Raw genomic sequence first — 70449 nt, forward strand, 5'->3', positions numbered from 1 at the left:
ATGCCCCCTTTCCAACTTCTGACTCGATCAAGTAGGGGCCTTCCCACTTGGGTGCTAGTTTCCCATCCGCCGGATTGGTTGTGTTTTGGAAGGCTTTCCTCAAAACTAGATCTCCTTCTTGAAATCTTCTGAGCCTTATATTTTTGTTGTATGCCCCGGCTACCTTTTGTTGATATGCTACCATTCTGATCTTAGCTAGGTCTTTGATCTCATCAACAGTATCTAGATCTTGGAGAAGGATTTCATTGTTGGCTTGAGGATCACGGATGCTTGTTCTGGCAGTGGGAACCACCATCTCTGTAGGAATTACAGCTTCTGATCCAAACACCAATGAGAAGGGTGTTTAACCTGTTGCATTCTTGGGTGTTGTCATGTCAGCCCGAAGACTTTTTCGACTGGCGCCTTTGGTAACTTGCCCACAATATCCATTCCCCATTTCATGAAAGGCCATGATGAGGATATAGGATACATAGGTTCTGCTGGTTGATGTAAAATGTTCCCATGCCTTTGGCAAGCATCACACTTCTTTGAGTATTCCATGGCGTCTCTCTTCATAGTTGGCCAGAAGTATCTTGTTCTTAGAATCCTAGAAAACAGAGCTCTTCCTCCAGTGTGATTACCACAATCACCTTCGTGAAAATTTTTAAGCACCTTTTGGATTTCAGGATCTTCGATGCATCTCAAGTATGGACCTGCAAGAGATTTTCTGTATAGCATATCATTTAATAAAATATATTGTGATACCTTGAGTTTGAAAGATCTGGGATTCTCCGTGGCTGGAATCTCTCCAGTTTGAATGTACTTCTTGATTGGGAGGATCCAGGATCCTTGGCTAGCTGAGGATGATGGATCCCAAAGTATAATCTTTTTGTCATTTTTATCTCCCCAACTTCTTGTTCTCCTATTGCTAGCGAGAGTATATGGATGATTGGGATCTTCGTATCTTCTGGAATTTTCAAGGATGAGGCTAAATTTTCTAAAGAATCTGCCCCAGCGTTTTCTTCTCTTGGTACCTGAATGATACTAAAAAACTCGAAGGATTTTGCTAACTCCTTCACAACTTCTAAATATTTGATCATTTTTTCACCTTTCACGGTATAAGAACCGTTAAAGTGGTTAGTTACAAGTAAAGAATCCATATAAACTGGAAGATACCTGATCCTCGTCTATTTAGCTAAAAGTAAACCTGCATTAAGTGCTTCGTATTCTGCCTCGTTGTTGGTGGCTTGGAATGCACATGCAATGGACTGGGATATTATGTCCCCCTGTAGCGATTTCAGTAGTATGCCCAATCCCGTTCCTCTTACGTTGGATGCTCCATCTGTGAAGAGGATCCAAGTATCCTTGGTTTCTTCTAGTTGCTGGACCTCTAGATCAGCTTCCTTTTGCATATCACTGCTGAAATCAGCCACAAATTTTGCGAGTGCTTGTGACTTGATGGTTGTTCTGGGCTCATATTGAATATCATATGCACTCAATTTCATAGCCTACTTGGCCATTCTTTCTGACAATTCTGGCTTTCTAAGGACATTCTTAACAGGATAGTTAATATAATAGTATGGGTTTCGAAGTAATGTCTCAATTTAGTAGAGGCCATAATAAGTGCAAGAATTATTTTTTCAAGGTGAGAATACCTGACCTCTGCGTCTAAGAGGCTATTACTTTCATAATATACTGGGTGATGTTCACCTTCATGATCCTTAACGAGGACGGCACTTACTGCATTACCTGAAACTGCTAGGTATATATATAAGGATTCTCCATACACATGCTTCATCAAAGCTGGTACTGATGATAAGTAATCCTTTAAGGCTTTTAGGGCGACTTCATGCTTCTCTGTCCATTCAAACTTCTTGTTTTTCCTAAGGATGTCATAGAAGTCTTTGCATTTCGCCGAGGATCTGGAAATTAATCTGTTGACGGCAGCTATTCTCCCCGTTAATCATTGGACATCCTTAGCGTTCACAGGAGACTTCAAGTTGATGATTGATTCGATTTTCTCGGGGCTTGCCTCTATTCCTCTTTTAGTCACCATATATCCTAGAAAATTTCCAGCCTTAACACCAAAATAGCATTTTGACGGATAAAGTTTCATGTTATTCTGGTCGAGGATATTAAATGCTTCTTTAAGATCTCTGAGATGATCCTCAGCCCTCTTTGACTTTACCACCATGTCGTTTATGTAGACCTCCATAGTCTTGCCTAACTGATCCTTGAACATCATGTTGACTAATCTTTGATATGTTGCCCCTGCATTTCTTAGTCCGAATGGCATAGCAATATAACAATATATGACGGTGGGATTCATGAATGTTGTATCCTCTTGATCAGATGGTTCCATCTAAATTTATTGAAATCCGGAGGAAGCATCCATAAAGATGAGCATCTCATGTCCTGCCGTTGCATCCACCATGGAATCTATATATGGTAATGGGAAAGAACTTTGGGGCATGCCTTGTTTAAATCAGTAAAATCGACACACACCCTCCATTTTCCATTCTGTCATGTCTGAATGTTTGAAGGCAAACGTGGACTTTCTTCGCTTTAGGAAGGATATTATATCCTCGATCTCACTGGGGATATTGGATCCTAGGAAAATTTTCACGTCTGGATCCTCGGGATCCAAGGATACTTCTTTTAGGTCCAGCTTTCGAGCTTCCAGTACATTCCTAGGATTTTGCTGTAATTGTTATGCTATCGTCTGTTTAGCTGTCGGCTTCTTGGATGAAGAATACTAGTTCTTGGCTTCGACTTGGTCACCATCTATCCTTACTACTCCCCAAGGAGTTGGTAGTTTGATGCATTGATGGTAAGTAGAGGCCACCGCCTTCATTCCATGTAGCCAAGGCCTGCCTTAAATAACATTGCAACAAGAAAGGTTATCTATAACACAAAATTTTTGATATGAATTTAACCCTTCAATGTATATTGAGAGTTTGATGTCCCCCAATGTTTTCTTGGTTTCGCCACTGAAACCGACTAGCACCGATGTCCTTGGGATGATCTCCGAGTTTGGTATATTCATCTTCTGAAACACATCGTGTTGGATGATATTGACCGAGCTTCCACCATCGACTAGGATCCCGCGTACATAATGGTTAACAATAAATAAAGTAAAAATCAAATCGTCATGATGGGGATCCTGGATGCTTGATTTATCTTCTTCATCAAAGAAGATCCTTTTGTTTGTAGTCAAGGTGGTGGAGATAACCGGTCGTTCCCCGTTATCCAACTTGGTCTCCTTAGCCAGCCTTTTAGCTGCGGAGAAGGACGTTCCACATATGTTTGAGCCTCCAGAAATGAAGTTAATCACTTGAGCATCTGGTGGGGGCGGGGTTGCTTTTTGAGGAACCTCTTCAGGATCCTGGATCCTGGATTTCTTTCTTCTCAAGAGCTCCTTGAAATGTCCTTTGCTTAGGAGGTATCCAATTTCCCTCCTTAAACCAATACAATCATCAGTATGATGGCTGAAATCCTAATGGAATGCACACCATTTGGACTTGTCTTTGAAGGATGTCGTTTTCTCATTTCTCCGAGGCCATCTTGCTTGCTCTCCAAGATCCTTCATGGCACAAATTAAACCATGAGTATCCACAGAGAAGCAATATTCGGAAATGCTTGGGTAATCTTCATCGTCATCATATCCTTCTTTGACTGCACAGACATTTTGATTGTTGAATTTGGAGCAAGGCTTTGAGTTGTTGTTCCTGAATAAGGATCCTTGTTTCTTGTTAGGAGATTCTTGCTTCGTTTGGGCCCCTAACTGTTCTTGAATCCTCTTGTCATCCTCCAGCCGTATGAATCTTAGTGCCTTGTTCCTTACTTCACTAAAGTCCTTCAAGGAGTCATCACAAGATCGTCATAAAAAGGGGAGCCCCTATTTAGTCCCAACTTGAAAGCTTCAACAGCCGTAGCCTTATCAAGATTAGGTATTTCTAGGGCCTCCCTGCCAAACCTCGTAACAAAATCCCTAAGGGATTCATCATATGGTTGGAAAACTCTATATAAGTCACTAGTTAACTTTTCAAATTTCCTACTACAAGAAAATTGGTTGTTGAACAAGTTAACTAAATGTGAAAAATAAGTAACTGAAAAGGGATGAAGACTTAGCATCCATTATAATGTAGATCCTGTTAGTGTGGATCCGAAACCCTTGCATAGACAAGCTTCCTTGAGTCTCTCAGGAATAGGATTGATTTCCATCCTTTCTCTGTACTAAGCTACATGTTCCTCAGGATCAGTGGTTCCATCATAAGTCTTCATGTTGGGGAGTCTGGAATCGCTTCGGGATTTCAGCATCAAAGATAGGTGGAGCAAATCTGGATAACTTGTGGCTCCCTTCTGGTATCTCGGGAATTGGATGGATCACCCCGGGTACGCTGGATATCATATCCTTAAGCTTTTGTAGTTCCTTAGCCATAGCTTGGTTGATACCTGCATCCTGCATGGAACCACGGTTAGCATCTAAGGATATGAGATCATATAAGTTACCTTTTTGCTGGGTGAAAGTTTGCATCCCGGATGAGTGGTTGAGGTAAGAAGCGTCTTCTACAGGAGTTGGTCCTCCAGAGGCTATGGTCTGCATGGGGATTATATCTCCTTCATGGACTTCGGAGGATCGTTGTTGTTGAACTCCTAAGGATTCTTGATTCTGAAAGAAGGATCCTTGAGGCTGGGAATTATAGGATCCTTGGTGATATATCCCAGAGGATCCTGGTTGAAATATGGATGATCCCTGTTGGAATATGGATGATCCCTGTTGGAAGTATGAGGATCCTTGAGTTTGCTGACCCATGAACCCTTGCTGAAGGATAGATGATCCTGGCTGAAACAATGAGGATCCTTGAGTCTGTTGACCCATGGACCACTTTGACCACGTGCTCCATCAGGCAGGCGGCGAAAAGGGGGTAGACCAGGTCTCTTATATTGAATATAAACGTAACAACCACTTTGACCACGTGCTCCATCAGGCAGGCTGCGAAAAAGGGGGTAGACCAGGTCTCTTAGCCGTTATCTGTCAAATATAATGTTATACACAGGAAACAATCGTTAGTAAATAAGAAGTACTGAGGATCATTGATCCTAATGGGATCTGACTAAGGCTAACTGATCCGGAACAAATGCCAGGATAACATATCCATAGTGTCAAATTTTCATGCACTAACACTTATATATGTGGTTAGATGGTGGGCACACTGCGCCACACCTGGTTAAGCCTTCGCATAATGGGCCAGACCTAAGTTATGTCCGAGAGAGGATAATCATGTGTATACTGATGGTAGCTAAGTAATCTCGAACGCTGTGGTGTTTGCTGAGCGGTTTCAAGTTGAGCTTAAGTTTGTAATTGTGTTTTAAGTTTTTAACTTATTATTCCTAAGCCACGATGGGCCGTGACCCAAGTTATGTCTCGAGGGGTAATTAAGTAAAAAAAATACTTTTGTGTCAGCTTATTCACCAGCATGTGTTGCTGGTGAATATATAATCTCGTGTTTTGAATATATAAATATTAATATTTTATTCACGCTAAATTTCCGCATTTAACCCGTAACTTTGATTTATTTACAAAAATGGTACCAACTATGGGTCACACGCTTAAGCCTAAGATGTGGGTGTGACATATGAAAACTTAGTAAAGTTGAACGATCAAAAATATTCTCAAGACAAGTAATGGGAAAATTTGGATAAGGAAATAAAAATAAAATAAGGAAATAAAAAAATATTTTATAAAAAAGTTCATCCCATATTAAGGAAATAGGAAAAGAGAGTCCATCCCACATGGAAGGTTGGAAAAAATTGAAAGCATTCCACTTGAGTATAAAAAGAAAATGGAATTTGTTAGGTCACGGGTAATCTGTACTGAGGATATGTTATCCATCTTAAGAAGTACTTTGTCTAGCAAGGATCACGGATCCTTAAAGAATTATGGATCCTCAAGTTGGTAAAATTTTATTATATCATTTATTTATTTCAGATTTACATTACTAATTAAAGGATAACATATTCTTAACATTTATCTTTTTCAAGCTTTAAGTAACAATGCAGATTACAATAAGAGGTTCAATGACTAAGAGGTTGGCCACCTCTCCCTCATGCTCAAGGTATATTGCTATTTCCTTGGCCTAGCCCACAATTAAGGTGTGACCCCCGATGGTCATATCTTCCCAGGTTTAAAGGTTTTCACCTCTCTCACGAATTAGAGTTTCTACACTCTCGCCTATAGCACACGTTATCGAAAGTCTAGTTCGGGGCAGTGGGACCAGTACATGCTTAGTGGCTGACAATTTCATTGCTTTCGGCTATATGGAGGATCCTACGATTTATGTTAGACGTACCATACCTAAGGTTTTGGCGTTTTCACGTCACTCATGTTTAGGCTAAATCCCGGTTCGGGCGAGTCCCCAGTTAACTCCCGTATCTTTGGGCCAGTCCCCGGTTTGGGCTTGTCCTCAGTTTTTGGGCTTGTCCCCAGTACATGGGCTTGTCCCCAGATACACGGGCTTGTACCCAAATACACAGACTTGTCCCCAATTGCACGGGCTTGTCCCCAGTTGCACGGCCTTGTCCCAAGTTTATTTTTGGGTTTGTCCCCAGTCTGTTGGGTTTAATCGATCCCAGTTAATATGATAAGTAATATGCATCAGGTATCATAAGTCAAACTACAAGGATCATAAAAATATTAACACTTGTGGTAATTTAGGTCTAATCATACCTTATGGTATGATCTCTACTTATCAATTATATTTATTCGGTTTTAATCTTTATAATTTTATAGATGTAAGGATCCAGGATTCTTAATCTGTTTTTACAAGGATAATTTACCCTTGAAACTTTTCCCAAAACTTTTAATAAAACTAAAACTATAAAAGATATGTTTACAGAATAATAAACAACATGCAAGTAGTCAAAAGTTTTAATAAGTCACCTGGACTTACCAAAATCCTTAACCCGGATTTCACCATACGAAAGATGAACCATCCACCCGGGTTAAGCAAGTGTTACTAATTGTTCATAAAGTGCAGGGAAAATAAAGATAGAGGCATCAAAGGCTTCATCCCCACGAAAGGATGATCCATCCACCTTTGTCACCCCTTAATATCGTCCTAGGATCAAGGATCCTATATCCTACTTAGCTATTGTTTATTACAGACCAGAATCAAATATCCAAAAAACACCAACAAAACAAAGAAAATGAGCTCAGGCCTTTTCTTTGTATCCTTTATCGCCCATAACAGCACCTTCTTCTTTTTCTACCACCTCCGCTCCTTCCTTGCGTGTTCCGGCTCCGCTACCTTCAGCCACCTCAGCTTCTTCCTCATCATCTCCACCACCAAGCGCAACCAGAGTCTGCTTCCACTTCTCTACATCCCATTCTAACCTGTCAAAGGCAGGGGATCACCAGCTTCCATAGCCATCTTGATCCTTGCCTGCAACATTGACTTGGCCGCCCACATCATGGCCTCTTCAGTAGCCTGCTTCACTTCTTCTTGATGTTGGGATTCCGTTATAGATAGCAGATCCTCCAGATGTTTTTTCTCCTTAGCAAGCTTGGTTTGAACTTTTTCCTTTGCAGAAGCCATGGTCTGCATCCTAGTAAGGTTCTCTTCTAATTCACTCACGACCTTCTCGAGATAACTTTTGGAAGAATTCACGACCTGTACAAGAAAATTGGACAAAGTCAGATGGATACGTGATTCATAAATGAAGACTATCAGGGTCAAGGATCCTTACTGCAGTAAGCATGTCAAGGAGTTGTTTCTCAACATCAAAAGACTCTCTGGTTCTGAAGGTTTCTTCCTTTTGGATGCTCCTGACTTGGCCCAAGTAGTAGCGGTTCGTGGCTTGGAGATGACAGTAGCCTTTAGAGCTTCCATCTTAATAACCTGAGGAGTAATGAGGCTGTCGATGTCTTCCAATGAGAATTTTCTAACTGACTTTCTGGATTTTTGAGCACCTACAGAACATAAGAAATAGATAAGTTTCATATTTATTCACTTTATTATATAATTTTAAATCTTACTTGACATATTGCTAGTAGATTCTGAATAATCTTCACAAAAAGCTTCTAAAGATTTGGCTTGGAAGGTACGAACTTCAGGATCCAGGGCAGGAAATTTCTTTGCTCTTTCTTTTGTTCCAGGTAGGTCAGCTAGTGAAGAGAAGTTATCCACTGAAAGAAGAAAAAACAGAGAAAAATGATTAAAATAAAGATCAATTATCCTAAACAATTTTTCGAAGGATCCAGGATCCTACCCATTTTAACCCATTTCAACGGTAAATCAACCCCACCAAGAATGGAGCTTCGATTAACAAAAAAGAATTGATTCTTCCAAAAGGAACCATTTTGAGTAACTTTGGAAATCGGAGTTGGTTGTCGAGGTTTGGATTTTAGTACAAATTGATTAGACCAATGAGTGGTTAAGATGTAAAGGGATGATAGTTCCGACACACTGAACTCTATGTTCTCTTCCTCTATTATCCTCTCGTTGGTGCGCAAGACTCTCCAGACCATTGGTATGGCCTGAATAGAGCACGTTCCGGTCGCGTCGAAGAAGCTTTGGGTGAAGGATGGAAAAGAATATGAATAGCCAATAAGGAAGGGACATGCTGGAAAACAAACCCAAGTCTGTGAATAGGCGTCGCATTGGACCGAGGTGTCGAATGGTCGAAAAATAGTCTCCTATGGAAATAGTGGGGTTAGACCATCGATTTCAGGATTTGTGAATTTACAGATCTCGGAATAGGGGTTTGAAAGAAGATTTTGGGACTGCATATCTATTAGTTTCGGTTGATCGAAGGAAGAAGCCGAAGCGATAGACATATTTTGAAAGGAAATATTATTGATGAAAGATAAAGGATTAAATAAGTATACCTGATTGTCGGCGATATATGGATATAAAGGGTTAAGATATCACATATATAGGCGGAGTAGCGGTTCCCTATGTGTATTATAACCGCGTAATCATAACTCCTAACCTGTCTATTCATGCTTAATTATTTTTGTAGGAGATTTGAAATTTAAAATGTCAGTTGTCATCCACTTTCACCCGCCTTTCTTAGGGCAATTGTTAGGTCACGGATAATCTGTACTGAGGATATGTTATCCTTGAGGCGAGTCTGGATCAGTTATCCTTGATAAGAGTTCCAGAATTAAGTCAGGATCAAGGATCCTCAGTATTTGCTATTACTAACGATTGTTTTTTATGTGTAGGTTTAAATTTGATAGGTATAACGGCTAGAAGACTTAGTATATCTATTATTTCGCTATGAGACTCATTTAGCACGTGGTTAAAAGACTTGGACAGAGCTAGTGGGAGAGTGGCGCAAAGATAGGACTTCTAGTTATCATTTATTTTTGTATTTAATCTAGCTTATGATCAGTTAGGTTACACACATCACGTTCATTAGAAAAATTCAGAGATCAATATAGCAGTTAACACACACTTAGATTCTTTGTATTCACTGATCATAATCTCCAACCATGTAACACCATTTTTTGATTAATAAAGAGGTGACAGACGATTTGTCATCACCCGGGGTTTTTGTGCCGGCAATCCGACCAAGATCCAGGGTTTTTCCTCACAACAAATATATGTGTTATCGTTTACATCCGTTCCATAATCGTTATTCTCATACGAGCACCATTCCTCACCTTACAAATTTGGTTACGTTATCCTTAATCGATTTTTGACCAAAACAGAATTTCCTCCCACGTGAAAAGTAAGAAAAATTTAAAAGCTATTTATAATTAGATGAGCTTCCATAGTAATATTCTTTTAAGCCTAGCATGCATCCAGTGGTCCTAGCTGAGGGTGCGAAACACCCAACATGCATGGGCACGGGCTTGGGCGAAGGGCACAGGCTCGGGCGATGGGCGCAATGTGGCGCTTTGATAGCGCACTTTGCACTTCTCACGCCGCTTGAGAGCTGCCTTGGTATTTTTGGAAAATGAAAGTAAGACCAAGATATGACAAGTCACCAAAAGGAAAGGGGCTAAAAGTGAAAAATCTAAAAGTTTATTCCTTCGCGCTACGCGAAGGAAAACACATGTGGTGCTTCGCGCTATGCGAAGAAGCCCTACTGCCTGGACAACACGTGTTGTGACACGTGTCAACACATGGCATTTTGTCAGACCAACGTGGCAGTCCCAGCTGTAACTCATCAATTTGAGTCGGTGCGAATGGTTTCTTCTCGCTATGCAAAGGAACAGAAAAAGGGCTACAAATTAGGAGGGCCACGGGACATTCCATTTCACACTGAAACTCTCCCTCTCACACATATAACTTCGTTTTGTTTTGCCGGTCCTCGTAGTACATGCCAAGCCTCGAAGTTCTATCAATATAAGCTCTCGTACGCGACATATGAGTAGAAATGCTGCTCGAACAAGCTTAGGCATATACAATATGTATACCCGTTTAAGGTATGGGTTCTGCCTAAGTTATTATTATATCATTATATTACATGGATTAGACCTAGTCGGGGGTATATCCAAGACCTTGATCAAATTAAAAGGTAATAGTTAAAATGATATTTCTTTATGATTAAGAAATACAAAATAATATATACAAAGGTTATAACTAAAATATTGTTTCTTCATGATTAAGAAACATAAGCTTTTACATACAAAGGGTATAGTTAAAATAGTGTTTCTTCATAAATAAAAAACATTAGAATTTGTAACCAAAGGTTATAGACCAATGACATTTATTCTTGAAGAAGAAACCTATTATAGATGTTTCTTCATGAAGAAGAAACTCAGAACATGATTGGCAAATAAAGAGAAAGACTTCATATCTAAATATTTTAAACAAATGATTAATAAAGGTTTAAAGCTATCAAAACAGACTAAAGGTTTGTAGACGGATCTAGAGACGATCCGTATATTTATATAAACCTATTTTATTATAGGTTAATCATCAATCATTTACAAGGCTTTCAAACGAGATCACCACATCATTCATAACAGACAATCACAGATGAATACGTTAAATCTTTAACAATCAGTCATTAAGATAAACAGGTTGTTTATCTTAAAAAGTCAGTCAAATGTTTATTAGAGATTACGTGATCTCTAACATACAAAGATTTAAGGGATTACATGATCCCTAATTTACAAGATATAAAATAAAAGCAAGTCAGACCAGGTACACATGTGTCTAGATCCAAACATAATTTGTCTAGTCTATCAATAGAGGCTACGTGGCCGCAGAATAGAAACCATAATAAAGTTCTCCAATGGGCATCAGTTCCCGGAGAACCGTAATTGCGTATGTATGGCAAGTGGTACAAATTGTATAAATAAGAGACGTTTATGCTAAGATTGTTCAAGAAAACTATCTTGTTAGTCAAAGATTTATAAATGCTTTTAGAGTCAACTATTCACCAGCACATCGATGACTTATTTTTTCCCCACATTTCAAGGAAGCATATTAGCACATGCAGCAAGGAATTAGAGCCATTAATGGAGTTAGACGCTCGCAAGGTAGAGATGGCTCAAATGTTTATTATTAAAACATTGTAAACAAGATTTCAACATGATTTATAAAACCAAACAAGGTTTATAAATTAAACACTCGAGTATTTACTATCCGAGAAGCTTTCTAAATAAATTAATATTTTATTATAAATAAAGACTTTCGCTAAATAACCCGCAACTCTGATATATTTACAAAACAGATATCAACTGTTGGTCACACACCTAGGCCCTTAGTTTGGGGTGTGACATATAAATACACACCCACATTTTTATGTGTAATTTTAAGTTGTATACACACATAAACATATTTTGGCCATAAAGTGGCTGGAATCTCGCTGAAAACGTTGGTTTTTGCTGGAATCTCGCCAGGTTTTCGTTGGAATCTTCCCGAAAACCGTGATTTTGGTCGGGATCTTGCCGAAAACCGCTTTTGTTGATCAGAATCTTATCGAAACCGCCAATTATGGCCAGATTTAACCGTTGACCGATTAATAAGCCGGCTCTCCCAAACTTAATCAGTGAAGTGGGGACTAGCGATTAATTGGGGATTAATCGGTGCCTAGTTAGGATTTTGCAACACTGGTAATAGGTGATTTCATTCCATTGATGAACCAAACACATTTTTTTGTCATTCTCTCATAATGGTCCATTATATTATGTCTCTCATTCCAACATACCAAACACTACTTTTGTGTTATTCATCCTAAGCTTCTAACCATTCCATCTTAGAGTTTAACTTAACCCTTTTATTGATAGTTAATTAACTGAAGAAACACGGATCTGATCCCCTTACGAATCCTGGATCCAATGAATCCATATGGATGGGTCAAATACAACTAACCAATGATATGAGCACAATCTCTTGAAGTCTAGTAACAGAAACCTGCAAAACAAGCATCGTGAGCTCATTACGGGAAGGACAATAGGGGGTCTTCCCGTAACCACCCTCCGGCGTGAAAATAAGTACAGTACCGATAGAGAGAAAGTACTTAAGTATTTAGAGTAGATCATGGAGAGTGAATGTGTTACCTCATGAAGATGGTGAAGTATTTATAGCCGAAGAGTGTGGGAATATTATTGGCCGAGCTGTCCCTTTCTAGAATATGCCCTTGTAAACGTTTGGACATGTGACCTCTTTTAATAGGTTGGGATATGTGGCCCATGTGCATGGTTGTAAAAACCTGGACACGTGTCTGCATGTGATAGGACGAGATAAACCTGGCCATGTGCTCGGTTATAACAACTTGGTCAGCTGTCCTTCTTCTATTGGTTGAAAGGTCATGTATTCACCAAGAAAGGATCTTGGTAAATCTTCTAGAAGGGAATTGGTTTAATACAGCTATCCTATGACGTTGCCTTCTGGCCATCCTTGCGGGTGTAAACAGTGCCTTGCGGATGACTTCTGAGGGCGTCTAGATCCTCCAGCACATAGCTCCTGGGAAGTAATGTTATTCTTCTGTTGTCTTGGATTATGCGGGTGGTTTATATGTCCAGCAGGTAGCATCTGAGAGGATCCCCTCTGACCCGTGGTTGGTACTTAAGGGTATTTGGGTCTTTATGGTACTCTACCTCTATAAGTCCCCCCCAGTCCATTGTTTCTTCCGTGTGAAGCTTTTATGCGGGTGAAATTTTGGACTTAAGACATTGTTTTGGGGAGTTTCAAGATTGTTTGTTGTGGTAGAGATATTTTTTGTTGGTGTGGATAACGACGAAAAAGTACAAAGGGACATTCTGCCGGCTGTCGTACAGTTGACGTGACGTCTATGCCGGCTATCACTGTACCTAACTATTCACTTTTTCACTTTTTCGTTTTTCCCGCGTGACGTGGCGTTGTTCCATTGGACCAACTATTTCTCTTTCCATTGTTCGTATCCCATCGTATTTATTGCGATGAGTATAAATAGTGACAGTTATCTTTCTTTTGAATCTTTATTGCCTTTGATTTCTCATTTCTTCTTCGTTTTTTCTCTCGAACCCTAGATTAAACCTTTGATTCTGCTCAAAATTGCTCATTGTTTTCCTTTCGTCACCAAACCGATGGCTGGTGATAAGAGATTGTCATCATCACCCGATATTGACACTGTGGAGATTAGTTGGGAAAGATCTGAGTATGAAAAGTTAATTCATACTTATGGGATTCCGTCAAAGTGGAGTCCGGAGTTGTCTGATGCAGGATGTGTTGCTAGTAGGCCTCTTACCGGAAAGATGGCAGTCTATACCTAATTCTCTTCTCATGGGAATCTTTGGTTTCCAATAACCAAGTTTCTCATGAACATACTTAGCGCTTACGGAATTCATCTTTCCCAAGTGCACCCGTTCGGACTCATGTGGATTCGTCATTTCGAATTTGTATGCAGGACGAACGGGATGGTTCCTCGTATTGACCGGTTTTCGGTCTTTTACAGGGTAATCAATCGTGGCGGGTGGTTCAATTGCGCCCCGATTCCCAAGAGGACCATTGGGGCTGAACCGCCTCGCAGTGCTCACTAGTGGAGGAACAAATTCTTTTGGATTTCTGAGGAGGTTGTTACCAATAGGATGGTTCGTCATCCGTCCAACGAGAAGATGCCGGATGTTGTTACAGCATCACATGAGAACCATGAATGGTTCTGTGTGTTAACGGTGCGCCGACGCCTATGTGTGTCATCCCGGAGGAAGCGCTGGTGTGGGCGGGTATGAGCCGTTTATGGCCATATCCGGATTTATAACCTTTTTTCATGAATGTGGACGAAAGTAAGTCTCGTATCCTTTTATGACTTTCGACGGTTCCTACTTTGTGATATTTTTGTTTAATCTTTATTTTATGTATTTTAGGTGAAGGATCCATGTTGAATGTCCTTAAAGACGATATGGGTTGTCCGCATAAGTGTATTAAGGACGCAAAAGTCTTACCTATATTGGACAGGACCAGAGACCGCTTCCTTTTTCCAACCAAGGTGTAAGCCGAACCTATAGTCTCGAAAGCTATCTTTCATATAGGTGCATACATTTGTAACCCTTGTCCTTTAGATGTCATTACCTCCGATGGAGTGATTGTACTCTTGTCTTCGAGCAATGAGTCATCACTCCAGAAGGAATATGATTCTGACGCAGCTTCTGAGATTTCATCTCTCACGCATGTATTGGCAGAGTTGGAGGGAAAAAGGAAACATTAGTTCTCCAAAGCAAGTGATGTGGGTACGGGCCACGCGGATGCTGAGGGAGAACCAGCAAAAAAGAAGCATCGGGCACATCGCCCGAAAAGACAGAAGATCAGTCTTGCCGATTGTATTAGAGGGATGTCTAGTAAGACTTCATGAGAACTTTGTCTTTTCTTTATGCTTTTAGATGTACTTAAATGTTATTCTGTTATTTACAGAGCCGACTGGGGCTACATGTGAGGGTGTATCATCGGAGAAACCACCATCTCCACCTCCAGAGACGAAGAAACAATCATCTCCACCGCCTGAAATGGAGAAGCCACCGTCTCCACCACCGAAAACTGAGGAAACCCGCTTCCTTCACCAGAAGCAGAGAACACATAATCTCCTTCACCAACAACTGTTGTATCTGGTGATGCTTTTGGGTCTAGGAGGCAGGAACCAGTTCCGGAAACCGAGGGACCAGTGGCACATGATGCGCCTCATCAGTCGTCACCTCTCCCTCCTTCATCTCATTTTTCCTTCACTTCCCTGGTACGCCCCCAATCATCAAGTTTCGATTACTATGGGGTACCCAATCCAGGGGAGGATGATCACTTGTATATTCCTCACTGGACTATCGCAAAAGGATCCCGTTTCACAGATTCGGACACTTGTGCTACATTTGTTAGCCAATGTGTTCCTCCTACAGAACGAGCCTTTTAGCGTGGCCGATCCCGCCATGATCTTCACATGGATTTTTCTTCTGCCCTGGACAACACCGTGGCTAGTGGGCAAGAAACTCTGTGGGAATGGCGGTCGATGGGGGAGAGATGGGGCGATATGTCTCGTGCTGTGGAAAAGGCTAAAAAGGAGGCTGACGAGCAACGTCTGAAGGCTAACACTGCCCGGTGGAAGCTGACAGATGCTGACATTTCTCTTCGAGCCGAGAAGGATAAGCACGCGGCTGCAGCTCGCCAATGGGAAGAGGCTTATAGGAGACAGAACACTGTTCTTCAAGCTGCTCGGGCGAGGCCCAGTGTAAGAAAGAGGACTTGGCTAAGGCATTTGAGGCAAACACTGCATTGGAAGCCCAAGTGACCCGCCAAGGTGCCATTATTCAGGGTCATGGGGCTGAATCCAAACTACAGAAGGAGCAAGCGGATCTCATGGAGAAGAGGGCTACTGATATGCAAGCCGCATATGACTCCCTTTTGCAAGCGTGTGATGACGCGGAAGCCCGTGCAGCCAAGTGCTTGGAAGACAATCAGAAAATGACTGACGGGTTCCGCGAGCTTCAGGGGAGGACAGAGTGGACTGAAAAGGAACGACGTTGGCTCTTAGAGAAAGGCCTAGCCCGGTTCCCTTTTTTCCTTATTATTTTTCTTAATTTTGATCATGCCATCAATGTTTATGAGTATCTTTTTCTCGATAGGTCATCAAACATATAAAAGAAGGACCCGAGCTAACAGATAGCCTTGCATTCCTGCTTACCGCTTCTTCTCAATCTGGCCGCCTGATGGGTTTTAATGAAGGATTGGCATATGCATAGGCTGGTTGTTCTGTTGAAGAACATCCGTTGCATGGGCTTGACGTGCTCAGGAGTATGAAATGCCTTTAAATGAGTATGACAATCTATCATTCCCTCTGCAAGACATACTTCTTGAATTCGCGGCAGCGGGTAACGGCGTGCATCGTCTAAGGGAGTATCTGGAGGAAGATTCTGAAGACACTCCGTCTACGCCTCCTTCTTCATCAAAGCTTGACTCACCATAGGCCACCGATCCGGAAAACATATCCGCCCAAGATCCATAGGATAGCTAATAACTTGTAATTTTATTTCATCTTTTGTAACCATCTTTTAGTATGAATAAAAGAAGTCATTCGTCGTTTTGTGAATCTTGTATTATGTTATACTTGGGATATTTTCCTTTTTAGAAATTTGAATTTTGCAAGTGGACATGGGGGAATGACGTGTAAAAAAAGAACTGACGGAGGACAATTGATAAGACATGTATGCCGTCTCTCTACAGTCCTTTTTTGCTTTATATCTTTCCCGCTTGATGTGTCACCCTCTGATTGGACCACACTTTCTCTTCACTGGCGGCCTATCTATCGCATTAATTGTGATATGTATAAATAGGACGTTCCCAACTCCTTTACATCCTTATCGTTACACAATTTCTCTCTTTCTCTCTCTGATTACTCTTTCGAATCTCGAGATCTAAGTTTTGCCAACGATTCGCTAGTATTCGGTTCTTCTCATTACCTATTCAGATAATGGCTGGAGAAAAAAGGAGCACCTATTCTGTTGACAACATTGTTATCAGTTGGAAGGAGAGAGACTTTAAAGATATTGTCAACGTTTTTGGCTTAGTACCAGAATGGGAACTGGAGTATCCTGCCGTCGGTTCAACTGCGAATAATCCTCCAGCCAAGAAAATGGTCGTATACGCGGAGGACTTCACCACTGGGAATCATAGATTCCCAATGACAAAGTTTGTTGGGGCAGTCTTAAAGGCATTCGGAATTCATTTATCACAAGTCCATCCATTTGGACTTATGAGGATTCGACATTTCGAATTCGGTTGCCAGGCCCACAAGGTGGAGCCTTCAGTTAGTAGATTTGTTGTTTTTTACAAGATGACCAGTCGCGATGATTGGTATAGCTGAGCTACCATCGGAAAAAGGAGTCATTGGCACCGAATGGTACCGAATTTTACATGAGTGGCGGCCTAAATTCTTCTGGATCTGGGAGGATGTCGTCCCTTTCCAGATGACCTAGCACAAATCTGAGGATAGCATGTCGGAGGTCCGTGCTACCACTCAAGTGAACCTTCCATGTTTTAAGGCACTGACTCAAAATCCTACTCCCATGCACGCTATATATGAGGGAACTTTGGAGTGCGCCCATATGAGTCGCTTGTGGCCCTTTCCTGACTTGGAGCCATTTTATGAAAATTCTGATAAAAGTAAGTTAGCTCATATTTTTTGCAGATTTGTTTAGGTATTAATTGTTTCTTTGTGCAGGTGAAGGGTCAATCCTGAGCAAGCTGCTGGATCATGTGGGAGGACTTATGGTGTCGCCCCATAGATCCCAAAGATTTGCCCTTCCTTGATCGCACCTGCAACAAATTTCTGTTCTCTACCGCCTTATGCCCGGAACCCGTGGTATCCGAGGCAATGTTCGCGAAAGGTGAGGAGATGCTTACCAAAGGTGAGGGAGTTTTAAAACCCCGTCCTCTTACTGCACTCACTCATAGCGGGGTGATAGTACTTCTTTCTTCTAGCGAGGAGTCATTACCCCATGAAGAAAAGTTATCTGTTGATACTGCTGACGCCGAGAGCATCATGCGTGCGATTGCAGGTCTAACCCACAAGCGGAAGCAGAACCCATCTACTAGAAAAAATGTGGATACGGGAAAAAACATTGCTGAGGCTGCTACTGATGAAGATGATGATCAGGATATGGACGTGGATGCCTCTAAACCAGCTGGAAAGGGCAAATCAAAATTGTCCATACCTGCTGTTCCCAAAAAATATAAGAGGGTTAAATTGGGGGACCGCATCCATCATCTTGCATCAACCCTTGTTATACCAGGTAATGTTCTTAATATTTTCACACTTTAATTACTTTACTTAGTGATATGCTCGTTTTTTAGGCGTTGAGGTTTTTTCTAGGTTCTTCAGAGGGAAATGTCCAGGACCCATCTGGTCACGAAGAGACGACGCCGCTTACTTCCCCCATCAAAAATTGTTAAGGACCCCATTACCATAGAGGATACTCCTCCTGGTAAGGGTATCCATGATGATGCTTCTGAAGAGCCTCTCGTCTCTTCGCCTCCTGATTCCCCTCCTTGGACGGCGGATCAAGAGGGACCTAGTGCTGTTGCCATCGGTCCTCAAGCTTCTTCATCCCATCATCAATAGAATCCCTTGGTACACCGCCTGCATTGGTCATTTCGTCAGGATTCCACGTTTGCAGATACAGATGTATGCCATGAGTATCAACAACAAGGGCTTCCTCCTGTATAGAGGGAGCGTCAACGCGGGCGTCCTCGTTTTGAGTTAGCGAACTCCTACTCTTATACTCTAGCTAGCGCCGTCTCTACCAGTCAGGAAATATATCGAGACTGGCTAGCTATGAATGATTCATGGGAGGATTTGGAAGTTGAAGTTGCGAAAGCGAGGAAAGAGGCGGAAGAAGCCAAGAAAGAGGTTGAGAGTCATCTCCTAGCTACTAACACCGCTGAACGGCAATTGTCATATGCCAATAAGGAGTTGGAGGCAGAGAGAGCTCGCCGATCCATTGCTGAGGAGACCAAAACTGTCCTCCAGAAACAAGTGGATGAGCGCAGCACTGTTATTTCTTCCTACTTGAAATAGAAACTTTGAAGGTCGAAGCATCTGCTAAGGATGAACGCCTTACCAATCTTGCCGCTAATAATAGGTAGAAAGCCTTGGAATGTGCTAGCACAAAATGGATCTTGTCCGAGCCAAGGCGGACAAAAGATGGTTGATGGCGGAAGGAATTCCCCAGGTCAATTCTTTTTCCTTAGTTCCTCTTTTGATGAATTCTATCTTTACTATTTGTCTTACATTTCCTTTATTTCAAGTTGTCGAGCACATTCATGAAGGTGCTGAACTTGGGAATTGTCTCGCAGCCTTGCTTGTAGCATTATCACAAGCTAGCCGCCAAGCAGGGTTTCACGATGGCGTGAAGTTCGCCGAGGAGAAACAGCCACTTGAAGAATTCGACCTTCATGGCCAAAATACTGCCAAGATATACTCTGAAAAGACAGAAGCTTTCGACAATCTTAAATTTCAGATTGAAGAAACTGTGTCGGAGCTTGCTGATCAAGATGATGGAGTTGATCTTTTGAAGGCATACTATACCTCTGATCGTAAAGAAAATGAAGAAGACCAAGAAGATGAAGATGCGGATGGGGATGATGAAGATCCGACGTTGTAATTAATATATTTTTGTAATCCGCATGTATTCATCTTTCTTGTAATCGTCATAAAACTTTGTAATCCCTTTTGACTATATATAGGAAGTTATTCATTCTTCACACTTTGTTTGTTGTATAATATAAGTGTTGGACTTGTAGGATCTTTTTAATTGTCAATAAAAGATTACGCGAATTTATGTTAAGGACCCGCGGATCCTTCCTGCTCGTGAAACAGGAAACAGTTGTTGCCAAAGACTTGTAGATGACGCCAAATAAAGTTTTTTAATAAGAAAGGCACGCAGGCCAGTATATTACAAACTGTGACATTATATGTCTTTTCTACTAATCTATTAGGGCACGCAGGCCAAATAAAAAGTAACTAATAACATACTTAACCTAAATGTAATACTTTTTCAGTTGTGCAACATTGCATGTTCTAGGAACTTCAGTCCCATCTAGCTTTTCCCACTTATATGCGCCTTTAGATAATACTTCTTTTACTTTGTAAGGGCATTCCCAAGTTGGGGCCAACTTGCCTGGAGGATCTTGACCAGACGCTTCGTTGTTGCGGAAGACAAAGTCTCCCGCATCAAAAGGGCATTTCTGGACCCGCTAGTTATAGTACTTTTGTAATTGACGTTTATAGTTATGTTCTCATATCAATGCTAACTCTCTCCTTTCTTCAAGGATGTCGAGATTCATCCGCAACTCTTTCTCATTGTCGTTGTTTAATAACGTTCGTGCGGATGGGATCTCGATTTCAGCTGGAATCATGGATTCGGTGCCATAGGTCAGGTTGAATGGTGTTTCAGAATTTCCTGATTTCTTCTGGGTGTGGAATGCCCAAAGTACGTGGGGAAACTCGCCTACCCAGCCTGTTCTTTTAACTCCTAATTGTACCGTCCTTAATGGACCTATTCGCTCTTTCGACTTGGCCATTGGCCTGCGGGTGGGCTACAGAAGTAAACACTTGTTTGACTTGCAATTCTTTCAGCCATGCTTGTAACCCGTTGTCTGCGAATTGAGTTCCATTATCGCTAACTAATTCTTGTGGGAGGCCGAAATGACAGATAATGAATTCCCACAAGAATTTCTTGACACTCGATGCAGTGATGGAAGCAGCCGGCTTGGCCTCTACCCATTGGTAAATAATCGATCGCCACAATCAAGTATTTGATGCGTCCCAGGGCTTCTGGGAAAGTACCCATGATATCAATCGCCCACTTTTGGAACGGCCAAGCAGATGTTACTGGTACAAGCTCGTTTTTTGGTCTCAAAGTATTGGGGGCATGACGCTGGCATGAATCACACTTTCTAATTTTGTGCACCGCGTCCATGTGTATTTCCGGCCAATAATACCCTGTGTTCATCAATTTGGCCACAACCATCCTTGGTTCCACATGAAGACCACAAATCCCTTCATGAACCTCTCATATTAGAAAATTCGCAACCTCGGCATCCACACATCTCAGGAGTGGGCCGAGGAAGGATCCTCGATATAAAATACCATCCTGTACTTGATAGTTCAAGGCTTTGTGTCTAATCTTTTGAGCCAAAGCTTTCTCTTCCGGGAGAACTCTTGATGTCAGTAAGCCATGATTGGCGTCATCCAGTATTCAACGCCATTTTGTATTACTAACACTTGATTTTGCGGAACAGATGGTCGATCAAGGACTTCTACAAGAATGTCTTTAGCGAAGTGTTCAAAATTCGTTGAAGCCAACTTGCTAAGAGCATCTGCCGACTTGTTTCGCTTCGTTTGATGTAAATGTCTTTGCACGATAAAAATGGAAGGATCAAATCCTTTGCTTGTTCTAAATATGAATCCATTACGTCATTTTTTGCTTCGTAGGTTTCATTGATCTGTCCCGCAATCAACATAGACTCCACCCGCGCTTCTAGGTGTTATACCCCAAGCTTTTTAGTTATCCTTAAGCCCGCCAAGAAGGCCTCATATTCTGCCTCGTTGTTAGTACTTTTAAAGTCCAACTTGATGGCATATGTAAATTCATGGCCCACAAGATTAACTAGCCTAAGGCCTGCGCCTGATCCCTCGCTGCTTAAAGCCCCATCCGTGAACAATAACCAAATTTGGCCTTGTTCGGGAGGTACTAGAGTTTGCTGTTCAACTAGACATTCTTCTTCTTTGTGCTGCGGGACTTCTGTGACAAAGTTCGCCAACACTTGACCTTTTATCGCGGGTCTGGGTTTATATTCAATTGCATGTTCACCCAGTTCAATAGCCCACTTTTCTAAACGCCCAGACAAGTCTGGCTTACATAGTACATTTTTCAATTTGTACCATGTTAACACATTGATGGTATGGCCTTGGAAATATTTACGAGACGCCTGGCATCGTAGACCAGTGCCAGAACTAGCTTTTCAAGCATTGAATATTTGGTTTCTGGGCCTGTCAACATTCTGCTGACATAATAAATCGACGGTTGAACGTTTTTTCTGTCTGTCAACAGCATGGCTCCAATGGCTATATACGACGCTGATAAGTACAATGTCAGAGTCTATCCTGCATGCGGAGTTGTTAAGGTAGGCAATTCCATTAAGCACCTTTTAACCTCTAGAAATGCTTGTTCAGCTTCCGCGGTCCACTTGAAGTGCGCTTTCTTGAGGCAGTTCCTCAGAGTTGAGACAAACGGGTAAGACTTAGCCGCATGATTGGCTAAGAATCTGTTCAACGCAACCAACCTTCCATTAAGTGTCTGTACTTCTTTGAGGGAGGAGGGTGAAGGCATGCGGGCTACCGCCTGAACCTTATCCGGGTTAGCTTTGAAACCCGCTCTTGTTACTATTACCCCTAAAATTTTTCCCTCTTCCATTCTGAAAGAGCACTTACTAGGGTCCAGTTTCATGTTGATTTGCGTAAGGGCTTCAAACGTTTCCTCTATATCTTGGAGCATCTGATCTTCCTTGACACTCTTTATCACCAGATCATCCATATAAACCTCCAGGTTTCACCCAATCTGTCCCTAAAAGGCTTCATCCATCAAACGCTGATATGTAGCACCCGCGTTTTTCAATCCAAAGGGCATCATCTTGTAACAAAATGTGCCTTGGTCTATGCGAAATGTTGTCTTGTCCTCTTCACCCGCCATCATGTGGATCTGGTGATAGCCTTTGTAGGCATCAAGGAAACACTTAAACTTGAACGGGGTTAAAGCATCAACTTTGAGGTCTATTTCTGGTAGCGGATAACAGTCCTTTGGGCACGTCTTGTTTAAATATTTGAAATCTATACACATTCGCCATGTCCCGTTGCTTTTGGGAACGATGACTGGATTGGCGACCCAAGTCTGGTACTAGATTGGGCGGATGATTCCAGCATGTAGGAGGTCTTGAACTTGTTCGTTCATAGCGTTGGTATGCTCCGGACCCATCTTGCACTTCTTTTGTATAATTGGCGTGAACGCTGGGTTTACCCGCAACTTATGCTCTGCAATCCTCCGTGGGACACCGGTCATATCCACGGGCTGCCACGCAAAGATGTCTACATTCCTCGTCAATAACTTCTTTAAAAATGTCTTCACTATCTCAGAGATAGTGAGGCCCAATCGTTATCGTTTGATCCAGGAACTTCTTGTTCAACACCCATTTTTCTGGCTCAGTCTTCTGAACTTGATTTGTGATTTTGTTGGGTTTTGAACTTTCTGTCGTGAAGCAGTGACGATAAATTCGGATTATTGCCACACCAGTGCGAGTCGGAACTCCTACCGCATCGTGTGTTGTAGAAGGATGAGCATTAAAGACACCAATCGACTCACGAACCAAGATGATATCATGCTTTGATGTCGTCGGAAAGACCAAAAATTTGACATCCTCAGTTCTTGAATGAATTCCATCATTAAGAGTAACTGAAAAAGATATTACCCCTCGCGGGTGCATCACTTCACCTCCAAAACTAGACACAGGTGCATGAATCGGCTTCAGCCTCACCTTGTCGTCTTCATCCAATTGTTCAAAGCATTGTTCGTACATTATGTCTGAAGTACTTCCCGTATCAAAGAAGACATAATGTGAACGATAATGGCCTATGAGGGCAGTGATTATCAAAGGATTCTTGTTACAAGGTCCTTCTTTGACCGGCGGAAAGATTACCGGTTCACTTTTCCATTCTTTGTCATCAAACTCTCTATTCTTTCCTCCCACTTTGTGGCCCCCAGTATCATGTGAACATTCAGGTCTTTGACTTATTTCTTAGGCGGGCCCTGGCTATCTCACGCGGGAGCTTTACTAGTCCCTGGTCTTGCACCTCTGACCAAGTGTCCAAGTTTTCCAGACTTTACAGCCGCCTCGATTTCACCTTTCAAAGCTATACATTCATTTGTGTTTTGACCTATGTCATCATGGAACGAATAGTGTTTTTTAGGATCAAGGAATGATCTCCTCGTGAGTAGCTGAGGTTTCCTAGAAGTTCATGTTTTCAGTGGTAAGAACCTCTGCAGGGGTCTTCGAAAGTGGAGTCCAATTGTTGGTGACTCGCGCTGAAGAGCCCGCTTTGTTTTTGTTGCCTATCAAAGATCTGGCATCGAATTATAATGATGTTTCCGCGGAAGGATGGAGCCTTGACCAAATTGTTCTTTTAGCCTGTCTATTTGGCCGTGGAGTTTGGAATTCTACTTTTGGAGTTTGTTTCTGGTTCTCAGAACGCAAAGTCTTCTCAGTCCTTGCGAACAACTTGGCCGCAGTCATAATTTAATCCCAAGTTTTGGGCATTCCGTCTCTACCAGTCAATGTTCTGATCAAAGCATCACTCTTCACATTCTTGCGGAAAGCTCCTCTCAGCATGTATTCGCTAATTCAGCCAATATTGAGACTTTCGTTGTTAAATTGAGAAATAAAGTCTTCGATAGACTCGTTGTTTCCTCTAATGACGTCTAGTATCTCAAAAGGATCACTGGTGTGCTTCTTCTGTTGACTGAAATGTTGGGAGAATTTGGCTACCAAGTTGTCCCAATTCTGAATCTGCCCGTCTGGCAGTTTTTCAAACCATTAACGCGCTGCCCCCGTTAACGTCAACGCAAACATGTGACACCAGTAAGGGAGAGTCCAACCGCTGACACCTCCCACTGCCACAAAATTCAGCAGGTGATCACTAGGATCAGTCATCCCGTTATACTTTCCTAAAGATGTGGGAATCTTTGCGTTAACTGGGAACTGTGTTGTTGCTATGCGCGCAACAAATTTTGACTTCTCAGCAAAAGCTGATGGGCGATACGGTTTGTTAAAGTCTTCTTCCGCATCACTATGGTAATCGGTATGGCGAACTATCACCCGCGGGCGACTAGTTCCCTCTCAACCATGAAGTCTGCTGTCCCCGCTATAATAGCTGATAGCACTTGGATGGTACGATGGATCGAAACTTTCAGAATTTCTCTGTAAGAATGTGGTCGTACGACCATACGAGGATCATCGTGCCTCCTCCTAGCAAATTCACCCTCAAAGAATCCCTCAGTTTGCATGCTCCCGCGCATCTGACTCCTCCGCACGGTTGTGGGAGAAGAAGGGGATCTCCTGGGAGATTCATCATAATTCAGAGTACGAGCACGAAGTCGCTCTTCACGCACCATGTACTCATACTCGGCTGTGACATTTTCCTGCAGGATACGGAACCATTCCTTAGGGGATAAGGGTCCTCTAGCTTTGGAATTTCGATGTTGGGTCCTCACCGACTCAGAATCGTCGGAATCGTCTTCCAGACCCAATTTTGTACGAGTCCGACGAGTTTGCACCATGATACATCCTAAGTCACCCGAAGAAGGACCTCCAGGTGTCATGGCACGTCCTAAGTCACCCAGAGTAGAACCTCCAGGTGCTTCGACATCAGTAGAACATCTAGAAATTACAGGAGTTTCCGTCGGCCCCTCAGGAAATTGACTCATATCGTACGAACCAAAAACCAACAACAAACTTTCGCAGTTCTAACACAAGCACGGATGGCGCCAATGAAGAAACACGGATCCGATCCCCTTACGGATCCTGGATCCAATGAATCCACATGGATGGGTCAAATACAACTAACCAACGATATGAGCACAATCTCCTGAAGTCCAGCGACAGAAACCTACAAAACAAGCACCGTGAGCTCGTTACGGGAAGGACAAGAGGGGGGTCTTCCCGTAACCACCCTCCGGCGCGAGAATAAGTACAGTTCCGATAGAGAGAAAGTACTTAAGTATTTAGAGTATATCGTGGAGAGTGAATGTGTTACCTCATGAAGATTGCGAAGTATTTATAGCCGAAGAGTGTGGGAATATTATTGGCCCAGCTGTCCCTTTCTAGAATATGCCCTTGTAACCCTTTGGATACGTGCCCTCTTGTAATAGGTTGGGCTATACGGCCCATGTGCATGGTTGTAACCACCTGGACACGTGTCTGCATTTGATAGAATGAGAAAAACCTGGCCATGTGCTCGGTTATAACAACTTGGTCATTTGTTCTTCTTCTATTGGTTGAAAGGTCACGTATTCACCAAGAAAGGATCTTGGTAAATCTTCTAGAAGGAAATTGGTTAAATACAGCTATCCTATGACGTTACCTTTTGGTCATCCTTGCCGGTAACAGTGCCTTGCGGATGACTTCTGAGGGCGTGTAGATCCTCCCGCACATAGCTCCTGGGAAGTAATGTTATTTTTCCTTTGTCTTGGATTATGCGGGTGGTTTATATGTCCCGCGGGTGGCATCTAAGAGGATCCCCTCTGATTCGCGGGTGATACTTAAGGGTATTTGGTTCTTTTTGGTACCATACTTCTATAGTAATCAAGGTGAGTTTGAATGAAAGACACTCCCAAATTAGAATGATTCTTTCATTTATTATTTGAATTTTAAATAATATATATTTAAATATTTTGTTTCAACATATATTTATATATTTTTCTTAAGTTTATAAAACTTCACAATTTAATTCAACTAAGTTATTAATCTTCAATGGATTAATATTGTAATCCATCTTTAATCTTGACGTAGAATCTTTGTTTTTAACGCTTTGATTATTAATCTTGTTAATTTTACCTGGATATAGAATCTTTAAAATACACTTAATCATAAGTAAACAAAATCGTACACATATTATATTATTATTTTCACACTACGTAAATGGATTATTCGGTCTGTGAAATAAATTTATATTATATTATATTATATTATATTATATTTTGTAAGTGTGACAAGAAAGAAAATGAATTTCCAAAAGTTATCATTTGTCCGTATCTGGAAACACATGGACTATTGACTTTGAACATCTTTCAATGTTTGCAATCCTTTGTGGAACATATTATATTGTTAATTAATATTTTATATATCATTTTCCGTTCAAACTTCCTACAACTAATATTAACAAACAACAAACATGCCGAGTAAAATCTGCGTTCAATATTTTCTTTATTCAAAATAATTTTATATCAGCAACGTTTTTATTTAACTGTTATTATTAAAACAACAATTTACACTCCTTAATCTAAAACAGGCATTTATTAATATTACTATATTATCTATATAGAGTAAGAGAGACTCCTGGCTCCGCAACTAATTTTTTTGAATATTTAAGTATCATTTTTGTATATATTTTCAAAGGAAGAAAGTAAAAGCAACTTGATTATTTGGTGGAGTGACCAAAGTAAAGATGGCTAAATAAATAAGAAATAGGGTTTGTGCTCTTGGGTTGGACTCAAGTTCGAAGCTCCCACAATGCTCCTAGCTTTTTCATGTGGTGCAGCATATAGTTTTTACAATATTTTAAGTATTATTTTTGGTATATATTCTAAAAGAGTATTAGTTAAACCAATTAAGTGATTTGGTTGAATGGCTTGACGAGGGTTAGTTAGATTAGAAATCACACAGGCTTGGCTTAGTTTGTTCAAATCTTGAGATTTTATTTTCTTTAAGCTTTTTTACAACTTAGCTTATTTTGCAAATTCATGAAAACTTAGTTACATTCGTTTGAAAGATTATGCATGGGAAAACACCGTTAAAAAAGACCGGCATTAGTATTGGTGTTATTTTAACCAATAACAATATTCGTTTTTATATCTTCAATTCAAATGCATGCTTGATTGCTATACGGTGTGTTGGTTTTATAACAGTATTATTACAAGCTAAACCGATATCGTTTAACATGCAACACAAAACCGAATTTGTTGCGCAACGCGCGCGGGAAAAAATCTAGTTCTTATTTAATATCAACTTAGCGTAAAGTTTTAGCAAAGTCAGCTCGGATAGCTAACGTACTAACAACTTAATTTTTTTTTTTTAATTTGGAAGCATCATCAATACCCAAGTTAGCCTCTCTGAGACGAGATACCAATCGCGTATGCTGATTTTAAAATATCAAGGTTGACTCACCCAAGAAATCTTCAAGGAAAAACTCACCACTATGAGAAAACCCTTGAGTAAGGTTTCAAACCTAGACCATAAGATCCTATGTCTTAACTGTCACCTCCATGCTATTAGACCGGAATGTTTAACTCATTTATATCTATATATTTTAATCTTATATATATATATATATATATATATATATATATATATATATATATATATATATACGCTAGTCAGGTGCCCGCGCTATGCAGCGGGGTACGTGCGCAAACCCGATGACGGTGTGTTCGTAACTCGAAATTGGGCACATAACTCGTGCAAAGCCAGTACGTGTGTAACTGACAGTTGAACACACATAACCGGAACCTAAATGCATGTTACATGCAATAAAATGCTTAACCGACATCATGTGTGTAACTCACGTTGATTACTTGTGCGTTACGTGTGTTGGGCGCTTACCAAGGTTGGGTTATGCTCGTTACGTGGTGTTGGACACGTATTTATCGGGTATGGTACGTGTAAACAATGTCATCACGGAACTGATGTCTAAAATGTACAACAATTTCAAATAAATCGATTTTCACACCAACCCGTTTTGACCCGAAACCCATCTGGACCAGACACCGTTTAATTCGAAACCCGTTTCGACCCGATACCCTTTTTACATGACCCATTTCAACCTGAACTCATCCCGACCCGAACCAAATTAACCAGCTTTTGTATTGACATGTTCCGACTTTAATTCATTTTGACCCATGATTCGAACCGCCTGACCTGACCCATTGTCGTTACAAACCGGTAATCACGTAAATGTAATTTTTTTTAAATTAATAAACTCTAGCAATATCATACTCAAATTAAAGAGAATAAAATGTTCGTTTTTATAGAATAATTTTCTTAAAATAATATTAACGTGTGAAAAAGTTATGAACGTTTAAAAGTCGTGGAGATAGCTTGTTTTAAATAAGGGGTAGATGTGTAAGTATTCTATAAATTAACAAAATTTTATTATAGTTAGAGGACTAAAATTGAAACTATTATGTAAGAAACTAAAGTAACTCTACATGTTCATGATGTGCTATAAAGACAACATTACCCTTAAAATTTCTTAAATATATGCATAGCATGTTGTACAATAAGCAACAAGTTAGGTACCTCTTAAAATTTAAGAGGTCCCTAAGTCATGTTTTATATATAGTATAGATATATGTATATATTTAAAAGTTCTATGTTTACTTACCACATTATCTCAAGCCATCTGATTGCTTTATTTGTAAATGATTCTCATGCAATTAACCTAAATTCAAGGGTATAGGTCTCACCAAACCCGTATACCCCTTGAATGGGTTATAATATCTTATTAAACTAAAAATTAACTTCACCAAATATTTGATATGAATATCCTATAAAATGTCGATATACTAAAAATTAATATCCGATTTTTTTCAAAAAAATATTATTTATAATTAAGAAACAATTTTATAGTAAAAAATAAGTTGGTCATGGGTCTCACCAAACCCGTATAACTTTTAAATCGGTTTATAACCTTTCATTTATTTGTGAAACAATTTTATCATTAAATCTTAAGTATATTATTAATTCCTTACGACAAATAAAATTAAAATCCAAAAAATAATGTAATAAAATGACATAATACGAAAGGATAAAACTATAATGTGTATAAATTGATGTTTTCTAAATCAACATATAAAATAAAATGGATACAATTTGCTTCGTTTTTTTAACTTTTAAATTATCTCTTTTAACAAAGTTTCCACATTTTCAATAATTTCCTAAACGAAAATAAAACAACTTTTGCAAACTCAATTTTGTCGAATCGAAATTTAAAGTTTGCAAAAACGGACAACTAAAGTTTTGTTAAAACGGTGCGTGTGATGAAGTGTGCATGGTAAGATTTGGCACGTGTTAATCCAGCCAAGATCCAAAGACTAAAGTAATTAACTTCCTTATCTTCTTAATAAATAGCCCTGCCGACAAGAATAAAGTACATTTTACCCGTTACCTCTTTCAAAATTACATCCGTATGTTTTGGATGGAGCCCTTCGAGATGTTTTGCGTCATGTGGTATCACGTCATCATATACGTTTTTTGGCTAAAAGGAGTGTAGTGGATGAAACATATTCACATCATCTTCTCATTAATATTTTATTATTAGTTTTTAGAGAAATGATCTAAGAAGTTTGGTTTTCCTAAGAAGGCTAGGAAGGAGGGTATTTTAGTCTACTACCTTAATATTGAAACCCACTTAATTTAATTTCAAAAACCCACTTAATTAAAACTCACTTAAGTTTTCACTCATCTCTTACAACTACCACCGCCCACCGCCACCCACAGCCACCACCTTGCCGGAAAAGTCTTCAGAAATTTCGCCGGAAAATAAAACACTATTAAAAACACAATGTAAAAAAACACAATGGAAAAAACACTATGAAAATAAAAACACAATTAAATAACACAATGTAAAAAACACAATGCAAAAAACACTATGAAAAAATAAAACACAATTTTGTAAAACACAATTATGATAAAACACACATTGTAAAATCCCACGAATTTTTTTTTTATTTTTGTAAAGCAATATGGTACTCATATAAAAGATAAAAAACACTCGTTTTTATGGTGAAATTGTTTTGAAAAAAAATGTCGTATAAAAAAGTTATGGACTTTTTAAAATGATGGGGAATTTGACATGTGCCTTGCATGTTGAAAGAGAAAGTCAACAAATGTGTTATCCCTATTATGCCCTTATCCTTGTTTTACACTTGATGATCTTTCTAGTCTAATCTCAACCATTCAATTCTTAAATGAATGGACAAGATTATTTCATATCCTTCCTAGGAAAACTAATTTTCTTATTATAACTCAACCCTTAGTTTTTATATTAAAAAGAAAAAGAAAATAAAGCACCCAATCATCTTCCTCCTTTCCTCCCCATCCGGCGCTGTGTGGGGAACGCCCCCCCCCCCCCCCCTAAGTGGCCTCGAGGGCGGTGTTCTCGGCACTTTTAGGGGCTTTTTGGGTGGGAAAGCGCCCCGCTACACATGGTCTAAAAGTTTCTTAAGTTGAAACAAAATAGCAGTTGGTCTTCTGGTCCAATGAGAATGAGATGATGGTTAAGATTTGAGATCTTAAGGTCTCAGGTTAGAAACCTGACCCAATGAGTTCCTCACAGACTTACAGTAGCAGGTTTCCTCAAGTCTGAACATCAAAATTAGTATGAACGATTAATATTACGTTTCAGGAAGGCCCACGTGATATTAAGAGTGGTTCCAAATGCCATTAAAGAAAAAGTCGAAACAAATGGCATATCTATTTTAGAAATTACACACAAGGATGTGTTATCGTCTAAAATAATAGCGAGTAACAAATGCTTTCAAAATCAAGTTGAACTTGTGAGTTACCACTAGGGTTGGGCACGGTACCGTACCGGTATCAGTATTGAAAATACCGATCCCGATAATCATTAATTCTTGGTACTGGTACCGATACCAAAATATTCGGGACAGTACCGGGATTATACCGGTACCGAAGGTAAAAAATCAGGAAATACGGGTACCGTACCGATCCGAAACTTATAACTTTGATTTCGGTACCGACGATACCAAATCGGTACCGATTTCAGTACTGGTACCAATCGGTACCAGTACCGATTTTGCTCATCCTTAATTACCACTACAAAATTATTGACTTATAAAAACTAATAAAAATCATTATAGTATATAAAACATAATATGATTAAAGAAATACACGTTAAAAATACTCAGATAGTTAACAATTTAATAACAAACAAATGAAATATCATTTATAAGTGTTTTATCAAAAACTAATTTATCAATTTAAAATATAACTTCAATCATAAAATAGTTATTTACGTTTAGAGTAGGTAGGCCCTACAAATCAAATATAAACACACTTCGATTTAAAAAGGTCTATGAATAAAATAAGGATGGGTCCCATATGTTGGTATCACACCCTACTAAAGTAATGAAAGTGATGCAACAACAAATAACTGATTTTAAAATAACAGTTAATACTCATTCAATCATTACTCAATTATTATTTATTTTATTTTTATTTTAACTTTTAAACATGTCTAGCAGTTTTTGAAATTGTTCTAATATTTAAGTAAACCTTTTTGATACTATATTTTAACCTTTCATATTGATTTTGATGTTTCAAACCTGACTCGTCTAAGAACACTATTAAGAAAGATAGGCATCCTTGTTGAAAAACCAAATTAAGTCAATTTTTGAACCAGAGACCTAAAAGATCCCAATCGTTAATCTTTACGTACATGCCATTGGACCAGAAAGTCAATTTTAAAATATTTAAAAATAAAATAGTTCATTTACATGATTAATAAAATATATGAAATACCTAAAATAAACCTAGATGCAATATTTTTTTCGGATTTTTCGATGAATATTTTATGCCAACTCACGTTGCAGTCCGGTAAGACCATTGATGAGTTTCTTCAACATTTCCAAATCTATAGCTATTGCTGGTCCTTCTTGAGTTGAAGAGTTCTAGCTTATCCGCCTCCTATTTTTACTTAAGCTCTAGGCGTTTTTGTCTAGTATTGCTTAAATCTCATAATCTTTTGAGTAATTTATTAAAACATTTTATTGTAGTCGACACTGGACGAGGATACCATTCGTTTTCCTATAACACCCTACTTCCAGACGGAAATGGTGTTCTTCATATGTCGGTTCTTTTTGTTCCTTCATACTCATAATCGGTCTCATTTAAGTCGATATCAACCCAAGAATCGGAACATTTACTTGCAGATTCGATGAATGATGATGTTTTCTAATTGACCCTGTCTAGTCCTAGCTTCAATTAACTGAATTTGATGCCACTTCGAGCTTCCTCGTAGACGCTCCCAAATTTAGATGTATCCAAACGGGCATTTGGTGTTTTAGCTTCATATTGTTCGCTCTTCCGGCTGCAACCGTTAATGAATGTCATTGTATTTTGTACAATTCACACAAATAACGGTCATAATCTGATTTATCGATCATCCCGAAAAACTTTCCCGAATTCTTTGCTAAATTGTATTCATATCTTGAAAGTTTGCTAAAAATTATAATGTTAATAAACCAAAATAGTATTGACTAAATATTTGAAAGAATATTTACCAACTAGCGGGTCCACGGATACTTTATGGCCACGACGTGTGTTTTTTTTGCCATCGACTCGTCGATTATTTTTTCTTATGTAAACGTTTTCAAGGTTGTGATGGCTCTGCTTAGGTCAGTTGTGTCTCGGGTTGTATTTCAGACACAAATACATAATCTTTTTGCCTTTTAACATGCAATGGTTGATACCATTGTCGTTTTGTCGATAAGTATAAGAAGACATTGACATATTAGCTATCATGACAAAAAGATTGACGTTGGTCATCTCATGTTGCTCAAAATACTCCACCTAGGTCGGTATGGTTGGCGTAGTTTGTGTGTTTGGTGCGGTTGTCATGTTTAGACGGGGTTGGTTATGACAACTTTGTTGAAGGGGTCTGTAATTTGGGTTGTATGTTGTCCCCATGGAAGCACTTTAATGACAGTATTGTCTAGGAAAATTAAAAAAAAAATGAGAATAGTAGAAGTAAAATATATGTGTGGTGTGGTGATGTATTGAGTTTACTAGGGTATATACCCGCGTAATGAGAAGAGTAGAAGTAAAATATATGTGTGGTGTGGTGATGTATTGAGTTTACTAGGGTATATACCCGCGTGTCACGCGGGTGGAATAACTTGTCAATGAACATAATTAACTTAAACATCAATTTAAACAAACATAATATTTCTTTAACTATTAAAACTTGATAGATTTACATTATCACTAAACACGTCACCATACCAACCAAAAAGTAGTAGATTTACGTTGTCTTAATATTAAAACTTCCAAATTACAGGAAGTTAATTTGAACATAACAAACATAATAAATTTAAACAACAAATTAAAGCAACACAATACTTCTTCAAACTTTCGGACCAAAACGTTAACCATTTACATTGTCTGTATCTTAAAAGTTAAAAGTTACAATAAGTTAATGTACATCGAACAACCAAAAAACATCAACAAAGGACATAAACATGTACTTTCATATTAAACCACCATCAACTTATTCAAACATTCTACCAAAAGAAAACATTTTGTTTAACCACCTGAAAATATAATCAAACAATAGCATCCAAATTAAATATACCATAATAACATATTTAATAATGAGTAAAATTTGAACATTAATAAAGTTGTTTTTATTAAATTTTTGTTTTTATTAAAACAAAATAACATACAACAACAAACAAAGTAAAATGACAACATAAAATATCATTCTAACTTAAATCACTAAACGAAAAAGATATATCAATAAAACCTTTTTTGGCCGTCATTTTATACCTAACAAATTTGATACTCTTCTAAAACAACCTGTTTTGAAATATTTTCCAAATAGTTACAAAATATAAAAAAAATGGAATTAGTTAACTTTAAAATATTATGAAATTTATTTTGATTTTTGACCAATCTTGCAACAAACTAAAAAATCACTGACATTAATATTTTGTTAAACTTGGAAAACTTGAAAATGTTTTACAATAAATGAATTTTTAAATAACTTTGGAAATATTAAAAAATTTTAAGTTGACTTTGAAAATAGTTAAAGGTGAAAAAATATGATGCAAAATCAATGAAAACATAATATAAACGTATAAGAAATAAATTATCACATATTTTTAATATTTTTTGAAAACATTATGAAGACTTAGACTATCAAATTGTTTGGATGTTATAATTAAAAGATTTATATTTACGTTTAAAAAACTTTTTAGTTAAAATGGATAAAAATATAATACGTATTTATTATATATTATTGAGAAATTTATTGACATTAATATTTTGTGAACACAAATTCAAAAAAAAAAAAATTGAACATACATAACTAAATTTAAAACGGTGAACATAAAAAGAAACTTATGTTTCGATGTGGAATCACATAATCAATTGAATCTACTATATATAATAACAATAAGAAATTAATATGTGATTAATTTAATTTTTGAAATAGAAAGTGGCATTAATATTTTATGAAAAGTTGTCATGTTTAATAATATTCATTAAATCATATGTGTCGTATAATATTTATAATTTGATTAAACGGTTATTTAATTTATGATATATTAAGTATTGATTATTAGAAATTATGTTAATTTAAATATTGTGTTCTAAAATAACGCGGTTATTATTTTAGTATTAGTTAATAATTAATATTCACGTAAATTGAAGTAAGATTACATTACAATTATGGTAAGTATTTTTATTTTAACAATCAGATTTTTGAATATTAAAAAGATAACTTATTCTAGTTAATGTCAAATCACCAAAATTAAAATCAAATCGGTTTTAATTTTACTAATATGACTAATTAATTTATAAATAATTACAAAAAATGAAAATTAAATCGGTTAATTTGGAAACTTCAAAATGTTATGGAAAGATTTTGAAATGAGTTTAAAATTATGGAGAATATTAAAACATTTAACAAATTTGTTGAAAGATTGGTCAATTTCCGAATTTAAAAGGAGTTTAAATATGTTAATTAAAAAGGAGTATAAATTTTGTAGTTTTAAGTTTGAATTTAGTCTTCTATGTAAAGATAGAAATAATTTGAAATATTTTGATTCATGGGAATAATAATATTAATAAATTATGAAAAGTTGTCATGCTTATTAATATTCACTAAATCATATATGACGAATAACATTTATAAATGATGATAAAACGGTTATTTAATTTATGATATATTAACTATTGATTATTAAAAATTATGTCAGTTTGAATATTGTGTTCTAAAATAACACGGTTATTATTTTAGTATTAATTAATAATTAATATTCACGTAAATTAAAGTAAGATTGCATTACAATTATGGCAAGTATTTTTAGTTTGACAGTCAGTTTTTATAATATTAAAATGATAACTTATTCTAGTTAATGCCAAATCATAAAAATTAAAAATCAAATATGTTCTAATTTTACTAATATGACTAATTAATTTAGAAATAATTACAAATCAAATCAGTTACTTTGAAAACCTAAAAATATTATGGAAATATTTTGAAATGAGTTTAAAATTATGGAGAGTTTTTAAAACCTTTAAAAATTTGTTGAAAGATTGGTCAATTTCGGAATTTAAAAGAAGTTTAAATATCTTGTAATTAAAATCATGAAAACTTTATAACTTATTTATTGGGTTTTCCATATATAACGTATTGGGAAAATTCCCAAAATAGCCCTTTTAGGAGAGAGAAAATTAAAAATAACCCTAAATTTCAACATATTCCTAAAATAGCCCATTAAATTTGGACTGAGGAGACGAGATCTGAAAAAATCCTCCGGCCAATAAAATTTAGACAAATGTCAAAATCCGACGGGATTTTTAAAAATATTGGGGGACCAGTCCATATTTTCTATTAAAAGTTATTGAAATTAAACAGTCTTTGCCGACGGTCTTCTAATGTTTCCTAACGGGTCCCCACAACTTCCAAAAACATGGAAAAATGTGTCTTCAAATTTAGTCTTTCAAGACGCATTTAGGGTGAATTTGTACCAAGAAGATCATAAATTTATAAATATTGAGGGATCCCTCTATATTTTTGAACTAAAATTTATATTCCAAAGCGTTCTTGCCAGACGGGTTATTTAAGTTTCTTATCTCAACCCTATATATTTTGAACTCATGGAAAAATGTGCCATTAAATTTTGTCTTTCAAGACACTTACTTGAAAATTTTGAACTAAGGGGATCATATTTTTGAAAATATTGAGGTACCCGTCCATATTCTTCGCAAAATCTTAATATTAAAAAGTTGTATTGCCAGACGGGTTATTTAAATTTTTTATCTCGACCCTATATTTTTAAACTCATGGAAAAATGTGCCATTAAACTTTATCTTTCAAGACACTTACTTGAAAATTTTGAACTAAGGGGATCATATTTTTTAAAATATTGAGGTACCCGTCCATATATTCACAAAATGTTAATATTAACAAACTCATCATTTTCCAGCAGCGTGCATAACTGAACAATGTACTCGTTTCTGAACGTTGAGATTATGTTGCCGTCATAATATGATCCAACGAACCCGGGACCCATATCCATAACCTCCACTTGATCACCCCTCTTAAACTTTATGATTTGATTCAAGAGTTAGAATTTGATGAAAATATGTGAATGAATGAGGATTGATGAAGATGATAGATATAATGTAAATATGAATGGACAAGTAAGAATATACTAAATACTCGTCTCCTTCGTACAAATTATAAATATTCGTATCTTGAAAGACAAATTTTAATGCACATTTTTCCATGAGTTCAAAATATATAGGGTCGCGATAAAAAACTTAAAAAACTCGTCTGGCAAGACAACTTTTAATATTAACATTTTGTGAATATATGGACGGGTACCTCAATAAATTTTAGTTCAAAAATATGGAGGGATCCCTCAATATTTATAAATTTATGATCTTCTTGGTACAAATTCACCCAAAATGCGTCTTGAAAGACTGAATTTGAAGACACATTTTCCCATGTTTTTGGAAGTTGTGGGGACCCGTTAGGAAACATTAGAAGACAGTCGGCAAAGACTGTTTAATTTCAATAACTTTTAATAGAAAATATGGACTGGTCCTCCAATATTTTTAAAAAACCCGTCGGATTTTGACACTTGTCTAAATTTTATTGGCCGGAGGATTTTTTTCAGATCTCGTCTCCTCAGTCCAAATTTAATGTGCTATTTTAGGAATATGTTGAAATTTAGGGTTATTTTTAATTTTCTCTCTCCTAAAAGGGCCATTTTGGGAATTTTCCCTAACGTAATTGGTTATATATAAAAAATATAATTTATCTTATAATATAATAACATAATAATGTTTTAAGTCAAATATATTGAAATATAAAAATGGTAAGGTGTAAATTTTATTATTTTTGTCAAAATAAGATGCAACAACTAATTAGAAAAGGTAATGAATTAATAATAACAAAATTACTAAAATTATAATAATTAGTATAAATTATCATTAATAAATAGATAAATATAAGATACAAAAATAAAGTTTTTTTTAACACATCGGTTCTTATTAAAATATATTAAATGGACAAAAACCAACAACTATATATGATTGATTATATAAAAATCAAATAAAATACATGAATTGTGAAAAATACATAAATACATGAATAATAACAAAAATATACATCAATATTAAACAAAAAATAAGATATCTTATCAACAAATCTTTAACCCATAAAATTAGCTATATCAAGTTGGGAACATAACCTGAAATGAGAAAATTAAATATTAATATTCGTTTTACAAATAATAAATTTTAATCGTGGTAATGTTACATGTTATGAAATATTTACCCAGTAATTCATAAAATTCAACTTTAATCTAAATTTGGAAATTTATAAATTTTAAATTACATCGTTTTAGAAATAATAAATTTTAGTGATGGTAATTTTAGACATTATGGATATTTGTTTAATCAACATTTAAAAAGTTCAACTTAAAGTTAAAATCAACTTTAATGTTTGACCAGACAATTTAAAAATGTTTGACCAACTTAAACGTTTGACCAATAATTAAATAAAAAAATCAAATTTAATTTAAATTTGGAAATTTAAACTTTTTAAATCTAATAGTTTTGAAAATAATAAATTGTAATGATGGTAAATTTAGACGTTATGGAATATTGACCAACCATTTACAAATTTCAACTTTAACTTAAATTTGGAATTTAAAATTCGAAATTGTAATCGTTTTAAAAATAAAAAAATTAGTCGCGATAATGCTACATGTTATGGAATGTTAGACCACTGATTTACTATTTATTATTGGCCTTACCGGAAAAAGAATAATGATAATGTCCATAGATGAAACTTTTTATTTAGAACCTAGAAGAACAACATGTGAAAGAAGAAAAACAGGAAAAATATAAAACTTCAAGTAAATATAAAACAACTATTGTTATAGGTATAACACATGAACGGAAAAACTTACCGAAAAAACGTAAAAACGTAGAAATATTAGCTTCATCGTCGTTTTTTATTTAGAACCTAAACTGATTTTAAAAAAAATCAGTTAACAATGAAAACAAAGACAAAAAGATTAGATCTACAATAACCGGAAGAAAACATGATGTTGATGGAAAAAGATATAACCTTGCCGAAAAATCATATAACATTGTTGGCCATTAGAGTATAATATATAACCTTACCGGAAAACGATTAATTTCGATCTACATTACCGGAATATAGAAGATGGTGGATGGTGGAGTTAGTAAGCCGAGAGAGATAGGGAGAGAAAGATAGAGATTAAATAAAAACAAAAACGGAAAACAAAAATCTTACTGGAAAACCGTAATAACTTCAAAATATCAATTCAATCTTGGATTTTGATATACAATCTAAAGAGATTATTATAAAATCATATAACAATTAAAATAAATATAAAACCATTTCAGAAAACCTTGTCGGAAAAAGACATTACCTTGCCAGAAAATCAAATAACATTGTTGGCCATTAGAGTATAATATATAACCTTACCGGAAAATGATTAATCCCGATTTACATTACCGGAATATAGAAGATGGTGGATGGTGGAGTTAGTAAGTCGAGAAAAAGAGAGAGAGATTAAAATGATTTTGGTGGAAAATATTAAGGTTTAAATAAGGTTTTTGGTGTTTGGTCAACATGACACATGGCAGAATATTAGAGCACATGAAAATGGAAATATGGTGACTGGATTGTACATATGGACAGCCTAGAAGAAGACCATGTGTCCACATTGTATTTCTTTAATAATATTTAAAGATATTGGTGATGTATTGAGTAAAATATATGTGTGGTGTGGTGATGTATTGAGTTTATATTGGTGAAACTCACAAACTGAAGTAGTTGCAACATTCAAAAATTATTTGGAAAGTTTAAAAAATTGTCCATTCACAAACTAGCTTTAACTACAACTAGCTTCTGTTTAGTGTTTTTACAAAGATGCCACTCCTTCATAATACCTATTTGATGTCGGGGGCGGTTGTTGTGACGTTTTCCGCGTAAATTACTTTCCAAAACATCAATTGAGCTGGCTATGAAAACTCTTTCAACTAGTAAGATATATGCCATCTATGCCACTCGTTCAATTGGATACTCTTTTAACTATTTTCATTTGTGTTTAACGACGTTTACCGTTGAACTGGCGATCTGGACTATTTTTGTTTTTTCTTTCTGAATTCTTAGTTTATTTACAACTTTAGACTCCTTATCTTATTAACATTGTAAATTTATATCGAAATATTAAGGTTGTCCTCTATGGTGAGGGGCTTCGAAGACCCTCCCCAGCGCCACGTCAGCCCCACGTGTGCACTGGGGGCTTCAAAGGCCCACCCCAAAGATGCCCCTCAATGGTGAGGGGGCTTCGAAGCCCCTTAATTAATTTTTCTTTTTTATTTTAATAAACTAACAAATTTATTAAATACAATAATTATCAAATACAAACTAAATTAAAATTAAAAACATATACATAAAAAAATCAACTAATTTTAGTTGTCGTTGTCGGCGTCGCCGTTTTGTTGTTTGTTTCTCCAAATATGTTCAACCAAATCCGCTCGAAGACTGAAATTCGTTTCTTTTTTTCGTGTTCTTAATAAAATAGCAAATCTCACATCTTCGTTTAGTGTTGTCATCGGATCCGGCGCATCGTCATACTCGCCTTGACATATTGCCCTACCCGAGTCCTCCAGTATAATATTATGCAAGATAATACAAGTGTACATTACATTTCTTAACTTATCCATGCGCAGAATACGAGCCGGATGTCTAACTATAGACCAACGTTTCTTTAATAACCCAAATTCCCTTTCGATGTCCTTTCTGGCCGACTCATGTTTTTTCTTGTAATATTTTTGTTTATCATCAGTCGGCACGTAAAACTATGAACCAACGTTGCCCAATCCGGATAAATGCCATCGACTAAATAATATTTGCATTCATAGTTGATACCATTAGTGAAAAATGAGGTGTCGGGTCCAACCCCGTTTACGAGACGGTCGAAAAGAGGAGACACATTTATCACAGCTATATCATTGTTTACATCGGGCATCCCAAAGAACACATGCCATATCCAAAGTTCAAATGATGCAGCAGCCTCAACGATAACTGTTGGTTCATCATGATCACCCCGATGATATTGACCTTGCCAAGCAACTGGGCAAGCTTCCCAAGCCCAATGTGTGCAATCAAGACTACCAAGCATCCCAGGAAAACCATGCCTCTGTTCATGCACCTCGTATATTTTTTGTATGTCGGCTTGAGTCGGTTTCCTCAAATATTTTTTATTATATAGTTGAGGAATGCCAAATATTAAATTTTTAATGTCGGTTTATTAACTTTGCATTTAAAATGAGAGGATTTATAAATACATATTATAAAATGATAATACTCACATTCGCAGAACGTGTGAAGGGCTTCACGAGCCATTGTCTCCGACATTTGTAAATACTCTTCCATGGCGTCGCTCGTGGTCCCGTACGCGAGTTGACGAATCGCCGTCGTGCATTTTTGCAATGGAGAATAACCGGGCTTACCTCTCGCGTCATCTTGTTGTTGGAAAAAAGCATAATCGCGTTCTAAATCACCAACAATTCGTAAAAAAAGTTGGCGACTCAGCCGAAAACGCCGCCGGAATTGTTCCGCATCAAAAGTCGCGTCCGGCGATAAATAATCTTGCATCAACCATTCATGAGCACCGACACGATCCCGTTGTCGATGAGGACGTCTTGTTAGCGGTTGTGATCTTTCGCAATGCTCGACTAAGACTCGGGCATCATCTAGAATAGCACTAAATATTACCTCATCCCCTGAATCGGAGTCTGAAATAACGTCGGGATCAGGGTAGTAGTCGGGTGTCGAAGATGAATCAGAAGACATTTTTGGGAGAAGATTATAAAAAGTTTGAGATTGTAAATGGTTTAGTATGATATATATATATATATATATATTCAAAGGGTCAAAAGAGTCGTTGAAAAGGGGAGGGGCCCACACAATTCACACTTCCGCGCCGGCCGTTTGAACCATTTCTCTATCGGCGCCCTTGGTTGGACCACGCCCCACAAGGGTGTTGTGCGCCCACCGCGCCCAATAAAAGGGGCCAACGGCGCCCCATAACGAGTAGCCTAAGTAACCACATAATTTATTTTGAATTAGTTATGTATATTTAAAAATTTAATTAACTATAACTTAATCTGGCTCTTTTGTAATCAATCCAACTAGTGATTAAATAAGACTAGGAAACATGGTTAATGAAAACATCGAATAATGGTAATGATAAAAATAAAATAGACGTTAAAATACCTAAATAGTTAACAAAGAAATAAAAGTTCAATTATAAATATGTTTTGTTAAAAACAATATAGTTATAAAATTTAATTTATCAATTTTAAATATAACTTCGGTAAAAAATAAATAATAATATATAAAAGTTATTTACGTTTAGAAAGGTAGGTAGGCCCTACGAGAAATATATCAAACACTCCTTCAATAGAAAAAAGTGTGTGAATATAATAAAATGGACGGGTCCTACGGGTTGGATAAACATGACACACCACTTCAATGAAAGTGATGCAACAACAACAAACCAAACATAACTGTTTTTCAAAACAACAACCAGTTAATAATAGGATTTTGTTTATTGCTATAAACAAACTTCAAAACATATATATATACCCTGGAGTTTGCGCAGCTTGTTCCATTTAACGAAACAAACAAGATCAACATATACTTCTGGAAAAAAGTAAGTAGCCATGAATAGACTTGTTCTACTTTATGCTCCTCCTCACCTTCTCTCTATAATATTATTCTCATCAAACAACAAACTCTTCAATTCCCAATATTAATATCATCACCGACTGGATTAGATCTCCGATCTCAGATCACTCAGGTTATTAATCTCTTATTTTACTTTTATTCCGGCTAGTAAATATTAATATTAATATATATATATATATATATATATATATATATATATATATATATATATATATATATATATATATATATTTTGGTATTGAAAGATCTGAAGGTTAAAATTAGTGGGTATTGGTTAAATTTATTTAATTTGTATGAATTTGAATTAATTGGTGTAATTAGTTATATTAATTTGGGGTGAATTTGTTTATTGTGTAGAATAATGTTTGGAAATGGGATTGATGGTGAATTAGAAAGTGGAGAAGGTAATCGATTTACTCGAAATGAGGCGGGCTATGCTCCGGTGACACCGGATAAGCTGGGTCGGGTTGACCCGAGCTTGATGTATAAAACTTGGCTTGAAAGTCCGTTTGATGATGCTGTTTTTGGTAAATTCGGGTCGACGAGTAAAAGTTATGACGCGTGGAGTGGTATATCGTGTACGGATCTGCTTGCGATGGCGAATGCGGGCGGAGGCGGTGGTGGTGCGGTCGCAGCCGCCCAAACGCAACCATGTAAGCGTTGTATTTTAGTTTTAGGTAAATGTATTTAATTAATTTGGAATTTGTGTGTGGCGGTGCAGGTGGGCGGATGGACTATTTATGTGATCTTAATTTGCCGCCACAAATGATGGCGGAACCACTAGTAAATACGGGTTTGTCGTTGCAGTTCACGCCGTTGACACCGGACCCGGGCAAAAGTATGAATCTTGCAGAAGGTAAAGATGTTGTGGAGACTAATAAAGACTCCGAGAAGGGATTGAGTGAACAAAGCAATTTGAACGGAACACCACAACCGAAGCAGAAAAGACGAAAGCACCGACCGAAAGTGGTTACAGAAGGTACGCTCAAACGAGCCCGAAAGCCCGCGACACCAAAGCCCACGACGCCGAAGCCCGACGGTTCCACAACCGGGAAGAGGAAATATGTTAGAAGAAAGGTGGTTGAAAAGTCACCAACAACGCCCGGTGTGGATGAAACAGATGGCGCCGTACATCCGAGCCTGGACCAAGAAACCAAGAAAACGTGCAAAAGGAAGATTGACTTTGACGAATCTGATAAACAGGCTGACGTAGCGGTTGATAAAACAAGCACGGAGACTAGCGAAGTGGTGGAAAATTACCAAAAAGTACATGAAACAGGGTCCCCGAGCCCGATCACTCCTAGCAAACCCGAGCTGCAACCGAAGAGTGTGAAAAGGCAGTACACGAAAGCTAAATGTAAGATTAATTTCTTAGAAGAAACTCATGACAAAGTACCAAGTCATTTACCCAGTCCAAACGAGCCCGGATGCAGCACAAGTGCGTGTAATAAGTTAGATGAAGCACAGAGATCGGTTGATGAAATTAAACATTGGAATGCGCATAATGTGGGAATGTTTCGTGACAATTTGGAGTCGTTTTTGTCATTGTACACCGATTACAACTGTAACATGCAATCATACGCAATCGACAATAATAAAGGAAAGGCGCCCGAAATGCCAAAACACGAGTATAATCAGGCACGAGGTCAGAATTCCAGAAAGAAGAAAATAACCGAGCAGGACATGGTTACATTTGGTGGATATCAACAGTAGCATACGTACATAGAGTCCAGTGTTGCTGGTTTCCGAGTCAGTAATATAAAGAGCAAGACACAAGCCATGGCGGCTTCTTTTTATTATGACCACTTAGGTATTAAATACCTCATATTGACTAGTGAATGTGTTGAATTCATTTTTCGAAAACTAACATAACGTCTTGTTTTATAAAATGCAGGTTATAATCGAAGCATATATGGTATCGATGCATTGATTAGACAATTTGAGCAGTTGCATATCAACCGTGATGCGGGATACCATGATAAGAATGCTCTTGTTATATACCAACATGGCGGAAGCCTTGTTCCTTATAATATGTTCAATCCAATTAAGAAAACCAAGCATCGTCCTAAAGTTGACTTTGACGATGAGACAAATAGAGTCTGGATGCTTTTGTTGGAAGATATTAATAGTAAAGGAGTTGACGGGAATGATGAGGATAAGGCAAAATGGTGGGAAGAAGAACGCAGAGTATTTCGTGGACGTGCGGATTCGTTTATAGCAAGAATGCATCTTGTACAAGGTAAAGATTATAACTTTTTTTTTAATGATTTTCGAGTTAAATATAGCATTTTTGTGAAAATGTAAGTTTTTGCAGGGGATAGGCGGTTCTCTCCGTGGAAAGGATCGGTTTTAGATTCAGTGGTCGGGGTTTTCCTCACTCAAAATGTTTCAGACCACTTATCCAGGTACGATACAATAAAAATAAAAATAAATTCAACCGCGATAAAAAAAAACTAACTTTTTTAATTGCCATCACAGTTCGGCTTTTATGTCACTTGCTGCACGGTTTCCCCTCAAGGAAAACACCAGAAGTGAACCAATCGATGAAGGAGTTGTGAATAATGATGAGTTTTCTAAAAGCTATATCGTAAGTGTCGACTTGAACGAAAAATCAGAATGTGAAGTCGCCGAGTCGTTTGAAAAAATTACACATCACGCAGAAGTTGTTGAAATAGCCTCTTCACAGAATTCTGCAGACGCATGTTGTATGCATAAATCTGAAGAACAAAAAGTCGGCTGTGAAGTTAATGTGGAAGTTGTTGAAATAGCCTCTTCACCGAATTCTGCAGATACATGCTGCATGGATAAACCTGAGGAACAAAAAGACGAGTGTGAAGCTAATGTCGGTGGGCCCGGTTCCTTAGAGATACTCTACATGCAAGAATCTACACGGGTTTATGAAAAATGTGTAAGTGAAGAAAGTGGGATATCAGTAGAATCAGCAAGTCAAACTATGGGTCAAGTGGTCAACACAATAAGCTTGCAAGAATCAGCAACCAGCCACTGCTGCATGGTGCAACAAGATCTTGAAGATAAAAATCTCGCAACAGAGAGTCTTACAATCGGTACGGATAAAAACATCGTTGAAGGCTCAGAAGAATCGGTGCAGAAAGTAGTTGACTTTTATAATCAAACTATCGGCCAAGTGGTCAACACAATAAGTTCACAAGGACCGGCAAACAGTTACTGCTGCATGGTGCAACAAGATCTTGAAAAAACAAATCTCTTGACTGAAACTTCTAAAGCCACTAAGGAAATAAACATAGTTGAAGCCTCAGAAGAATCTGTGCAGAAAGTAGTTGACTTTCATAATCAAACTGTGTGTCAAGTGGTCAACGCAATAAGCTCACAAGAATCAGCAAACAGTCACTTCTGCATGGTGCAACAAGAACTCAAAACAATAAATTCATCAACAGAAACTTGTAAAACCACTAAGGATAAAAACATAGTTGAAGCCTTGGAAGAATCGGTGCAGAAAGTAGTTGACTTTCATAATCAAAGTCAAACTATGTGTCAAGTGGTCAACACAATAAGTTCACAAGAATCCGCAACCAGTCACTGCTGCATGGTGCAGCAAGATCATGAAAAAATAAATCTCTCAACAGAGAGTTTTACAGTCGGTAAGGATAAAAACGTTGTTAAAGTCTTGGAAGAATCAATGCAGAAAGTAGTTGACTTTCATAGTCAAACTATGGATCAAGTGGTCAACACAATAAGTTCACAAGAATCAGCCAACAGTCACTGCTGCAAGGTGCAACAAGATCTTGAAAATAAAAATCTCTCAACGGAGAGTTTTACAGTCTATAAGGATAAAAACGTAGTTGAAGTCTCAGAAGAGTCAGTGCAGAAAGTAGTTGACTTTAATAATAATAAAACTAACGGTGCGGATGAGGGTTCTTCTAAAGTTAAAAAGGAGAAAACGGGAAAGTCAAAGAGTAATTTTGACTGGAGTAAGTTATTTGAAGATGTAGTCAAACAAGAGAGGGAGAGATCACCGAACGCAATGGATTCAATGGACTATGAGGCAATACGGGCAGCGAGTATAAATGATGTTGCTGAGACAATTAAGGAAAGGGGTATGCATTTTAGGCTTGCTGAGAGAATTAAGGTACCGATTTTTCGTTCCATAATGAACATTTTTATATTATAACTAATAAATGACAGGTGGCAATTTTAGCTGATGATCTGGCCGTATGGTCTTTTGCCTATACCAGGTCAAATGGGAAAATGGAAAAGTCAAACGGGTCAAAATTGGATGTTAAAAATGCAACTTATGCAATTTAGTTAAGAATTAATTAGATTAATGGTCCATGTGCTTTGACAGAACTTTTGTTGAAAATTATGTTAATTTTATGGAATGACAATTTTACCCTTTTAACAAAGTACACAAATAGTCCTTATGTTTTACGTCTGTAACATATCCGGGGTCTAGTATAAATGTAATTAGCTACAAGGGTAAATTGTCATTTTTAAAAATATAACAAATATTTTTTAATAAAAGTTAGTGTTAGATCCCAAACATGTTACAATATGAAGATCACATGTATAAACCTGTTACTCTTATATGTAACGCATTTCAACTATTTAAAGTTTTTCAAAAAGAAAATGCAGATGTTGATGTTGCTTACGTGACACAGGACATGCTTGACCGGCTAGTAAGAGACCATGGAAGCACTGATATTGAATGGTTAAGAGATATTCCACCCGACAAAGCCAAGTAAGTACAATGTTGAAATTAAACATTCTAGTAAAAATTATAGTTAACATTTATTTAAAAAAAAAAATTCTTTGATTTCAGGGAGTATCTGCTAAGCTTTGCAGGCTTGGGATTAAAAAGTGTCGAATGTATCCGACTTTTAACGCTTCATCATCTTGCTTTCCCGGTAAGCATTATACTTGAGAGATACTCAAATTATTTCAATAAGGGTTTATAATATTTAATTTTTAAAACTTAGGTCGACACGAATGTGGGCCGTATAGCTGTAAGGCTTGGATGGGTACCCCTGCAAGCACTTCCCGAGTCTCTTCAGTTGCATCTTTTAGAACTGTAAGCACTGAAACTTACGGAAAGTTTCTGACTTAATGATATAATACATAAACGACTTAACATTATGGTGTGTACACAGGTATCCGGTTCAGGAGACGATACAAAAGTATTTATGGCCAAGATTGTGCAAGCTTGACCAGAAAACTCTGTATGTCAACAGTTTTCACGCATTTATCATGTTCAGGTTTCATAATAATGAAACATTGATTACAGTTTTTAATTATTTTTTCGTTTCTGAGAGGTATGAGTTGCATTACCAGATGATAACATTTGGACAGGTAAGACTAAATAGATAAGGAATATATAAGGCATCTCGTTAACTACTTAACTTATGCTAACACGACTTTGTAACTTTTGCAGGTTTTCTGTACAAAGACCAAGCCAAATTGCAATGCTTGTCCGATGAGAGGAGAATGCAGACATTTTGCTACTGCTTTTGCAAGGTTTTAACAACATATTCTTTAATAATTTTCGATTATCTATCTGACAACATTGTTTCAAATAACTCATTAATTATTTATTGGAAACTGCAGTGCCAGGCTGGCGCTACCCGCACCAGAGGGGAGTATAGCAGGTGCAACCAACAACAAAACCGGTCAAAATCTAATTGGGATGATAGATTTACCTTCAACCAGTGGACAAGCGGAACAACCGAAACAACTGTCAGAAGTCCAAAACTGCAACACGGTTATTGAAGAACTGAAAACACCAGGGCCAATAGTTGAAGTACCAGCAACGCCAGGGCCTGTCGTTGAAGTACCTGCAACTAAAGCACCGATAGTTGAGATGCCAGCATCACCTGAGCCAGAACAAACACAACAAGAGGTGTTCGATATAGAGGACTTCAATGGAGACGATGAAGAAGAAATCCCGATGATTAAACTCAACATTGAAGAGTTCACTCAAAACTTGCAAACTTACATGGAAAGACACATGGAGCTTGGAGAATGTGACTTGTCAAAGGCATTGGTCGCTTTAACACCCGAAGCTGCCTCAATTCCTACACCAAAGCTTAAAAATGTCAGCCAGCTAAGAACCGAGCACCAAGTGTAAGTCACTATTAAATTAAATTATATGTCAATTTGTTAATGATTTTGATGCTTTTTCATATTAACTTTGCAGATATGAGCTTCCAGACTCGCATCCTCTTTTGGTAGGGGTAAGATAAGAATTAAGAACACCTTAAGAATAATATATAATTTGCATCTTTATTAAATTTTGGTTTGTTAACAAATGGGCCACAAATTTCAGCTGGACAAACGGGAAACTGATGATCCTTGCCCATACCTTTTAGCAGTTTGGACACCTGGTAAGCAGGAAGTCGAGAATTGAATATGACATGATTATATAATATATAATTGGTTTTCTGATTGTTGATTTAGTTAATCGTGTTCCTTTTTACTAGGTGAAACCGCGGATTCTATTCAGCCGCCAGAGGGACAATGTTGCTCTCAAGAATCTGGAATAATGTGCAACCAAGAAACATGCTTCTTTTGCATCAGCAGTCGTGAGGCTAATGCCCAAACCATTCGTGGGACCCTCCTGGTGAGTTTATCTGTAACCTTTAGTTCTGTTTCAAAACAAATATATTTTAAGGAACTTGCTTGCATCCAAAGTTACACAATCATTGATTTTATATAGCGTCGATAACATAGTTTAACAAAATACAAGTGGTTTGCAATAATGAGTTTTAGACTTAGAACTTTGTTCCATCACACAAACTTATATACATATCTTTATTATCTTCCAATACAATAATCTAAAAATGTTATATCTGATTTTCAAGTTGTTACTATATCTTCATCTGTATTATATAACTATGTGATCTCAATGTTGCATGCATATCATGAACAGATCCCATGTCGAACAGCGAATAGAGGGAGTTTTCCTCTCAACGGTACATATTTTCAAGTGAACGAGGTAACATTTTCTTTTTGTCATTTTACTTTTTAAAGTTAGCAAGAATATTATCATCCTGTATTAAACAAAAACGCTTCCATTGTGTTGCAGGTGTTTGCAGACCACGAGTCAAGCATTAACCCGATTGATGTACCGAGAGCTTGGTTATGGAATTTACCAAAAAGAACAGTGTATTTCGGAACATCCGTACCATCAATATTTAAAGGTAAAAAGTCAAACTTTTGACTTACACCAACTTTAATGTATACCAAACTTACCACATTATTAATGGTTATATGTCAGGCCTGACAACAGAGGAAACTCAAATATGCTTCTGGAGAGGTATGTATATGTATAGACAGACATAAATACTAATTTTAGATGTTAACATATTAACTCTATTAAATCATGATTTTAACAAACATTAATCTGAGGTTTTCCTACTTTTGTCAGGGTTTGTTTGTGTGAGAGGATATGACCGGAAGGAACGAGCACCCCGTCCGCTTAGGGCCAGGCTACACTTTCCCGCTAGCAGGTTAAAACAACAACCGAAGCCAAAGACAGATCAAACGAGAAGTTAAAGCAATAGCACAGACGTACAGATTTGGCTATCCGTGTTTTGATAGTATTAGTGACAGCAGTTAACTTTGATGACCTAAAGATACAAGGTGTTTTGTTGTGTTAGTTCTCTTCTAGAGTATGCAGTGTTATATATGATATAATAATAATAATATATTATGTTATGTTAGAATGGTCTGGTTAGTTGTATTTTCAGTTGTATTTCTGTTACCAGCTTAGTTTATCAGCAGCAGTTTGGTTAGTTATTATAAGTAGGTGTTATGCTTATTTTGCATCAACACAATATGCTTCATTTGTATCAACATAAAATATATATTCATGAACATCTTTATTTTATAAAATTAATACTATCTGACTACACAAGACAATTTATTTGTATAATTTTTTTTATAATATTTATCCATATATTTCTAGCATCATTTAACCAAAATTTAGATATATATAAACACGCCTCAAGATTGCCTCAAGATTGCGCCTAATGTCGGTGCACATATTGTAGACACTGCGTCTAATCGTGTCAGAACTCAGAAGTGCACGGTCTGTGTTTTTGAAACTTCTCGGTTTCGGTTCAGATCTCAAAATTTTGATCAGCACTAGAAGTACCATACAAGTAACAACACACAAAATCATATGATTTTATTTACAGACAAAACAAATTAAATTAATATTCTTGATACATTATTACAAGATTACACTCAAAACAATACAAAACAACATGATACATGAGTAGTATAAAAAATACCATTAATTTTCACATAGTAAACAAGAAAAGATTTTTTTAGAAAAAGATTTTGACATTTTCTTTGGAGCTATAGTTGGTTCCTCTAAACAAACAATGTGAGACTCATCTTTACTATCCTTCTTGGCTTGTTCACAATCATCACAAAACTTCTTGAACGCGTCTTGCACATATTGTGTACCCTCGGCTACGGTCATATTCTCAACTAGTTTATGAGGGAATTCGTCCCGTTTATGGTCACCTTTCAAGACCGCACCTAGTTGAACCAGCTCTTGTTGAAACTCACTCAGTTTGTCATTTTCATCCGGGTCCGTTTCTCTCATTTTCTTGGGGTCTGGTAAGGTAACTGTTATAAAAGTATAAACAGTGAGTAGGGGTGTAAGCTAGCCGAGCTCGAGCTTGTTTAAAGATGGATGCATGTACCTGGACAATCGGTTCTTGGTGTGGACCTGCTTGCAACACCTTCGAATGTGCCCGCCCACTCGTCTCGTTTTGTTAAATGTGATTTTAGTCCAAAAATCTTCTTAACCGTTGCGGGAATGGATGAATGTTCAAACTCGGACGTAGGGTATGGACCTGATGGCTTATGCAATACTGTAAATTCATATTAATTAGTAGCTGATGAGGATTCATGTTAGATAACTTCATATTATTTTCTTATCATGTCACAAATTTGATTTAAACTAAAGTGCTTAAATATTCTTATAACTTTACTTACCGGTCCCACGTTCAATCCACGGGGAAACAAGGATGGCTGGAACCCTAACACCGAGCCGATCAAACTGGAAATTGTAAGGCGAAGGACCAACAAGCCCATCGGGATTTGGAATACCGACATGAGGTGTCGGGACATGGTCATAAAAACCACCATGCTCATCATATACGATAACAAACAAAATTTCGTTCCATTGTGGGCTTGATCTTAATGCTTCATAAACTTCTTTCACAAACTTTTGACCGTCAGACACATCATGCGATGGGTGATCATCGTTTCCTGGCACAGCTTTGATCCCAAAATACCTTTGTTCGATAACGACGTAGTTTGGTAGTTTCCCTTCCTTGCAATGTCGCTTGAAGTGTGGATCAAACTGATGGAAGTTGTCTATGTACTTTAGCTTTCGTAGGTTTCTGTATGTAATAAAATACTTAAAGTTGAAATCATTGAGATTAGAAGAACATGACTGAAATATCGTAGGTTTTGTAAAGGTTAGTTTTATAAAATTTATGCATGGGTGTTTGTGGTTTGATTCATCCTGTTTTGACGAAAATTTTAAGTCAAAAAAGCTAACTATGGTTTCAATAAATGACAAACTAAAACCAGTAGGGTTGATTGGGTCAGTCAAACCGGCCATTTCATGGGTTGGCAGGTTCGTTTGACGATTTCCATTATACTACGCACATAGTTACATATTCTTAATACTGATATGAATGGATCATGAATATAATTCAACTGTAAAACCATCATCTATCTCAAACCAGGGCCGGCCATAAGGTGTGGCCGGGTGGTCGACGGCCACAGGCCCGACACCCCGTAGGCCCGATTTTTTTTCTGCTAAATTATATGTATTTTTATTAAAACAATATTTATATTTAGTGTTTGAAATCAATTACATAACAATTAGTTTGGTCTAGTGGCAAAGAGATATTACTCCCAACCCAAATGTTGTGGGTTCTAATTTGAGACTTATTTAATCATATTTTTATACAAAAGTTTTTTACACAACCCAATTATAACCAAATAAACCCATATAAAAATTAAATTGTTTGAATCCAACAAAAATCTCCCTTTACTTAAGGCCCCAAAAAATTTTCTCATTCGCGTTAAAACTTTTTTAGCTTTCTCGAAGCCGACGCTGTCTCAAACCAATCGACTTGATTTGTTTCAGAGGTTCAAGATATTGGTGAATATTTGATATTTTCCTTTAAACTACTCCGTGACTTTTATCCCTAGGATTACTTATAAAATATTGTCTTCAACAAGTTAAATAATAAATAATTTATAACTTAAGAGGAGAAGTATTACTATAATGGAGTTGGGATACTAACAATGTCAATTGTCGTTTAATGGACCATTTGTTACCTAAACTTTTGAATTGTCAAATATTTCTGTAATTAGCCGAGCAGATAATAGTTTAATGTCTTTTATTTTTATAGCTTTTGTACGTAAATTTAATTAATAGCAATCTTGAATAATTTTTAATAATATTTGGCAATTTATATCACATAATAATTAGACTGTATGATATCTATAAATTAATTTCGTTTTTATACCATATTATATATTTTTTTTACTTTCTGTTAATAGGATTACCTTTTTAATATGAATATTAGTGGAGATTGGCGTTATTTAATTAATACCAAAAAGAAAAAGTAGGTAGGGCCAAAATTTGAGACAGGCTGCCAAAATTGCTCGTAATTTGTTTCCAGGCATAATTAAAAGAAAAAAAAGCTACTTGTGTTTTATTTTATTCTTTGAACGTCTTGGAAAGACTTGAACTTAACATATTTTAACCTCTTGATGCTAAAATAAAGGTTTCGTTTTTGCCAATAATATTACTTTGCTCTATTTATTTGTTCAATTTTGATATAACTATTAATTATTAAAGACGTTCTAAAATAATTGACACTTTTATTTAAAATAGATAAGACCTTAACTTACAAAATAAACATGTAGGATGTTCCCACCAAATAAGTGTTTTTGGTCTAGTGCGTGAATTATTAATATAATTCAAACAAAATAAACGCTTGACTTATAATAAGATATCTTAAAGTATGCAAATAGTTTTTAAAGCAACAATAATATGACACTAAAATATCAAGTCTTGTATTTATTATTATTTATATGATTTAGATGATTATTATAATGGATCAAGTTGTTTAAAGTTGAACAAGTGATTGAATATGATGAGTTGCATACCGAATAGAATGAGTAACCTTGAAAGTTCATGATCACGTAAATAAAATGTATTACCAAGGAACTTGCTGATTTTATTTACGTATCGAAAAATACTTACTAAATACTTAAAATATCAATACATATGATCTAATATGATGAGTTGCATACCGAATACTTTTTAGGGTTAATTAAGTGGTGTCTTTTTTATAAATAGTAACATTTCCTAGTTGAGTTATAACCAATTATATACACATACAAAATAAGAAATTAAATTACGTACCTGTAGAAAAGAGTTGAAGGAGGTAACTGATAGTAAATTCCAAAAGAAAAACCACCATCTTCCACAGATTCAAATATGGTCTTCTGAGGATATCCTTCTATCATCATCTTGTTATCATTTGTGGTTGCACCATATGAAGTTGCGGAATGAACATACAGCCTGTCACGTCATGTCATACGGTAAAGGTATATTAAATCACTTAAAACTATACTTATTAATAAATAAAGTAAACCTCATTTTCAAAATAATGTGATAGCATCAAATCATTAAATAATTACGTTTAATCATAAACATAATTACTGATTTACTGTTTCAGCGAATGCATTCTTAGATCATTTTTCAATTCAACTTATAAATGAATAATAAGAATTAAGTCGTGTAATTTATTTTAGAATGAAACCATTTTTGGGATGATTAGCATGATTTTGTTAACTTCAAGAGAGTTGTATTGCTCATAGATATACAAAATAATAATAATAACTATACTAAAATAGACATTAGTCAAATAATATGTGCAAACCTGTTGGGTTGGGTCAAGGTGGGAATGGAAGAAAACCACCTATCACAAACAGCAAACTCCGAGATCAACTCTTTGTAAACCGGTAAAGAATCCGGTTCAAACCCACTCATGACCACTTCGGACAAACCTTCTTGGACCTTTTCGGCTTGTTGCGCGAACCCATTCATTGTAGGGGTTAGACCACGAGACTCGGACCATTCCACACCAAATATTTGTTCATAAGTGGCTTCAAAAGAGTGACCAGGATCGGGTTGGATGAACCCGGCCTTGTTGGTGTGGAACAACCGTTTCAACTCGTGGTTGCTGGTGGAAAAAAGGTTGGATTCTTTTCCCGTGACACCGTCAATTTCGGGTTGATGGATTTCATGTATCCTAACATGTGATCAAATGATCGGTTTTCTTGAACAAGAATTACAATTGTTTTTATTGGGGATGCCATTGAAAAGGTTAAGGATCCTGCTAGTGGTATGGTTTGATGGAGTGTTGGGATATTTGTTATGGGTTAGAATGTTAGATGAGGCTCATCTTTTTTTAAAGTTGAATGATGGCTGTCAAAGTTCAAACAAATATTTTAAGACAAGAGTCAATAATTATTTCTCTCTCTATATTTAAATGTTTAAAACATGAGTAGTTGACGGACTCATGAATATTTTTAAATGGATACTGGAAATTTTCAAGAATCGGTCATTTATAGTTAAGTTTTCATTTTTCTCATTCCATTTTAAGTCGAGTAATAAGTAGATAAAACTAAATTAAATTTCACATAAATAATAGACAAAATTACAAGTTGTCCTTTATGTTTGTATCAAATTTCACTCATTGTCCTTTATCTTTAAAATTGACATCTTTTGTACTTTACATTTTAAAATGTTACATCATTTGTCCTTTGAACCTAACCCAGTTAGTTTTTCCTGTTAAGTCATGTCACATGCCTTACACATGAGGGCAAATAAGTCATTTTATCTATTTATTTTAAAATCTTTTAATAATTAGAGAAATCTGCATTTTGCCTCCCTGGTATATGGACCAATTCGACAGGTTAATCCCTTAAAAAGAATTTGCGAACTTTGGACCACTGTGTTTCTCCGGCGGGTTCTTCTGACTCCTTCCGTCAGTTGACCGTCAGTTGACTGTTGGTATTTTAGTAATAATACCAACATATTAAGGGTATTTAGTAATCTTCTTTTAATAAATAATAATAATAATAAGAATAAGAATAAGAATAATAATAGCAGCAGCAACATCGTAAGCTTCATCATCATCACCATATCTCATCTTCATCGTCATCAACTCTCATCTTCATCAACATCAACCTCAAATCCTTAAACCCATCACCAACTCTTAATCTCATCATCTTCATCATCAACTCTTAATCTCATCATCTTCATCATCAGTTTCATAACAATTAATCAAATCCCCAAACCCTAAATTTCATCACTCAAACCCTCAAATCTCTCAAATCTCACCACCAATCGTTTCAATAATTCTACCACCGCACCCATAAATTATTCCGATCAAAACCCCTATCTTCCGGCACCACGCCGCCGCCACGGAAACCGCCGCCGCCATGGATTCCGGCCATCACGTTGTTTTCGGACGAAAAGTTTCTTAAAAAAGGCCAGTTTCGTTGTTTTCGGACGAAAAGTTTGTTAAAAAACGGTCCGTTTCGTTGTTTTCGGACGAAAAGTTTCTTAAAAAACGGTTCGTTTCGGTATTTTCGGGCGAAAAGTTTCTTAAAAAATGGTTCTTTTCGGTGTTTTCGGGCGAAAAGTTTCTTAAAAAACGGCCCGTTTCGTTGTTTTCGGACGAAAAGTTTACTAAAAAACGAGTCGTTTCGGTGTTTTCGAACGAAAAGTTTACTAAAAAACGACATTTTTCGTTATTTTCGGATGAAAAGTTTGTTAAAAAACGGCCCGTTTCGGTGTTTTCGGGCAAAAAGTTTCTTAAAAAACGGCCCATTTCGGTGTTTTCGAGCGAAAAGTTTCTTAAAAAACGGACTGTTTCGTTGTTTTCGGGCGAAAAGTTTCTTAAAAAAGGCCCGTTTCATTGTTTTCAGGCGAAAAGTTTGTTAAAAAACGGCCGGTTTTGTAACACCCCGACCAAAGGCGGATTATACATCGGGGCGCCACATATTGTTTCATTACTCGTGACACTATTGGGTGTCAATATTTAATAAATACATTCATTCGCGCACGCGCAAGGTAAACAAGATAACATAAAACATCATAAATCAATATATTATAAATCATAATATTCGAACAGCAAAAACTTGTCTTGATACATTTTAATCTAGGTCCAAAATAAAGAAACTTCCTATGTGTCCACAAGCTCCAAAACAGCTACTGCAAACCTGAACATGTGTTAAAATAAACGTCAAACACTTGCGTGTTGGTGAGAAATCAAGTTTAATAGTTAATACATAGATAACAATAAATCTGCGCGCAACATGTGTATGTCTGGTTTTCAACAAGGGTGTAATCTGATCGGGACCAACTCTAAGATTCATAGACTGCCAGTGCTCACAATTGAGCTCACAAACAAGACAAACTGTGCATGTGTAAACAAAAGAGAAAATCATAAACGATAGTTCTCCCGTGTTCATCTAATGGTACCATGAGAACTGCGGAATAGACCGACAAGACGGTTAATGATCCACACATACAAATAAACAGCCAAGTCTACGTCCTCAACACATGGGGTACTGCGCGACTAAAGTTCATAAACAAGTTTAAGACTCTAAGTTTGTATGAACACATGAACATCCCAAAACATTAAAATAAAAAGGGATTAGGTACGAGATTACTCACTTGATAAACGATGCGGTGTAAGATAAAGCAAGAACCAACTTTAAACAAGCACAAGTTAACCTATAAATAAGATTATTGTTTTAATGATTGGTTTTAAGTCTTGATTATAAGTTAGCATAATTAATAAGTAAATTATTATATATAATATATATATTACCGGAAAGCAGGGCAGAATAGAAAGGAAGACGGAGGCAGAGAGGAAGGCGGCAGAGAGAGTAAGGAGGAGGTTAAATTAAGTGTTTGTGTGTGATGTGTTAGGAAAAATAATATTATTATTTATAGAGAAACCCTAGGGAACACAATCCCTAGAAAAAGGGGAAAAGATCTCAAAAAGTAAAAGATTCCAAAAGCAAAAGATATCAAAAGATAATGTCAGTCACTTTTTCTGTCAACCAATGGGGTTGGTGCGCATGCTGCGCCGAAAGTAACTTTTCAGACATAAAGCAGATTAGGTCAACAGGTCAAAAGATAAGACAACACAAAAGCAAACGGCTAGATTCAACAGAAGAAAACTCAAAGGGTTTAGCGCGAGAAGGCTGACACAGAAGGTCAAGAGAGCGCGAGCGCGAAGGCAGACGGAACCAACCTTAACGCGTCGCGGAAAGAAATACATTTCTAAGCGCGCCGCGGGAAGAATCACATTTCTTAGCGCGCCGCGGGAGGAACTAAAATTCCTAGCGCGCCGCGGGAAGAACTATAATTCTTCGCGCGTCGAGGGATGAACTACGATTCTTAGCGCGCTGCGGGAAGAATTACAAATCCTTAGCGCGTCGCGGGAAGAACTACCGTTCTTAGCGCGCTGCGAGAAGAATTACAATTCTTAGCGCGCTGCGAGAAGAGTTCGTCTCGCGTATCGCTGAAACGGGTGGTCATCACGCAGGATTCCTTGTAAGGGGTCTGGCGCGTGGAGCTGCGCAGACAACCTTAGGCGGGAAGGAACAAAGGACAAGCAAAGAGTTAGAAGAAAAAGAGGGAAACAAGGCGTAAGGGCGGGACGGCGACAAGAGGGAAAAGAAGGCGGAAAGAGAGAAGAAGAGGGACGGGACGGCGGAAAGAAAGAGAGAGAAAGAGGCGGGAAGGAAAATATATTATTATTAAAAATAAAGTATAAGTATAAATAAATACTAAATCATAAAAGAAAGAGATCGGGTCAGAGAAACGGGTACCTGGGTCGGGTCGGATCGGGGCAGATGTCACAGTCTCCCCTACTTTAAGAAATTTCGTCCCGAAATTTATCTCGAAGTAGGTTGCGCAGAGAACAGGTGCGGGTACTTGATCTTCATTTGATCTTCCCTTTCCCATGTAAACTCGGCTCCGCGCTTGGACTCCCAGCGAACTTTCACGATAGGGATACGACTGCGCTTGGTTTGCTTTACCTCGCGATCCATAATCTCAACAGGCTTCTCAACGAAATGCATAGTTTCATCAACTTGAACTTCATCAAGTGGAATGTGAAGGTTCTCGTCAGCTAAACACTTCTTGAGATTGGATACATGGAACGTTGGATGCACATTACTGAGCGCGGGCGGCAGGTCAAGTCTGTAGGCAACTTTTCCCACACGCGCGAGAATCTTGAATGGTCCAACATATCGAGGAGCAAGCTTACCTTTCTTCCCAAAGCGGACAACACCCTTCCAGGGCGACACTTTGAGGAGAACAAGATCACCAACTTGAAATTCGAGAGGCTTTCGCCTGCGATCTGCGTAACTCTTCTGTCGGCTTCTGGCAGTCAGCAGATGATCACGGATCTTGGCGATTTTATCGGTTGTCTCTTGAACAAGTTCGGGTCCTGTGATTTGAGTTTCACCCACTTCGCTCCAACAAATCGGGGAGCGGCACTTACGACCGTAAAGTGCTTCAAATGGGGTCATACCAATACTGGAATGATAGCTGTTATTATAGGAGAACTCAATCAAAGGCAGGTGTGAATCCCAATTACCTCCAAAATCAAGAACACAAGATCGGAGCATATCCTCAAGAGTTTGAATAGTTCGCTCAGACTGACCGTCAGTCTGAGGATGATATGCCGTACTCATGTCCAAGCGAGTTCCTAGCGCAGATTGGAGAGATTTCCAAAAGCGGGATATAAAACGGCCATCGCGATCGGATATGATGCTCAAAGGAGTACCATGGCGGCAGACAATTTCCTTGACATAAAGCTGCGCGAGTTGCTCAACACGGTAGTTTTCACGAATGGGCAGAAAGTGAGCAGACTTAGTCAAACGATCCACTATTACCCAAATGCTATCATGTTTGCTTGCTGTCAAAGGTAACTTGGTAATAAAGTCCATCGCTACACATTCCCATTTCCACGTAGGAATTTCTGGTTGTTCGAGCAAACCAGATGGGCGTTGGTGTTCAGCTTTTACCTTAGAACAAGTCAGGCATTTAGCTACGAACATAGCAATATCCTTTTTCATACCGGGCCACCAATAAGTAATGCGCAAATCCTTGTACATCTTATCAGCGCCAGGATGAATAGAATACCAAGATTTATGCGCTTCACTCAGGATATCAGCGCGAAGATTCTCATCACAAGGAATCCAGATGCGATTAAGATAGCAGAGAATTCCACTCAGATTAGGGACAAAGTGCGCTTCCGCGATCCACACGCTAACTCGGCGCGAAGGTTACCATTACTGATGGATGCGCGCTGCGCGTCATGAATACGCGATTCAAGGTTGCTTTGAATCGGCGCAAAGTGAAGATGCGTGCGCGGCAAAATACAGTTAAGCTGGCAGGGTTTTCGGCTGAGCGCATCGGCTACCACATTAGCCTTACCAGGATGATACCGGATCTCACAATCGTAATCGCTGATGAGTTCGTTCCATCGGCGTTGCCTCATGTTGAGTTCCTTTTGATCAAAGATATGTTGAAGGCTTTTATGGTCAGTGTAAAGGATACACTTAGTACCATAAAGGTAGTGTCTCCAGATCTTCAAGGCAAATACTACTGCACCAAGTTCGAGGTCGTGAGTTGTATAATTCTTTTCATGAACCTTAAGTTGCCTTGATGCGTAAGCGATAACCTTGCCTCGTTGCATAAGAACACAACCGAGACCTTGGTTGGAGGCATCGCAGTACACGACAAAATCATCATTACCCTCAGGTAGCGCAAGAACAGGAGCTTCACACAACAATCGCTTGAGCGATAGAAAGGCTTCTTCTTGCTTCGAGCCCCAAATATACGGTTTACCTTTGTGCGTTAGAGCTGTTAAAGGCAAAGCGATCTTCGAGAAGTTCGAAATGAAGCGCCGGTAATAACCAGCTAAGCCCAAAAAGGAACGGATCTCGGAAGGAGAGGATGGCGTAATCCAGTTCTTGATTGCTTCAATTTTGGATGGGTCGACATGAATACCCATCTTGTTCACAACATGGCCAAGAAACTGTACTTCATCCGACCAAAATTCACACTTGGAGAGCTTAGCATAAAGCTGCTCGGTTCGAAGCTTTTGCAACACCAACCGAAGATGTTGCTCATGCTCGGCCTTGGTCTTAGAATACACCAGAACATCATCGATAAACACAATCACGAAACGGTCCAAGAAAGGCCTACACACCCGATTCATTAGATCCATGAAAACGGCGGTGCGTTGGTTAAACCGAATGACATGACCAAGAATTCAAAATGGCCATAACGAGTTCGAAAAGCAGTCTTCGGAACATCTTCATCGCGGATGCGCAACTGGTGATAGCCAGAGCGGAGATCAATCTTCGAGAAACAGGAGGCACCTTGGAGTTGATCAAAGAGGTCGTCAATACGCGGTAAGGGATACCGGTTTTTAATGGTGAGTTTGTTCAACTCGCGGTAATCAATACACATGCGAAACGATCCATCTTTCTTTTTAACGAACAACACCGGAGCACCCCAGGGCGAAGAGCTAGGGCGAATGAATCCTTTAGCTGTCAACTCTTGAAGTTGGCTTGCCAATTCTTGCATCTCAGCGGGTGCAAGACGATAAGGAGATTTAGCTACGGGGGAAGCACCAGGGACAAGATCAATACGGAACTCGACTTCACGAGCGGGAGGGATACCAGGAAGATCATCAGGAAAAACTTCAGGAAAATCACGCACAACAGGGATATCGCGAAGCTTCTTCTTTTCTTCAGCAGGTTTAACCACATGGGCTAAGAATGCAATACACCTTTTTCGCATGAGTCTTCGGGCTTCGGCGCAAGACATAAGTTTAAGACCGCGGGAGGGTTTCTCGCCGTAGATATGAAGATCACCATTTTCTCGAGGTATGCGAATCATCTTCTTGGCGCAAATAACTTCGGCGCGATTATGCGTAAGCCAGTCCATACCAATGATAACATCAAAGCTTCCAAGAGGCATAGGGATGAGGTCAATCAGAAAATCGTTTTCGTTAAGGTTAAGCGTGCAATCTTTAATCACTGAGTTAATTAAAACAGTTTCACCGTTAGCCAATTCAACTGAAAAATCTTCTTTTAAATCGCTGCGCGGTCGCGCAAGCTTTTGCTCGAAGGCGCGAGAGATAAAACTTCGATCGGCGCCAGTATCAAAAAGTATAGAAGCATAAAATCCGTTGAGCAAAAATGTACCATTCACTACGTCATTATTCGCTTGCGCTTGGTGCGCGGTTATGTTAAAAGCTCGTCCACGCGTCACTTGGTTTGAAATCTGGTTCACCGGATTCGCTTGCGTGATTTGCACTTGTAGTCTCGGGCACGCGTTCCGGAAATGACTGGGATCACCGCAGTTAAAGCACGATCTGGGTCGTAGGTTTTGGTAGGTTGGTTGAGGGTTTTGCGGGTAGACTGGTGGTGTTGGCGCAATTGGATTGGCGGGAAGGACTCTACAGTTTTCTGCAAGGTGACCAGCGCGGCCACATCGGGTACAAAGTCGACATGGGACTTGAGGTGGGTGGTGGAGTCTACAGGTTGGGCAAAAGGGGTGGTTTCCTGTGTAAGGTTTCTTAGTTGGCGGGGCAGGGAGTGCTGGATTGGTTAAGGCATAGTTGTGGACTACAGGAGGTGTTGGGTAGGCTGACAGTGGGTTAGGCGCATAAACTGGAGGTTGGTATGCGGGTTGCTGGACTATGGGTGGGCTGGTAAGCGCGTAAGCTTGTCTGCGCCTACGTTTCTGGTTATGGTTTGAGGGTTCAGGTTTGGTTTCTGTTGGTCCAGGGGCAGTCTTGGTGAGTTTGGTCTTCTCAGATCCCCGCAGGAACAGGGTTCCTGCTCTGACATGGTTGTCGCTGAGCACAGCGGCCAACTCGATGGCGTCAGAGAGGGTAACTGGGTTTCTAGCCCATACAGAATCTTGAATTTCCATGGGGAGACCCCCAAGGAATTTCTCTATGGCTCGGCGGGAAGGGGTAACAAGGTGAGGGACAAGCAGGCTTAGTTCATGGAAGCGCGTCGCGTACTCGCGCGCTTCACCACTGTACTGCTTAAGATTCCAAAATTCCTCCTCCTGGCGCTTAACTTCGTTGGGAGGGCAGAATTCTCGCGTAAGAATTTCCTTGAATTCCTCCCATGTCATGCTAGAAGCAGCCTCTGCGCCACGCGCATGAGCTACTCCATTCCACCATGTAAGCGCTCTGGATTCCAGGACACTGGAAGCATATAGGGTTCGTCTGTCTGAGGGGCATTGGGTGTGGAGGAAAGTGTTTTCTATTTTCTCAAGCCACTGGAGCATCACGGTGGCTCCTTCAAGACCTGTGAACTTTGGAGGGTTACCCGCGTTAAAGGACTTAATGTTATAACTGGAGGTATTATTTTGGCTCAAGGCTTGGGCTATCGCGGCGGCCATTTCCTGGGAACGTTGCTGTCTACGCATGCGCGAGGCTTCTCTTTTCTGAAATCGGCGAGATAGCGGAGGCATTCTATAAAATTTTTAATTTTAGTTAATATCTTGGTTTTAGCACAAAGTATAACCTCGAAAAGCTTGGTTTCGCAGAGTTAGATACTATCAAAAGTTAAAGTAGATTAAATGACTTTAAATGCAGACTTAATAAAGGTAACAAATTCGAATCAAGAATCGACAATTCATGTATCACCATGACTTTCCGAATTCCCAATTTAAAATATACGAGCAAACGAGTATTGGAGATTGACGATTCATGTATCACCATGACTTTTCAATCTTCAATATAAAATACACAAGAAAATGAGTATTGGAGGTTGACAATTCATGTATCACCATGACTTTTCAAGTCTCCAACCTCAGAACATAATCGTAAATGGAAATTGAAAATCAACTATTCATGTATCACCATGACTTTTCGGATTTTCAAACCCAACAAACGAATATGTAAGAAAAATCAATAAAAATCGAAATTCAACAAAAATCGAAATATCGCGAAATAAAATCATATACTGCGCAAGCGCGAGCATATTCATAAATAACGAGTAATTAACAATAAGCGCGCAAACATGAGATTTCTCTCATGCGCGAGAAGGGACTCTTAGGTATTCTAGGCCGTTACGTCTAACCACCTATCCTAAAGTCAACGAGCTCTGATACCAATCTGTAACACCCCGACCAAAGGCGGATTATACATCGGGGCGCCACATATTGTTTCATTACTCGTGACACTATTGGGTGTCAATATTTAATAAATACATTCATTCGCGCACGCGCAAGGTAAACAAGATAACATAAAACATCATAAATCAATATATTATAAATCATAATATTCGAACAGCAAAAACTTGTCTTGATACATTTTAATCTAGGTCCAAAATAAAGAAACTTCCTATGTGTCCACAAGCTCCAAAACAGCTACTGCAAACCTGAACATGTGTTAAAATAAACGTCAAACACTTGCGTGTTGGTGAGAAATCAAGTTTAATAGTTAATACATAGATAACAATAAATCTGCGCGCAACATGTGTATGTCTGGTTTTCAACAAGGGTGTAATCTGATCGGGACCAACTCTAAGATTCATAGACTGCCAGTGCTCACAATTGAGCTCACAAACAAGACAAACTGTGCATGTGTAAACAAAAGAGAAAATCATAAACGATAGTTCTCCCGTGTTCATCTAATGGTACCATGAGAACTGCGGAATAGACCGACAAGACGGTTAATGATCCACACATACAAATAAACAGCCAAGTCTACGTCCTCAACACATGGGGTACTGCGCGACTAAAGTTCATAAACAAGTTTAAGACTCTAAGTTTGTATGAACACATGAACATTCCAAAACATTAAAATAAAAAGGGATTAGGTACGAGATTACTCACTTGATAAACGATGCGGTGTAAGATAAAGCAAGAACCAACTTTAAACAAGCACAAGTTAACCTATAAATAAGATTATTGTTTTAATGATTGGTTTTAAGTCTTGATTATAAGTTAGCATAATTAATAAGTAAATTATTATATATAATATATATATTACCGGAAAGCAGGGCAGAATAGAAAGGAAGACGGAGGCAGAGAGGAAGGCGGCAGAGAGAGCAAGGAGGAGGTTAAATTAAGTGTTTGTGTGTGATGTGTTAGGAAAAATAATATTATTATTTATAGAGAAACCCTAGGGAACACAATCCCTAGAAAAAGGGGAAAAGATCTCAAAAAGTAAAAGATTCCAAAAGCAAAAGATATCAAAAGATAATGTCAGTCACTTTTTCTGTCAACCAATGGGGTTGGTGCGCATGCTGCGCCGAAAGTAACTTTTCAGACATAAAGCAGATTAGGTCAACAGGTCAAAAGATAAGACAACACAAAAGCAAACGGCTAGATTCAACAGAAGAAAACTCAAAGGGTTTAGCGCGAGAAGGCTGACACAGAAGGTCAAGAGAGCGCGAGCGCGAAGGCAGACGGAACCAACCTTAACGCGTCGCGGAAAGAAATACATTTCTAAGCGCGCCGCGGGAAGAATCACATTTCTTAGCGCGCCGCGGGAGGAACTAAAATTCCTAGCGCGCCGCGGGAAGAACTATAATTCTTCGCGCGTCGAGGGATGAACTACGATTCTTAGCGCGCTGCGGGAAGAATTACAAATCCTTAGCGCGTCGCGGGAAGAACTACCGTTCTTAGCGCGCTGCGAGAAGAATTACAATTCTTAGCGCGCTGCGAGAAGAGTTCGTCTCGCGTATCGCTGAAACGGGTGGTCATCACGCAGGATTCCTTGTAAGGGGTCTGGCGCGTGGAGCTGCGCAGACAACCTTAGGCGGGAAGGAACAAAGGACAAGCAAAGAGTTAGAAGAAAAAGAGGGAAACAAGGCGTAAGGGCGGGACGGCGACAAGAGGGAAAAGAAGGCGGAAAGAGAGAAGAAGAGGGACGGGACGGCGGAAAGAAAGAGAGAGAAAGAGGCGGGAAGGAAAATATATTATTATTAAAAATAAAGTATAAGTATAAATAAATACTAAATCATAAAAGAAAGAGATCGGGTCAGAGAAACGGGTACCTGGGTCGGGTCGGATCGGGGCAGATGTCACAGGTTTCGTTGTTTTCGGACGAAAAGTTTGTTAAAAAAACGGCCCGTTTCGGTGTTTTCGGGCGAAAAGTTTCTTAAAAAAAAACGGCCGTTTCGTTGTTTTCGGACAAAAAGTTTACTAAAAAACGAGTTGTTTCGGTGTTTTCGAATGAAAAGTTTACTAAAAAACGACACTTTTCGTTGTTTTCGGATGAAAAGTGTTAAAAAAACGGTCCGTTTCGGTGTTTTCCCCCGGGCGAAAAGTTTCTTAAAAAAACGGCCCGTTTCGTTGTTTTCCCGGGCGAAAAGTTTCTTAAAAAACGGCCCGTTTCGGTGTTTTCCCCCCGGGCGAAAAGTTTCTTAAAAAACGGCATGTTTCGTTGTTTTCCCGGATGAAAAGTTTACTAAAAAACGAGTCGTTTCGGTGTTTTCGAACGAAAAGTTTACTAAAAAACAACACTTTTCGTTGTTTTTGGACGAAAAGTTTACTAAAAAAACGAGTTCGTTAAAGTTTTTTACAAAAAATTGGTTTTAAAAAAAAAGGTTTAAACGAATGGTGAAAATTTACCAAAATAAACCTTTTTAGTTCAATTCTTGGTTCATTTCAAATGTTGATTATATATTACATATTGTATAGATTTTTCAAATGTTAGTTTAGTTTAAATGGTTGATGTTGTATGTTGTTAAACCAAGGGTCGGGGGTTCGAACCCCACCCTCTACCGAAATTTGGACATTTAGTTTTAAAGTTAATTATAGGCTCAGGGGTAAAATGGTCATTTCAACATTTTTTGGTCGGTCAACTGACGGCAATGGCACAGACTGACCCGCCGGAGAAACACAGTGGTCCAAAGTTTGCAAATTCTTTTTCAAGGATTAACCTGTCAAATTGGTCCATATATCAGGAGACAAAATGCAGATTTCTCTAATAATTAATTAAAAGGTTACTCTCTCTCTCTCTCTTCTCCAATCCACCACCATCATTCAACCTCCCCAAATTCTTACCGAATTCCATGGCATAAACCTAAACCTCAAGTGCATACAGAGAGGGATGATTGAAGGTAACCTAATTGAATCTGGATTAGCATAATATGGAAGGGTACAAACTCCACGTAATCGGGCCGCCAGAGGTGAGCCAACCCTTGATCATTGCATCAAAACCTATTAATATCACCGGCCACCCCCGCACCATCTCGGCAACTATCCAACATCCGGCGGCGGGGTCATCGTGTAGTAGTCAAGGACGGCCAGTCAGTGGTGGTGGCAGAAGCCACAACGATTACGACACAGATCCAAATGATGGCTGAGTGTGACCGCAACCTCTCTAATCTTTCCAGATCTTCTTTTTTACGTGAGAAATTGAAGTGGCAGGAGATGTTCAGGGAGATTTGTGAGGCTTGAGGGTTGGGATTTGGGGTTATTTGAAGCAGGTTGTATGGATGTCATTAAGGAGAATTGATTGATAATGGTGACTGTAACTAGGTTTCTGCCATGGAATTTGGTAAGAATTTGGGAAGGTTGAATTGTGGTGGTGGATTGGAGAAGAAAGAAAGAATAGACGAAGAGAGGGAGAGAGAGAGTATATAATCTATCAAGCATAATATGATATCGTTAAAAACTATATAATACGACAAATATATCATAACATAACATGAACCGAATATAATAATACTCGTATATTGCAAATTTGAGATATACATATTGTGAGTGTTGGTCGATTTTGGGCGTACATATGCCATCAATCTGAAATACCGAATATACCCTTATTGTAATTAATCAAGACCAAAATGTTTTTTCCACTTCTGACTCATACCCATTTTTGTCAAAACCCGTTCTGATGATCACTCACTTTGGTCAAAATACGTTCTGACCCGCACCTGATATGACATGTTATCTCCGCCCAACCCGATCCACCCAGTTTGCCATGTTAATTTTTTTTTAACAAATCAACCCGTTGTAACCGGAACCTATTTTTGTCGTCATTGAATTGAAATAATACTTGGTCAGAACCTGTTTTGACACCAACCTATTTTGTTCAAAACATGTTTTGATCCCAACCTATTTTTAGTCATAACCCCTTTTCACCTGACCTAATTTGACGATAACCTGTTTTGGCTCGAACCAAATCGCACATGTTTTAATCTGACCCGTTCTAGCCCATGAGTCTTGACCCGACGTCCCGACCTAACATTTTTATGGATGCTTAATCGTATGTTGTTAGGTATTGAGAAGTTATTCATATGTTGTTGGTTACTGATGCACCTAAAGCATCCGTTTGTATTGTAATATATTTGTCCAAAAAATTCTTGTACTTGGTGAAATTTGGGTAATAGTAAAAACGTTTGACTTTTGATTATTTAAAATGAAATGGCAGTAAAATGTGTTGGACGGCTAGTCTCAAGATGAGCAAAAATGTTACTTATACGTAACTTTCTCAAAACACATTAGCCCCCAACCCGACACAATTTATGCCCAGATATAAGATTGGCAACTTTATTATCATTAACGTTGCAACAAAATAAAACCCCAACAGCACTAAGCGTATGTATGGTAAAAGTTTTAATTTAATCAAGGCCAATAAGAGGAAAAAAGAGTTAACTAAAAACCTGGTCAAAGACTTCTTGTTCATTTTCCTCTTTGAACAACGCTCGTTCTTCAGCATCAAATCTTCAGCTTTTGCCCTTTTTTGGTTGTTCTGTTTCTCTACTTGAACTTGCAGTGATTAACTATTATATTTCATCCACAATGCTTGTCACCTGTTTGAGGTGTGTGAAACTTTGATTAATTTTGAAGAATATTAATTATGATATTTTAATATAAATGGTTGTTATTGTAGTAATGTGCCTGCAAAGATTTCATATGCAAGTGGTGGAGCTTGGATTTCTATTTTTGGTGATGTCGTGGAGAAAAAATGTAGGGTGGTCAGCTGACGAGCTTGATAATATGAAGTCACATGTAAAACATTCATTTCCTTTTGGGGCAGCTTGTGTTTATTATATACCTAGGGCATTTTTTGGGGCTGAAATTTGGTGGCTGGAATTTGATTATCATGTTTTTAAGACGTGTATCTTGATTATCATGTAACTTTGGTTTAATGGGAATATGGATATTGTAGTTACTTTGTTTGTGTCAATCTTTGTGCATTTGCATTTTAAATATGAAATATGGTTTGTGTGGATGCTTAAATTTTGTAGTTTACATCGGAACTTGTGTTATGGTTGCCCATGTCTTTTTCCGGTCTTTCGATTGTCCAGGTTTTAAGCGAGTGTTGTGGAAAGGGTAGGTAGGTTTCACGGGCATTTGTTTTTTAATGAGCTGCAAAATAATATGGCGGCAATTTAACTTCCATATTGCAACACTCCTAAGCTAATAGTTCAATTAGACCACTTTCGTCCATAAACATATTTGGAATGCTACTATAAATATGATCATAAAAAGGGCTCCATGCTAGTTCATGATCATTTCTTACTATAACTATATATCATTCAAAGTTTTAACCAAACAAATACAATTCATTCAGCACAAAATAGTTCAGAGGGGTAAGACAGTCATTTTGTACTCTATTCAGATGTCCAACCAAACAGACTTTAACTTGTTCAGATCTTACTGGTTCGGAGTCTCTTAACCGTTCAGACCTCTTATTCATTCAGCACTTAATGATTCAGAACAAGCCAAACAGCCCCTAAGCCTATATAATTTCTGTTTTTATGTGCCCTTAAATGCCATACCATTTTTTATGGTGAATGTAAATCAATAAAACAAACTCAGATCATAGATCAACTGGATGCTATAGGTTTAAAGTCCGAACAGTAATACAAAGTAGAATTAATTTTATTATACACTAGGTTACTTACTCGTGTAGCACACGGGTAGAATAAGTAATTTTTTTTAAATAATAACATAATATGAAATATAAAAAAAATGTATCACATATATAAAGATATATTATACGATAAAATAATTATACATTACGCAATTTAGAAATAAAAAGTTGTTAGTAATTCATAAATCATAAATTATTTATTTGTTATTTTCTATATCAAAACTTAGTTGGAATGACTACTTTTTTAAACCAACTCGTGGAACAAAACTCATTCTAATCTTAAATTGTTTTGACATTAACAATGTTTGATATTTTAACCGGTTAAAGAAACCCACTCGTTTCGTATTGGTTACTTATAAAAAACTAATATTAATAACTAATGCAATATATTTATATTAAACAAATTAACATATTTATGATGATATTAATTCTTTTAAATTATGATGGAATTATTAAAAAATTTAAAATGAAATATAAAAAAAGAGAAATGTAATTATATGAGAGAGAGGAGGAAAAATTTTGTAAGGATCAATATAGTGATAACATATGGTATTAGAAAGCTTTATTTATTAAATAGTATAGATTTGTAAACTTGAAATTTTTCATACATGTCAAACTAAACTAAATATATAAAGTATATCTAATGTTAATGATTTTTTACTTGATGACCATTCTACCCCCACCCCCCCGTTTC

The 70449-nt window shown here is 37.8% G+C and overlaps 3 protein-coding genes and 1 pseudogene across 4 annotated transcripts; 2 read left to right on the top strand and 2 right to left on the bottom strand.

Annotated features, from left to right (window-relative positions):
- Positions 1–40792: 40792 nt before the first annotated feature.
- On the bottom strand, positions 40793–41880 carry LOC143588137 (uncharacterized). The gene is made up of 2 exons (XM_077069235.1): positions 41393–41880; positions 40793–41273 (listed from the first exon to the last, which is right to left on the bottom strand). Exons 1-2 carry the CDS (start codon positions 41878–41880, stop codon positions 40793–40795), a joined length of 969 nt encoding a protein of 322 aa, XP_076925350.1.
- A 1268-nt stretch (positions 41881–43148) lies between these two features.
- On the top strand, positions 43149–44490 carry LOC143588141 (uncharacterized). The gene is made up of 2 exons (XM_077069238.1): positions 43149–43430; positions 43499–44490. The coding sequence occupies exons 1-2, from the start codon at positions 43259–43261 to the stop codon at positions 44488–44490; spliced, it is 1164 nt and encodes a 387-aa protein (XP_076925353.1). The 5' UTR covers positions 43149–43258.
- An 18-nt stretch (positions 44491–44508) lies between these two features.
- On the top strand, positions 44509–50526 carry LOC143588140 (transcriptional activator DEMETER-like). Its single transcript, XM_077069236.1, has 18 exons — positions 44509–44587; positions 44672–45016; positions 45092–45182; positions 45256–46885; positions 47415–47494; positions 47576–47660; positions 47733–47824; positions 47904–47972; positions 48066–48102; positions 48185–48267; positions 48358–48873; positions 48947–48983; positions 49076–49133; positions 49230–49369; positions 49679–49744; positions 49835–49949; positions 50027–50065; positions 50177–50526. Exons 1-18 carry the CDS (start codon positions 44557–44559, stop codon positions 50302–50304), a joined length of 3642 nt encoding a protein of 1213 aa, XP_076925351.1. The 5' UTR covers positions 44509–44556; the 3' UTR covers positions 50305–50526.
- Positions 50527–50938: 412 nt separating this feature from the next.
- Positions 50939–55294, bottom strand: LOC143588143 (non-specific phospholipase C3-like; annotated as a pseudogene). Its single transcript, XR_013145039.1, has 5 exons — positions 54738–55294; positions 54218–54376; positions 51760–52169; positions 51465–51635; positions 50939–51387 (listed from the first exon to the last, which is right to left on the bottom strand). The product of XR_013145039.1 is annotated as a non-specific phospholipase C3-like (transcript).
- Positions 55295–70449: the final 15155 nt, after the last annotated feature.

This window comes from Bidens hawaiensis, unplaced genomic scaffold (genome assembly GCF_021521415.1).
Source record: "Bidens hawaiensis isolate Kalapana, Puna unplaced genomic scaffold, B.hawaiensis_p1.1 tig00036020_1, whole genome shotgun sequence".
Taxonomy (NCBI): Eukaryota; Viridiplantae; Streptophyta; class Magnoliopsida; order Asterales; family Asteraceae; genus Bidens; species Bidens hawaiensis.

Excerpts from the sequence above, each read along its gene's own strand:
- LOC143588140 (XM_077069236.1), top strand. The coding sequence starts at position 44,557 with ATGGCGGCTTCTTTTTATTATGACCACTTAG. Across the intron at positions 47,661-47,732 it reads TTCATCATCTTGCTTTCCCG|GTCGACACGAATGTGGGCCG; the intron begins GTAAGCATTATA and ends TTTAAAACTTAG. Across the intron at positions 49,950-50,026 it reads CGTACCATCAATATTTAAAG|GCCTGACAACAGAGGAAACT; the intron begins GTAAAAAGTCAA and ends GTTATATGTCAG.
- LOC143588141 (XM_077069238.1), top strand. The coding sequence starts at position 43,259 with ATGTATAAAACTTGGCTTGAAAGTCCGTTTGATGATGCTGTTTTTGGT. Across the intron at positions 43,431-43,498 it reads AGCCGCCCAAACGCAACCAT|GTGGGCGGATGGACTATTTA; the intron begins GTAAGCGTTGTA and ends GTGGCGGTGCAG.
- LOC143588137 (XM_077069235.1), bottom strand. The coding sequence starts at position 41,880 with ATGTCTTCTGATTCATCTTCGACACCCGACTACTACCCTGATCCCGAC. Across the intron at positions 41,274-41,392 it reads CACACGTTCTGCGAATGTGA|GAAACCGACTCAAGCCGACA; the intron begins GTATTATCATTT and ends AAAATATTTGAG.